This window comes from Mustelus asterias, chromosome 20 (genome assembly GCF_964213995.1).
Source record: "Mustelus asterias chromosome 20, sMusAst1.hap1.1, whole genome shotgun sequence".
NCBI classification, from domain to species: Eukaryota; Metazoa; Chordata; class Chondrichthyes; order Carcharhiniformes; family Triakidae; genus Mustelus; species Mustelus asterias.
Window position 1 is genome coordinate 9,354,814 of NC_135820.1, and position 72,089 is coordinate 9,426,902.

Genomic DNA, 72,089 nt, shown 5'->3' on the forward strand with positions numbered 1-72,089 from the left:
AGCGTTGGGAAGAAACAAGATGCAAATTTTACTCAGAGTGGTGCTTGCAAAATAAAATTGCTGCAAGCCGGTGAAAAAGCAATGAACACTAGACTATGCCGAATTAATCGAAAACAAATATTTATGTTGATAGTGGAAAAAAATATTTTCTTTGGTCTTCATGTTAACTAAACATCGCTATTATTTTACCATACAAGGCTGTCCACGCCTTCAGCTCCCTTTTGCATTAAGCAATGATTATCGCCGACACAGCTATTTTTTCTGAAAACCTGCAATAAATTTGCTTAATATACAGTGCACAATAGTAAAACATATCATACGTAATGATTCTGAAATATAATAATATGCGAATACGATGTTATTCTTTGAAAGAGTAAAACAATAAAATAAAAAGATCAGCACTGCAGCAAGAAAACAGTTCTACATTTTCTCAACATATTGCGTCATCATCAAATATCAGTATGATTATTCACACATGATTCCTCTTTTAATTTTACATATCCATGCCGGATCACCTGAATTAATTCAAAACCGTCCAAACGCCCTTGGAGTTTTCCCTCTCATTTTGCTGGTTTCCCACCTTTGATGTTAGACTAACTGATGTGTAGTTAAATCGACTATATTTAAGCCATTTCTTCCTCATCTGAGTAAAATGGAAAACAAAGGTCTCCTTGTCTGAAATGAAAATGGATATATGACCAATTGTAACGGGTGCCAGATGCGAAATATTAGTCGGAGAAATGAACAATAGTCCCCTCAGCGACACTCTAGCAGTTGCTCTTTGGGAGGGGATCAAAGTGACGTGACTGAGAGTGAGGAAGGTCGCTCGCAAACAGAGAAGGGTTATAGGCAGTGCAAGAGGGCAGGTGGACTGGGAACAGAGACGGGGAGAGGTCAGACCATAGGATTGAGATGTGTCTACTCTAATGCCAGGAGTATAGTGAATAAACAACTAGCTAAATGAGGAGAGGGCTTGGGAGATGTTAATAGCGCTTCAAGAAACCGGGTCCAGATAAAGGCTGGCATAAAGACACTTTACCTGAATGCACGAAGCATTCGAAACAAAGTAAATGAGTTGATGGCACAAATCCATACAAATGAATATGATCTAGTGTCCATCACAGAAACGTGGTTGCAGGGTGACCGGGACTGGGAACTGAATACACAGGGTGATCAGGCATTCAGGAAGGATAGACAGGTAGAAAAAGGAGGTGGGGTAGCTTTGTTAATAAAGGATAATATCAGGACGGTAGTGAGAGACGACATAGGCTCTAAGGAGCAAAACGTGGAATCGTTGTGGGTGGAGATAAGGAATAGTAGGGGGAGAAAGACACTGGTAGGCGTGGTCTATCGGCCCCCAAATAATAACTTAGAGGTGGGGAGGGCTATAAAGAAGCAAATAATGGATGCGTGGAAAAGTGGAACGGCAATAATCATGGGGGATTTTAAACTACATATTGATTGGTCGACTCAAATTGGACGTGGAGGGCTTGAGGAAGAGTTCTTGGAATGCTGTCGGGATTGTTTCATTGAACAGTATGTTACAGAACCTACGAGAGAGCGAGCTATCTTGGATCTGGTTCTGTGCAATGAGACAGGTAGGATTAAGGATCTTCTTGTGAAGGATCCTCTTGGGATGAGTGATCATAATATGGTGGAATTTCTGATACAGATGGAGGGTGAGAAAGTAGGGTCCCAAACCAGTGTCCTCTGCTTGAACAGAGGGGAGTACGATAGGATAATGGTGGAATTGGGTAATGTAGACTGGGCGAGCAGACCGGTAGGTAGGGCAGCTGAGGAACAGTGGAGGATTTTTAAGGAGATTTTTTTAAGTACTCAGCAAAAATATATTCCGGTGATAAAGAAGGACTGTAAGAAAAAGGATAACCGGACGTGGATAACGAAGAAAATAAAGGAGAGTATTAAAATAAAATCAGATGCGTACAGAGTGGCCAAAAATAGTGGAGAATTAGTGGATTGGGAAAGCTTTAAAGAAAAACAAAGAACGTCTAAGAAAGCGATTAAGAAAGGAAAGATAGATTATGAAACTAAACTAGCTCAAAATATAAAAAATGATAGTAAAAGTTTTTACAAGTATATAAAAAGGAATAGAGTGGCAAGAGTGAATGTTGGACCCTTGGAAGATGGGAGGGGGGATTTAATAGTGGAAAACGAGGAAATGGCTGAGACTTTAAATAAGTTCTTTGTGTCGGTCTTCACGGTGGAAGACACAAATAGTTTGCCGAATATTAGAGATTGAGAGTTGGTGGGAGGGGAGGTCCTTAATACAATTACTGTTACTAAGGAGGTGGTGCTTGGTAGACTAATAGGACTGAAGGTAGACAAGTCCCCGGGCCTAGATGGAATGCATCCCAGGGTACTGAAAGAAATGGCTGAGGTAATAGCAGATGCGTTAGTAGTAATTTATCAAAATTCGCTGGACTCTGGGGTAGTGCCGGCGGACTGGAAAATAGCTACTGTTACGCCGCTGTTTAAAAAAGGAAGTAGACAAAAGGCGGGTAACTACAGGCCGGTTAGCTTAACGTCCGTAGTTGGGAAGATGCTAGAGTCCATTATTAAAGAGGAAATAACAGAGCACCTGAATAAGAATGGTTCGATCAAGCAGACGCAGCATGGATTCATGAAGGGAAAGTCGTGTTTGACGAATCTACTGGACTTTTATGAAGATGTCACTAGTGTGGACAGAGGGGAACCGGTGGATGTGGTGTTTTTAGATTTCCAGAAGGCGTTCGATAAGGTGCCTCACAAAAGGTTGCTGCAGAAGACTGGGGTACACGGAGTTAGGGGTAAGGTGTTGGCGTGCATTGGGGATTGGCTATCTAACAGGAAGCAGAGAGTTGGGATAAATGGGTGCTTTTCTGGTTGGCAGTTGGTGACCAGTGGCGTGCCGCAGGGATTGGTGCTGGGGCCTCAATTGTTTACCATTTACATAGATGATCTGGAGGAGGGGACTGAATGTAGGGTATTCAAGTTTGCTGACGACACGAAGGTGAGTGGGAAAGCGAATTGCATGGAGGACGCGGAAAGTCTGCAGAGAGATTTGGATAGGCTGAGCGAGTGGGCGAGGATCTGGCAGATGGAATATAACGTTAGCAAATGTGAGGTTATCCACTTTGGAAGAAATAATAGTAAATTGGAATATTATTTAAACGGGAAAAAATTACATCGTGCGATTGTGCAGAGGGACCTGGGGTTCCTTGTGCACGAATCGCAAAAACTCAGTCTGCAGGTGCAGCAGGTGATCAAGAAGGCGAATGGAATGTTGGCCTTTATCGCGAGGGGGATAGAATATAAAAGCAGGGAGGTCTTGCTGCAACTGTACAAGGCACTGGTGAGGCCGCAACTGGAGTACTGTGTGCAGTTTTGATCCCCTTATTTGCGAAAGGATATATTGGCCTTGGAGGGAGTGCAGAGAAGGTTCACCAGGTTGATACCGGAGATGAGGGATGTGGCTTATGAGGAGAGATTAAACAGATTGGGTCTGTACTCGTTCGAGTTTAGAAGGATGAGGGGTGATCTTATAGAGACATATAAGATAATGAAGGGGCTGGATAGGGTAGAGGTGGAGAGATTCTTTCCACTTAGAAGGGAAACCAGAACTAGAGGGCACAGCCTCAAAATAAGGGGGGGCCGGTTCAGAACAGAGTTGAGGGGGAACTTCTTCTCTCAGAGGGTAGTGAATCTCTGGAATTCTCTGCCCATTGAAGTGGTGGAGGCTTCCTCGTTGAATATGTTTAAATCACGGATTGATACTTTTCTGATCAATAAGGGAATTAGGGGTTATGGGGAGCAGGCGGGTAAGTGGAACTGATTCGCTTCACATCAGCCATGATCTTGTTGAATGGCGGGGCAGGCTCGAAGGGCCAGATGGCCTACTCCTGCTCCTATTTCTTATGTTCTTATGTTCTTATGTACCGGGCGACTGAGACTTTTACGGAGTGCGCTACCGCGGACGGCACCGCAATTTATTTGTAACCAGAACGCTAAGTTTCCGAAAGGCACCAAGACAACAGTGGCAATTCATGAGAAGTAAAACGAAATCAATCATTCTGCAGTGAAGGACCAATGATCAATGAACCGAAACATGTTTTTTCTACATTGATGGCTATACAACGAAGAGAGTTATTGGATCGGTACCCTCCACCATCTGCCTCCCTGGGCGCAACCTGGGCTTCTATCCATCCGTTTCCCCTTTTATCACACCCACTGCAAAACCCGAAATACACCATATTCTAGTTCATAAATAAATAAGATACACGGAAATTCGATAAAAATACATGGTTCAAAAGTGATAATGACATATTTCCATGATTTTATCTAGCCATAAACTTTCTCTGTGCTATTAATTGGCGCCTTCACAGCTCTTTCCTCCCTCAATTCTCACGCTCCAGCACAGGCGCGCGCATGCACCGATCGAACACATATGCGTCTTACCGAGGACAGACAGCGTGATGTTTGCTGCAGCTTCCATTCCATAATCTGAAACCATGCTGACAGTGTACACTCCGCTATGCGACACTGCCACTGACTGTAACAAGAGTGATCCGTTCGTGAGGAATAACTTAGTATTGCCTTCGTATTGCCCAGTTGCAGTGGAGTTCGTATAGGTCCAGTTAGCTATATTTCCTTGCCTGAATTCCCATTTTCCACTCTTAACCGCAACAGACGGTTTCACAGAAAGAAGGGCATTTCCTCCTACGGCCACAGTAATCAGGCTGTTGTCCATCAGGATAGTCAAATTCTGAGGCTGAGCTGAGGAGAGAAAACCTTATTAGAGAGTTTGCTCAGAATTGACGCAATATATTTTTACCTAACGTCATAAATAAATTAGATGAATTTCTGTTTTTATAATGCTGTCCAGTTTCTCCAATCACTAAACAAATGGAATTAACAATTGATACTCATGCAGAGCTCTCTGTGATCAACGAGCTACAGCCGTAACCGTCAGACATGCCATCCGAAGGGATCCGCACCAGTCCCTGCTGAACGGTGTGAAGATGTGGCCTCGTGCATGTGCACATCACATCAGTTCATTCATTTTCATAAACGGCAATGCCTACTGCACGAATTGTTCTGCAACTTACTCTGAACGGATTGCGCAGGATAAGAACTGTCAGACATCAATACAAATTTCTACAATTGTCTTCCTGTCTGGCGATCTTTGTTTTTAGTTGCGCGGTGTCTGTATTTCTTTGGATTTTGCGGATGCGCATACACAGAATGTGCATCAGCGAGTAAAGAGAGGCCATCGTAAAAGGTGCTGCATTCCGCAGTTAAGTTGCAGCACTGAATAGTTCCAGAGGTGCCTCAATTTTAACACTTCAAAATTCCAGCATATCTATGAGCATCTTCTGCCATCAGAACACTGATTATAGCAGCAGGAATAAAAGGAGTAAGGAGATGCGTCGTCTTTCCGAAACAAGAGTTGATATTATAACATGTTGGGTTCTATTGCTTTATTCTGTGATGCAGGTTCACGTGTCTTTGTGTTTGCTTGCGTATCTTTTGGTGTGTATGCACACGGTCGTATGAGTGTGTGTGTGTGTGTGTGTGTGTGTTTGTCTCCGTGTGTAATTAAGTTAACTAAATCGAAGACAGATTGGATGCAATGTTTTGGGCATCAAATTAATCTGCATGTTACAGAAATCCAGCAAACCAAGTGCATTTATGTTTTAGAAGTGAAAGGCCAGTAGTTAGAATTTTGCATTTGGAGATATGTAATAGTGTGCTGTTTTCAGTTGTACAGTTTGAAAGGTTGCAAGCAGGTTTTAAAGACTTGCAAAATTCACATAAGTAACCAAAACATGTGATTGATTTTTTTTTGGCCAACATTAGGGACAGTAGGGAAAACATGGGATATTGAAATATTTTGTTAAAGATACGTTCCAATGATGAGCAAAAGACAACGGAATCAAAGATGGAAGGGGAAAAAGGAGTTTTGGGATCGACGCTCAGCTGTGTTAGCAGCCAGTACTTCAGATTGAAATGGCCTCCTGCGTACTGGCGGTGTGAGAAACAACTGCTAGCAGCAGCTCTGGACTGGAAGAGAAATCATTTAAACTAGCTACACATTTTCAGCCATGAAAAGATACTGAGGAAGTATTGAATTTCCACAGCAGAGTGCAGGAGCTTTTAAGCAGTCATTTGATACAAATTACCAAAATAAACAGTGTGATATTATTGGATATCTATTTCTGAACATCTAAAAGGGATTGATACATGGAGGGCATTAATTAGGCATGGGACTAATTATGTGTTTAGGAAGAAAATATTCTAAGGCTAGTTTTTGCTGTGTAAATGCAACTTTAGGCTATGAGGTTTCATTTGCATTTTTTTCATAAATTACTTAGTGTAATTATTAAACTCTCAAAGGTTGTGGCTTCTTAAATAGGGAAACCATTCTTCTAGTTGTCAGAAGCAAACAAACGTTTGTGATATGTGGGCCAATTTCAGCTTTGGAAGTTTGTTTGCCCAGCCATCAACATCTGCTGGATCATAGCATTTATCAAGGATATATTAACGTTCAGTATGTGCCTCGAATTTACCATTATAAACCTTGACAAGCGGGCAAGTAGCTTTGAACCTAAGAAAATCAACCTGAAAAATGTGTTGCTTACCTATTACAATTACTAGTTTAGTTGATTCATTGGAAATGTTTGTTAAACTGTTAAAAGCCACACAGGTGTAATTTCCAGTCCCATTCGAAGTAATGTTATCAATGATGAGTTCTGATCCTTTTTGTTGAAGCAAGCTGTCGTTTAGATACCACTTGAATTCTGCCGGTGGATTTGATTCCACAGAACATGAAAAGGCGATGGTTCTTCCAGTAATGTAACCATATAAATCAGGTTGTATGGACAAATTAGGGCGATCTGGTCCATCTAATATCAATAACACATGCATTTCATAGAGCAATGTTAAAATATAAGGCATCATTAGATTAGACAAGTATCGACAAAATCATAACCGCCACAGCACCTATCCATTATTGGATATACTAAAAACCATTAATCATTTTGGTTTGTATGCTGAAGGCAATAGGCCCTACCATTTTCTCCAGTGTGCAATGGCGAGTATCCAAAGTTTAATTCCGATTATTTGGTAATGTTAGTGGGGGACGAAAAGGTGGGAGGGAGGGATCGGGGGAGCATGGGGCAGGGGATTGCAGGGGGACACATCTCTTTCCCCCTGTGTAATGGGGGATCACAGTATTTGTCACTCAGTGATTTCGTGATGGCTCTCCAATGACATTTTCCGCTTTACAATCTTGAGACAACAGTTCTGATTTCCTCCCTTTTTCGACTGTCGAGCAATGTGACCGAGGAGGTAATCTGCGTTGGCAGATACAGGACATAGGAAGGGTGGCGAATGAATATTTGTCAGTGTTCTGATCCCAGGAAAAGGAGACCACAATATTCCCAGATAAATTGCATACAAGGCCGCTTTGGGATGCGGGGCAGTAAACTACACTTTATGTGATACAAATGTTCAAGTTGAATCTGGCCATGAGTTAAATGGCAGAGGATTGAGGTTGGCTAATGTAGTTCCACGTTTCAGGAAATGTGGTAGAGATAAACCAGAAAATTACATCACTTCTAGGAAAACGTTTGGAGAACACTCTGAAGGACAAAATTAATCTCGACTTGGAAAGTTATGGGTTAAATACGGATGTTCAGCATGGCTTTGCAATGGAACGTCATGCCTAACAACTTTGAAAGTATACTTCGAAAATATGATCGATGATGTGGCAGAGGGAAGTGCATTAATGTAGTTTATATGGATTTTAACAAAATCTTTGACAATTTCCCAATTGGAATATTGATTGAGAAGGTTGTAACACACATGGAATTCATGGACACTTGGCACAATGGATCCGAAACTGGCTTAGTAATAGGACACAAAGACTGGTGTCATTGGCTGCTCGAGTGTATGGAGGCCGGTGTCCAGTAGTATATAATTAGTTTGAATGGTATGGCCCTTGTGGTTTGTCATATGCATTAATAATGTAAGTGATACTCTACAGCGGGTGATTGTGTTTGCAAGTGACACCACGATTGTTAATAGTTAAGAAGAAGGTCGTAGGTGACAGGATGATTTTGGTGTTTTGGTCAGATGGGCAGATAAGTAGCAAAACTGAGTCATTTGTACATTAGAAGGTATTTAACTCTCAGAAGTGTAAGGTGATGTCCTATGGAAGAAGTAACCAGAACGAGATTACTGGTTGGTAGGAAACTAGTAAGGTCAGAGGAACAGGTGTATTTTGGGATACTTATTCACTGAACTTTGAATATGGATGAACAGGTGAATAGGATGGTAGAGAGGATGAATGAACACCGGCTTTTTAATCAGTCATCGCATAAGGTATAAGAGCAAGAACATAATGTTGGAGCTGAGAAGAACTTTAGATAGGCCACCGCTGGAGATTTGTGTGCAGTTCTGAAAATGATTTACGGTAGAAACTGTGTCATCCTTATGAATTCCAGCATACATGTGACACCAAATGCACTGTAATGTGGGTGACAAATAACTCAGTTCACGATCAATTAAACATGGGAAAAATAAAACCAGTAGTCTTTCCTCCGATGCTCACATCGCATGGCATAATACTGTAATTTCAAGAATGCCAAAGTAGACGGTTTTTGATGCTTTGCAAATTATTTTTAATGCCTTTAAATGTTTTTAAATTATTTATGTGCGAAATAAAAAAAAATATTTTCTCAAACCATCTGTATTTCATTCTTTTTGGAATCTGAAGCCCACTAATTGGCTTCTTCGAAAATATCAAATACTAATTTGCTCCCCAGGTTCCATTGATAAATTCACATAACTCATCTGATACTATGCGTTCAGCTCCTCTGGATTTGATTAATTGGCATAACCAACGAATCAAATTAAGATTGATTATTTCTGTGGGGTGGCATCTGAAATTAAGAACTCATGGCCAGAAGTGTTATGTAATTTCAGATTTCGCTGTAAATGAAATGTTCTAAAGACACCAGAACCTCGTGAACACTATTGCCCGCTGATGAGTATGATTTTTACCATCAGTCCAAAAGGAAGAAAATGCTTGTTTAAATATATGAAGCTCTACCCAAGTTGCCCGTGTGTTGCAAACAATAAGAAAAAAAACGTTTTCGTGTGTATCATCATTGTTTTGTCTTTCCTAATCAATAATCCGACTGGTTGATGATACATTCTGAAAATAATGATCAACTGGGGCACTTACAGCTGACATTTAGTTGGTACGTGTCACTTCTCCTTCCGCTTATGGAGTTGTATGCATAGCAGGTGAATCCTCCACTAAACCTTAACACTTTCGACAGAGTGAGCGTGCTGTTATCACCACTGAGATGAAATACATTTTCAGAATTAATCGTGGTGTTGTATTTAAACCACTGATATGAAACTGCTGTGCCTGATGCAAAGCACACCATAGCCACGCTGTCGTCTTCTACAGGGTTGGTGGCATTTGCTGTAACGTTAGGCTTGGAAACAGGCTCTGTCAAAACAAAGTCGAACAGTTAATGCACGTTAAAAGTAAGTTTGGAGACCTGTGGATTTATCAGCAGATTCTAACGTCAGCATTTGTGCTTGGAATCTTTATCTGTGTGATCCCATAAAAAGTGATACTTTAAAGTGAATATTGCAATTCCATTTGTTGGCACCTACATATATTGCGCAAATATAGTCTCTTCTAGCGTCTTCCGTGGGGAGAAAGAGAAGTAAGTGTGAGATCACGGACCAACCGAATGAAAAGCAGCTTCTTCCCTGCAGCCATCAGAGTTTTGAATGGACCGACCTTGCATTAAATTTGTCGTTCTCTGCACACTAGCTATGACTGTAACACTACATTCTGCACTTTTTCCTTTCCTTCCCAATATATAGTACGCTTTATCTACACAGCGTGCAAGAAACAACACTTATCACTGTATACTAATACATGAGAAAATAATAAATCAAATCAAAAGAGACTTCTGCTGAATGGACTTCGTATCTCTTCTTACCATTCAAAGCATAAGGTATATTTTTCTAACGCTTTATATTTGTTTGTATGGCAGGGCAAACGTCCAATTCATAAAAAGATACAGTAAATGTTTCCTATATCCGCAGTCGTTCCAAAATGTTTACCTCAACTGAGGTGCGACTGAAGAGGTTGGGAATCTGGCCGGCTATCTTTTTGAATCACGTGGAGTAAAAAGGTATTGTACGGATTGGTTTTTACCAGATGTATATTTGAAAATGGAACCATCAGTAGATATACAGGTCGAGATTTTTCACTTTGTGTGAAGGCAAAAGAACAGCTAATGTAAATGCATGTCAAAATGTTAATAATTTAATATGATGCAATATTTGATAAGATTGTTTCATGATATGAAAGAGTAAAGTACCACCAAGCAAAGTAAACCAAAGCTTTTGTACTGCCTCCATCCGCAGCACCTACAATTGCTTGTTCAACACTGCTAGTTAGCTTTGATTCCATCTGCTCCATTTTATACTCGACAACGGCGTTTCCTTTCGTCCCGAATTGCTGGTTTCAGTGCAACCTATAATAACATTCCACTGGTGACCCTGGACCACAGCTAACTGCCAACTTCATCTGGGAGCCCACAAAGTCCAAATAGTGAATTTCACGTAGACTTGCGATTTCCCCAATTTATCATTCTACGTTGCTCAGTTTATTTTGCGAGACTTGCATTTCCTTCTCACTGAAAATTAACATATTGCAACATTTAAGGGGCATCTTCACCGATGCAGGAATAGGCAGGGAATAGAAGGAAAAGGAACGCTTAAGGCAAAAGGATGTTTTAGCTTAAAAAGTATTCATGTGTCCGTGCAGGCTTGTTGGTCCGAAAGGCGTGTTCCTGTGCCGTGCTCTTCTTTATACTTTGTTCTATTGGCGCTTAAAATTAGGGACGAGTTCTTGGCATTTCCGATTATTGTGAGGTGTGTGATATCTTTCGAAGCATTTTATCCATTATACTTACTTTTCTAATGTAATGAAAAGTCGCAGTCAATTTGTACAACGTGCCGCCGGTTAAAATGTTGTAAACTAATTTCAGGATGTTGTGAACCGGCGGAGAGGACGCTTTGCTTTTTACAAACGTAGTGCCGATATTTTTCTTGTCAGATACTGAGATGCGACTTGCCACGACCATCTGGAGGTTCAGATCTCATTCAGTATATCACTGGTGTGGCAGCTGATTTGTGCTTTCAATGCAACTATTCTACCTCTAAATTTTATAATTTTAAAAATAATTTTATTCTCTCCACTGGTCATTCAACATGCATTGTTTTTACTAAGCAAATTGAGGCATTCCATAGTTTACCTTCTGAACCGAAAAAAGCCCAAAATGGATCAGTGATAAAGATATTCGCAGGAATAAATCAGATAATACATTACGCACCAATTCATCGTTTCCACTCTGCTTTGTTGAACTGGAGGCAACGGCTTGTCGATAAATTCATTAGGGGTTGCGATGGCTGGGTTGCTGTCTGCGTACATTAAAACAATCGAGATATCTACCTTTTTTGCCACTGTACTTTTAATTACCGTTTTTCACGGTATTCCTTTTCGCCCAAAAACTTTATTTCGTAACGTTGCGGCCTCAGATAGTTTCTCAATTACTGAAGTAGTTTTGAACTGTAAGCACTGCGCCATTTCCAAAACAGCTACTAACTAGGCTTCCCTCCACCCGTTTTCCTTTTTATCACTCCCACTGCAAAATCCTTCGTGAACCATACTGTCGTTCGTAAAGAATTAAGGCACACTGAAATTCGATAAAGAAACACTTGGTTCAAAAGTGATAATGACATATTTCCCTGTTTTTATCCAGACATGAGGTTTCTCTGTGTCGTTACCTTGCGCATGCGCATCTTTTTCCTCCCTCATTTCTCACACTCAAGCATAGGCGCGCGCATGCATCGATCAAACACACATCCGTCTTACCGAGGACAGACAGCATGATGTACTAACTGGGCTTCCCTCCATCCCTTTCCCTTTCATCAGACTTACTGCAAAACCCTTAGTGAACCATATGATCGTTCGTAATTAAATAAGACACACAGAAATTAGATAAAAAATACATGGTTCAAAAGTTGTACTGACATATTTCCCTGATTTTATCCAGTCATGAGCTTGCGTAACTTTTTCCTCCCTCAATTCTCACGCTCAACCGCAGGCGCGCGTATGCACCGATCGAACATACATACGTCTTACCGAGGACAGACAGCGTGATGTTTGCTGCAACTTCCATTCCAGAATCTGAAACCATGCTGACAGTGTACACTCCGCTATGCGACACTGCCACTGACCGTAACAAGAGTGATCCGTTCGTTAGGAATAACTTCGTATTGCTTTCGTATTGCCCTATTGTAGTAGAGTTTGTTTGAGTCCAGTTAGCTATGTTTCCGCCTGCGAATTCCCATTTTCCACTCTCAACCGCAGCGGACGGTTTCGCAGAAAGAAGGGCGTTTCCTCCTGCGGCTACAATAATCAGACTATTTTCCATCAGGATAGTAAATTTCTGAGGCTGAGCTGAGGAGAGAACACCTTATTAGGGAGTTTGTTCAGAATTGACACAATATATTTTTACTTCACATCATTATTACATTCGATGATCTTCTCTGCTTTTATAATGTTGTCTAGTTTCTTCAAGCACTAAACAAATGGAATTAACAATTGATACTCATGCAGACCTCTCTGTGATCAACGAACTACCGCGGTAATCGTCCGACGTGCCATTCGAAGAGATTCGCACCAGTCCCTGCTGCACCGTGTGACGATGCGGCCTTGTGCGTGTACACATCACATCAGTTCATTCATTTTCATAAACAGCAATGCATACTGCACGAATTGTTATGTAACTTACTTTGAACGGATAGCCCAGAATAAGAACTGTCAGACATCGATACAAATTTCTACAATTGTTTTCGTGTCTGGCGATCATTGTGTTTAGTTGCGTGGTCTCTGTATATTGTTTTTGATTTTGCGGATGCGGATACACAAAATATGCTTAATCGAGTAAAGAGAGACCATCGCATAAGGTGCAGTTCGTTGCAACACTGAATAGTTCTAGAGGTGCCTCAACTTTAACAGGTCAAATTACACTATGCTCTCAGTATTCCAGTATCTCTATAAGCACGTTCAGCCATCAGAAGACTGATTGCAGCAGCAGAAACAACAGGAGCAAGGAGATGCGTCTTCTTTACGCAACTAGATTTGATATTATAATTAATATTTTGGGTTCTATTGCTTTATTCTGTGAGGCAGGTTCACGTGTCTTTGAGTTTGCTTGCGTATCTCATGTTGTGTATGCACACGGTCATGTGAGTGTGTTTGTGTATGTGCGTTTGTGTCCGTGTTTGAATAAGTTAACTAAACCGAAGATAAATTGGATGCAATGTTTCGTGCATGAAATTGATCTGCATGTTACAGAAATCCAGTTGAACCAAGTGCATTTATTTTTAGAATTGAAAAGCCAGGAGTTCGAATTTTGCATTTGCAGATATGTAATAGTGTGTTGTTTTCAGTTGTAAAATTTGAAGGTTTGCAGGCACATCTTAATGACTTGCAAGTTTCCCACAAGTGAGCAGGAGCATGTGATTGAATTTTTTTGGCCAACATTAAGGACAATAGGGAAAACATGGAATATTGTAATATTTTGTTAAAGATGCGTTCCAATGATGAGCTCAGGACAACGGAATCAAATATGGAAGGGGAAAAGGGGATATTGGGATAGGCGCTCAGCTGTGTTAGCAGCCAGCACTTCAGATTGAAACGGCCTCCAGGGTATTGGCAGTGTGAGAAACAACTGCGAGCGGCAGCTCTGGACTGGAAGAGAAACTATTTAAACTAGCTACACATTTTCAGCCATGAAAAGTTACTGAGGATGCATAAAGTAGCCATTGTCGAAAGTGTTGAATTTCCACAGCAGAGTGCGCGAGACTTAAGCAGTCATTTGATTCAACTTACCAAAATAAACAATTTGATATTATTGGATATCTATTTCTGAACATCTAGAAGGGATTTATACTGGAGGGAATTAGCTGAGCATGGAACTAATTATATGTTCTTTTGGAGCAAAATATTCTGAGGCTAGCTTTTGCTGTGTAAACGCAACTTTGAGCTGAGAAGTTTCATTTGCATTTTTTTCATAAATGACTGAGTATAATTACTAAACTCTCAAAGGTTGTGGCTTCTTAAGCCGGGAAACCTTTCTTCTAGTTGTCAGAAGCAAACACAATATTGTGATATGTGGGCCAATTTCGGGTTTGGAATTTGGTTTGCCCAGCCATCAACATCTACTAGATCATAGCATTTATCAAGGATATATTCACGTTCAGTATATTCCTAGAATTTACCATTATAAACCTTGAGAAGCGGACAAGTAGCTTTAAACCTAACAAAATCAAACTGAAAAATGAGTACCTACCTATTACAATTACTAGTTTAGTTGATTCATTGGAAATATTTGTTAAACTGTTAAAAGCCACACAGGTGTAATTTCCAGTCCCATTCGAAGTAATGTTATCAATGATAAGTTCTGATCCTGTTTGTTGAAGCAAGATGTCGTTCAGATACCACTTGAATTCTGCGGGTGGGTTTGACTCCGCAGAACATGAAAAGGCGATGGTTCTTCCAACAATGTAAAAAGATAAATCAGGTTGTATGGACAAATTAGGGCGATCTGGTCCACCTAATATCAATAAACACATGCATTTTCATAGAACAATGCTAAAATATAAGCCATCATTAGACTTGACAACTATAGAGGAGACCATAATCGCCACAGGAACTATGCATTATTGGGTATACTAAACACCATGAATCATTTTTGTATGGAATCTGAAGGCAATAGTCCCTGCCATTTTCCCCCGTGTGCAATGGCGGTATCCAATGTTTAATACCGATTATTCAGTAATGGGAGTGGGGGGTGCAAAGGTTGGGGGTGGGATCGGGGCCACCTGGGGCAGGGGATGGTGGGGGGGGGGGGGGACTTATCTCTTTTTTTGGTGTGTCATGGAGGATCTCAATATTAGTCTCTCAGTGTTTAATGGTGGCTGTCCATTTTCCGCTTTGAAATCTTGAGACAGCAGTTCCGATTTCCACTCTTATTCGGCTGTCGAGCAATGAGTGACAGAGGAGGTAATCTGCCTATGCAGAAACAGGACATAGGAAGGGTGGCAAATGCATATTTGTCATTGCTCTGTTCGCAGCAAAAGGGGAACACAGTATTCCCAGATAAATAGCATACCAGGCTGCTTTGGGAGGCGGGGCAGTAAATTGCAGTTTCTGCGATGCAAATGTTCAATTCGAATCTGGCCACGAGTGAAATGCCAGAGGATTGGAGGCTGGCTAATGTGGTTCCACGTTTCAAGAAATGTGGTAGAGATAAAACAGAAAATTATAGACCAGGGAGTCTCACATCACTTGTAGGGAAACTATTGGACAACGCTCTGAAGAACATAGTTAATCTCCACTTGGAAAGGTATGGGTTAAATAGGGATGTTCAGGATGGCTTTTCAATGGAACGTCATGCCTAGCAAATTTGAAAGTTCATTTCGAAAATGTGATCGAATATGTGGCTGAGGGAAGAGCATTGGTGGAGTTTATATGGATTTTAACAAGATCTTTGACAATTTCCCAATTGGGTCATTGATTGAGCAGGATGAAGCACATGGAATTCATGTACACTTGGCGTAATGGATCCGAAACTGGCTCAGTAATAGGACACAAAGACTGGTGTCATCGTCTGCTTCAGTGTATGGAAGCCGGTGTCCAGTGGCGTACAATTAGTTTGAATGCTACGACACTTATGGTTTGTCACATACATTAATAATATGTGATACTCTACAGCGGATGGTCGATTTTGCAGGTGACAGCACGATTGGTAGAATGGTTAATAGTGAAGAAGAAGGTCGTCGGTGACAGGATGGTTCAGATGTTTTGGTCAGATGGGCGAGCAGTAGCAGAAGTGAATCATTTGTACATAAGAAATGGTTTACACCTCATAGGTTTGAGATGATTCCCTGTGGAAGAAGTAATCAGAACGAGATTAATGAATGGCAGGAAACTAGGAAGGCCAGAGGAACAACTGTATTTTGGGACACTTATTAAGAACAAAGAACAAAGAACAGTACAGCACACGAAACAAGCCCTCCGGCCCTCCAGGCCTGTGCCGCTCATTGGTCCAACGAGGCCATTCGTTTGTATCCCTCCACTCCCAGGCTCCTCATGTGACTATCCAGGTAAGTCTTAACCGATGCCAGCGTTTCTGACTCCACCACCCTACTTGGCAGCGCATTCCAGGACCCCACCACTCTCTGTGTAAAAAACGTCCCTCTGATATCTGAGTTATACCTCGCCCCTCTCACCTTGAGCCCGTGGCCCCTCGTGATCGTCAACTCCGACCTGGGAAAAAGCTTCCCACTGTTCACCCTATCTATACCCTTCATAATTTTGTACACCTCTATTAGGTCTCCCCTCATTCTCCGTCTTTCCAGGAAGAACAAGCCCAGTTTACCCAATCTCTCCTCATAGCTAATACCCTCCATACCAGGCAACATCCTGGTAAACTTTTTCTGCACTCTCCCCAAAGTCTCCACGTCCTTCTGGTAGTGTGGCGACCAGAACTGGATGCAGTATTCCAAATGTGGCCTAACCAATGTTCTATATAACTGCAACATCATATGCCAACTTTTATACTCTATACCCCGTCCTATAAAGGCAAGCATACCATATGCTTTATTCACCACCTTGGAATGTGGAAGAACTAATGTGGAAGAAAAGATGAATAGGGTAGTTAAATACACTAATTAACACCTGCTTTTTATCAGTCGCTGCATAAGGTATAGAAGCAAAGAGGTAATGTTGGAGATGAGAAGAACTTTAGTTAGGCCACTGCTGGAGATTTGCGCAGTTCTGGACATGATATACGGCAGAAACTGTGCCATCACTCTCAACGCCAGCTTACATGTGACACCGAATCCACTGTAATGTGGTTGACAAATAACTCAGCTCCCGATCAATTAAACATGGGAAATAAAACAGTAGTCTTTCCTCCGATGCTCACATTGCATGGTGTAATACTGTAATTTCAAAAATGCCAACGTAGCCGGTTCTTGATACTTTTTCAATCTTTTTTTTTGCATGATCAAGTTTTCTGAGTTGTGGAATAGCGAGAATGTGTTTCCAATACTAAGCTGGGACAACGATATTTTCAAGCTTTCCCTTAAAATATTTATTCTGCTCAAAATTGCTGAGAAGCCTCTTTAGTTTTGCTGCATCAAATATATTATTTGGAAATGCATTTTTTTAATCAAATAGTGATGTGCAAAATAAATTTCATTTTCTCAAGGCATCTGCATTTCTTTCTTTTTGGAATCTGAAGCCGACTAATTGGCTTGACTGCAAATATCAAACACTAATTTTCTCCCCAGGTTCCACTGAAAAATAAACATAACTCATCTGATACTACTCGTTAAGTTCCTCTGGATTTCATTAATTGGCAAAACCAACCAGCCGAATTAAGATTGATTATTTCTGTCGGGTGCATCTGAAATTAATAAGTCGTCGCCCCAAACGTTATATAATTTCAGATTTCGCTGTAAATAAAGTGATCTCAAGACACCAGAACCTCATGAATACTATTCCCCACTGCTGAGTATGATTTTCATGACCAGTCCAACAAGAAAAAAACAATACTTGTTTAAATAAATGAAGCTCAACCCAAAATCCCCGTGTGTTGCAAATAAGAAGAAAAGACGTTTACGTGTGAATCATCATTGTTTTATCTTTCCTAATCATGAATCCCACTGGTTTGATGATACATTCTGAAAATAATGATCCACTGGGGCACTTACAGCTGACATTTAGTTGGTACGTGTAACTTCTCATTCTGCTTAAGGAGTTGTATGCATAGCAGATGAATCCTCCATTAAACCTTGACACTTTCGACAGAGTGAGCGTGCTGTTATCACCACTGAGATTAAATAAATTATCAGAATTAATAGTGGTGTTGTATTCGAACCACTGATATGAAACTGCTGTGCCTGATGCGAAGCAGCTCATAGCCACGCTGTCGTATTCTACTGGGTTGGTGGCATTTGCTGTAACGTTGGGCTTGGAAACAGGTTCTGTCGAAACAAAGTAGATTAGATAATGCACATTATAAGTAAGTTAAGAGGCCTGTGGATTGTTCAGCAGATTCTAACATCAGTATTTGTGCTTGGAATCGTTATCTGTGTGATCCCATTAAAAGTGATACTTTGAAGTGGATATTGCAATTCCCTGTGCTGACATCCACAATGCATATATTGCGCAAATATACTCTCTTCCACATTCTACCGTCGGGAAAAAGGGAAGCACGTTTGAGATCGCTTAACAACCGACTGAAAAGTAGCTTCTTCCCTGCTGCCATCAGAGTGTTGAATGGATCTACCTCTCATTAAATTGATCTTTCTCTGTCTAATTGATCTGTGACTGTAACTCTACATTGCACACTATTTCCTTTCATTCTCTCTTTACGGCATGCTTTGTCTACACAATGTGCAAGAAAAATACTTTTCACTGTACACTAATGCATGAGAAAATAATAAATCAATTCAAATCAAAATAAACTTCTACTGAATGGACTTGGTATCTCTTCTTACCATTCAAAGCATAAGGTATATTTTTGTATATTTATATTTTATATTTATTTGCATTGCAGGCACACGCCCAATTAATAAAACATACAGACAATATTTCCTATATCTGCAGTCGTTCCAAAATATTTGCCTCAACTGAGGGGAAACTGAGAAGGTTGGTATCTGACCCCCTATCTTGCTGTATCCCGTGGAGTAAAAATGTTTTGTGCGGATTGAATTTTTGCAGATGGATATTTGAAAATGGAATCATCAGTATAAAGAGGTCGAGACGTTTCACTTTGTGTGAAAGCAAATGAACAACTAATGTAAATTTATGTCTAAATGTTAACAAATGAACATGATGGGATAGTCTGTAAGATAGTTTCATGATATGAAAGAGCAAAGCACCACCAATCAATTTAAACCAAAGCCTTTGAACTGCCTCCCTCGCAGCATCTACAAATGCTTGTTAAACACTGCTAGTTAGCGTCGATTCCACCTGCGCTATTTTACACTCTACAACAATCTTTTGTTCAGTTCCGAATCGCAGGTTTCAGCGTAACCTATCATGGCATTCCACTGGTGATCTGGACCACAGCTAACTGCCAACTTCAACTGGGAGCCCACAAAGTCCAAATAGTGAAGTTCGCGTAGACTTGCGATTTCCGAATTTCATTCGACGTTACTCAGTTTATTTCCTCGAGTCCTGCATTTCTTTCTCACTCAAAATTAACATATAGCGAAGTTTGCAGCGAATCTTCACAGATACGGGAAAAGTCAGGGAATAGAAGGAAACGGAACGCGGAGAGGCAAAAGGATTTTTTCCGCTTAAACAATAGTCATGTGTCCGTGCAGGCTTGTTGGGCCGAAAGGCGTGTTCCTGTGCTGTGCTATTCCTTATACTTTGTTCTGTTGCGCTCAAAATTAGAGGCAAGGTCCTGGGATTTCCGATTACTGTGAAGTGCTTCATATCTTTCGAAGTATTTTATCAATTATATTTACTGTTGTAATGTTACGGGAAGTCGCAGACAATTTGTACAATGTGCTGCCGGATAAAATGCTGTGAACGATATTCGGGAAGTTGTTCACTGGCGGAGAGGATGTATTGTTTTTTACAAAAATAGTGCCGATATTTTTCTTGTCAGATACTGAGATGCGATTTGCAACGCCCATCTGTAGGTTCAAATTTCATTCAGTACATCACTGGCGTGGCAGCTGATTTCTGCTTTCAATGCAACTATTCTACTTGTAAAGTTAAACTACCAGAGCTAATTCATGCCCGACATTAAATAACTTTATTCTCTCCGCTGGTCATTCAACATGCATTGTTTTTACAAAGCAAATTGAGGGATTCAATTTTTCGGCTTCTGAACCGAAAAAAAATGAACCAATGATAAACATATTAGTATGAATAAATCAGATGATAAATTTATTGTTTCCATTCTGCTTTGTTTTACTAGCGACAACGGTGTGTGAAAAACTTAATTCGGGGTTACTATGGCTGAGTTGCTGTCTGCATACATTAAAACAATGGAGACGCCTATTGTTTGCCACTGTCTTATTAATTTTTCACTGTATTTCTTTGTGCCCAAAAACTTTATTTCGTCATTCTGCAGCTTCAGTTTGTTTTGGCAATTACTGAAGTGGTTTTGAAGTGTAACTACTGCTTTATTACCAAAACAGCTATTAAATTTGAACAGGTTCACGGAATTTTGTAGGCAGCACGATAGCACAGTGATGAGCACTGCTGCCTCACAGCGTCAGGGTTGGGTTCCCGGGACTGCCTGTGTGGAGAGTGCACATTATCCCCTTGTTTGAGTAGGCTTCGTCCTGCTTGTGCAGTCGAAGGATGTGTGGGTTAAGAGGATTGGTCGTGCTAAATTGTCCCTTGGTGTCAGGGGGACTCGCTTAAGTAAATTCTTGTTGCTATGAGAATAGGGCCTGGGTGTGATTGTGGCCGGTGCAGACTCGATGGGCCGAATGGCCTCGTTCATGCACTATAGGATCCGCATTTGACAGATTCGTGGTCAACTTTTTGTGAGGCTCCCTGATCTGACTCTGGGGTATCAATCTGGTATGGCCGTAACGGCTTCAATTCCTACCAAAGAAGTGTCGAGATAGTCCCGAGGAAGTTGCTGATGATACCACCGTTGTGGGCTGGATCTCAAATCACGACGAGAGACAGAGAATCTGACGAATTGATGCGAAATAGTCTCAGCCTCAATGTCACCAAAACGAAGGAGACGGTCATCGACTTCAGGATGGGCAGTGGAGGGCATCCCCTGTCTAAATCAATGGAGACGAAGTAGACATGGTCGAGAGCTTCCTTTTTCTTAGGTGTCCAGATCGCTATCAACCTGTCCTGGTCTCTCCATTGGGACGCTATAGTTAAGACAACCCAACAGCGCCTCTACTTTCTCAGGACGCAAAGGAACCTTTGCATGTCTGCAACAAATCTCGCTGACTTTTAAAGGTGCAACATAGAAAACATTCTTTCTGATTGTCTCATAGCTTGGTATGGCTCCAGCCCTGTCCAATAACACAGGAAACTACAAAGGGTCGTGAAGGAAGCCCAGTCCATCACTCAAACTAGCGTCCCATCCATTGACACTGTCTACACTTGCCGCTCCCTCGGATAAGCAGCCAGTATAATCAAGGACCCCACGGACATCGGGTGTACTTCCGCCTACCTTCTTCCGTCGGCTAAAAGATACAAAAGTCAGAACTGATATCAACCGACTCAAAAACACCATCTTCCCTGCTGTCGTCAGGCTTTTGAATGGACTTACCTCACATTAAGATGATCTTTCTCTACACCCTCGCTATGACTGTAACACTGCATTCCACACTCTCTCCTTTCCATCCCTATGTAGGGTACACTTCGTCTGTATAGCGCGCCAGACATTTTTCGCTGTATATCAATAGATGTGACAATAATAAATCAAATCAAGTCTATAGCCTGTGTAGGTACAGGATGCGCTGTCCTCACTTTCCCCAGCGGTCTTTTCTCGACCAGCTGTTCCTTTCCTGCTATTGAGTCATGGATTTCTCTTCGGGTTCAAAAGTTTTATGAGTTCTTTGCGTGCAGCATGAGTCTGGATTATTACCTGCAGCACATTAGTTGATTTTATTTAACTAATTTATCAGTCAGGAATCTTATATAAAAGTCGGAAAAGGAACTTTCACGTTTGCACGGCCTTTAAGTTTAAATTTCCTTGAGGAAAATAGGGATCAGCGTGGAAACAAATCTGAATTATATTCATGAAGCAACTTTTGAAGTTCAGTGCCGGGGAATTGGGAAGAAACAACAATTTATCAAATAACGCTTTTTGCAAATTAAACGTTCTGCAAAATATTTTCCACTTTAGTAATTGTCGAATGCGAAATGAGCAATTTTAAAATCGGAAACAGATATCATCTATATTTTTGACGCTAGTGGAAAAATATTTTCTTTGGTATTCACATTAACCAAGCATTGTTATAATTTTACCATAATATGCTGTCCAGACCGACAGCTCGCTTTTAAATTAAACAATGACTATCGCATGCACAGCTTGCTTTTCTGCAATCGCGCATTCATATTGCGAATTAAACATTCCTCAATAGCAAAACATGATACTGACGTTTCTCATTGTCATTACTTTGTGCATGTGCAGCTTCTTCTTCCCTCTCGCGCTCACGTAAAGGCGCGCGCATGCGCCGATCGAACAAACAGATAGCTTACCGAGGACAGAGAGTGTGATGTTTGCGGCAGCTTCCATTCCAGAATCTGCAACCATGCTGACAGTATACACTCCACTAAGCGGAACTGTCACTGACTGCAACAAGAGTGACCCGTTCGTGAGGAATAGCTTAGTCTCTCCTTCGTAATGACTAGAGTTTGTATAATTCCAGTTAGCAATACTTTTCTCCCCGAATTCCCAGTTCCCACTCTTAACCGCAGCGGATGGTTGAACTGAAAGAAGGGCATTTTCTCCGACGGCCACAATAATCCGACTGTTTTCCACCATGATAGTAAAAATGTTTGGCTGAGCTGAAGAGAGAAAGCCATATTAAGTAGTTCAGTCAAAATTAACACAATATAATTTTTCATTAACGTCAATATAACAATACTTTCTGATTTTCTCTGATAGTATAATGCTACCTAGTTTCTGCAGTCACCAGAACAAATGGAATGGGCAATTGATCCTCACCCACCGATGTCAGTAAACTAAGAGGGAATCGTCGGACTCGTCATCAGAAGAGATCCGCACCAATGCCTGTTGCAAGGGGTGACAGGTGCGGTCTTGTGATCAGTTCAGTCATTTATATAAACGGCAATTCCTATTGCATGAATTGTTGCTTAACTGACCTTGAACGCATTCTGCAGGATAGGAACTGTCATGCAACAATACAAATTTATACTGTTGCCGTGCCTGGCGATTTTTCTTTCTATTTGCGCTGTCTTTCTGTATATATATATTTCTGGTTTTGAGGATCAGTATAAACAAAATTTGTATCAACGAAGAATACTGTTGCACCTCCGCAGTTAAGTTCAGACATTGTACAGAACAAGTGCTTCAATTATAAAATTAAAAAGCACACTAAGCCCTCAGGATTCCAGTATCTCGATAAGCACCGTCTGCCATCAGATGATTGATTTTCTTCATAGAAATATGGCAACTTGAAGCTGCAGTGGGCCATTCCGAACTTGAAACCTGCTCAGCCATTAATTTCGATCTTGGCTAATCATGGAATTCAATACCCTAATCCCCCTTCCACACAGATCCATTGATCATTTTATCCCCAAGAGCTCTATATAATTCCTTCTTGACATGAGAAAGCGCTTGGCCTCGAATACTTTCTGTGGTTGTGCAATGCATTGACCATACTCTGGGTGAAGAAATTTCTCCTCAGTTCAATTGTAAAAGGTTTACTCTTTTTCTTCAAACTATGGTCCCTAGTTCTGGACTCCCCTACCATTGGGAACATTCCTCCTGAATCTATCCTGACTAAGCCTCTTAGAATTTTATAAGTTTCTAGGAGCTCCCCTCTCACTCTTCAAAACTCCAATGAATATGATCCTGTCTGAGTGAGCCCGTCCTCATATACAGACCTGCCGTCCTCGGAACCAGCCTGGTAAACATTGGCTATGCTCTCTATCGAGGACATTATTCCTCAGATAAGGACACCAAAAGTACACACAGTACTCCAAGTATGGCACCAGGCCCTATATGATTGCAGTAAAACATCGCTATCCCTATACTGAAACATTCTCGACATGAAAGCCAACATGCCATTTGCCGTCTTTACTGCCTGCTGCACCTGCACTCTTGCGTTTAGCGATTGATGCACGAGGACACCAAGATCTCGGTGATTAGTCACTTCTCTCAATATGCACCAATTCAAGTAAGAATTTGTCTTCCTATTATTGCTGCAAAAGTGGATAAGCTCACATTAATTCGCATAATACTGCACCTGCAAAGCAAATGCCCACAAACTCAGCCTGTCCAAATCACGCTGAAGCATCTCTGCATCCTCCTCACAGGTCACCCTCACGCTCAACTTTGCATCATCTGCAAATTTGCAGATAATACATTCAGTTCCCTCTTCTAAATCATTAATATATAACTTGAACTATTGGCGTCCTAGTTCGGGACCACACTAGTTACTGACTGCCAATCAGAAAAAGAAGACCCATTTGTGCCAACGCTTTTCTTCCTATTTGTTAACAAGCTTTCTATCCATATCAAGAAGCTACCTGCAATGGCATGCATAGTAGTCTGCAATGGGAGAGCTGTCGAAAGCCTTCTGAAAGTCTTAATATCATATCCACTACTTATCCTCGGTCAATTCTACTAGTTAAATCCTCAAATAATTCGTATAGATTCATCAAACATATTTTCCCGCCTGTAAATCCATGCTGTCTTTGATTGATTATACCAGTGCCATTCAAGAGTTGAGTTATACAATTCTTGATAAGGGACTCCAGCAAGTTCCCATGTACCGACATTAGGCTCACTGGTCTATAGGTCTCTGTTTTCTCTCTACCTTCCTTTTTGATTAGCGGGCTTACATTAGCTACTCTCGAACCTGTAGGAACCAGCCCAGAGCCGAAAGAATATTGGAAAATAACCACAAATGGATTTGTTATTTCCAGGACCACTTCCTTCAGTACACTGGGATGAAGACCATCAGGGTCTGAAGATTTATTCACCTTCAATCCGATCAATTTCCCCCAATTCATTTCACTACTAGTGCTGATTTTGATTCAGCTCCTTACTAAATCGTGTTTCAGAACTTCTGGTACGTTATTCATTTCTTCCTTGGTGAAGCCTGATGCAAAGTACGTATTTAATTCCTCTGCCATTTCTTTATTCTCCGTCATGAATTCTCCCGTCAACCTTTTTCTCTTTTCGTAGCAATAGAAACATTTAGAGTCACTTTAGTGCTCCCCGTTAGCTTATTTTCATGCTCTATTTTTCCTTTCTTTATGCAACTCTTGGTCCTCCTTTACTGAATTTTAAACTGGAATTTAAAATTGATTTGTTCCGTCACGTTCGCCATTTAATAGGTGCATTATTGCTGATCACGCAACTTAGCTGCATTGGCATTTAGCTCCAAGAACCGAACACCAAACGTTTCCACCTCCTCTCCTCTGTTCAAAAAAAGTTCCATGGCTTTGACTGAGATCTCGGTCATTTGTCCTTCTCTTTCTTTGTGTTGCGTGAGGATAAAGCCAGTTCAATAACTCTTCTATGAAGCGCTTCTGTACCAATCTTTACGTTAATGGAGCGTGGTATGATGAGTTGTTGCTCTTACATTACACTTTATTGAACAGACCAATGCAATAGAAGGAATAGTGCCAGAATAGTCGGGTGTAAATTATTCTTAGGACATTAAAGGATGAACATAATTGGTCTCCAATTACGGGCACTAACCATGAAGAAAATAGATCAGAACATTCAGCAGATCAGGTGAACGATCTGAAGTGTAATTATCGCAGATTAACTGATTGGACCATAACGACTTCGCACTCTGGTACCCTGAGAGGAATGGGTAATGAAGCGCATGACATGTTTCATTTTTATTTTCGAAGATTACAAGCTAAAATTACGAGAGACAATTACACTACTTCTTGAAATTACAAGGATATTTACTCTTTATACTCATCGCAGCAAGATTGGAATGCTAGGTATATTTTGATAACAGCTCCATCATCTTTCCAGGTCCTCGTCCCCACTCGGATTAGTTGCCTGATTAATAACTCGTATTACAAGACAGGGTCACTGCCGTTGCCCATATCCAAACACCTGCGCCTAACCAATCCAAGCCAATATCCCAACCCTTTCCCATATTAGAAAACAAATCTAACGCACTGGACGCAAATCCCATACGCACCCCACTCCAATTTGTTGACCTAAGAGCAAGCCGGATGCTGGTGAAAATCGACGTGTGAAGTGAAAGAAATTTGGCGCCTGTGTGGTAGGAACAGCAGTTAATCAGCTCCGGGTGGGGGTGCATGAGTATGCACTGCTAATGCCCGCCCCATGTATTTAATTCACAGAATACAGGGAAAACCAAAGACAAATGCCTTTCTTGCCAAATTTCTGTAACATTTGTCTGCCTCGTATGATTTCCTCACTGTAAAAAAAAATGACTTCAACTGCAACAACAATCTGGGTATTTTAGAGCAATAATTTAAATCCCCGAGCTCGGCTGGGGAAAGCGAATTCTTCCAACGAGGTAGAGAGATATCAAACTCGACAAGGATATTGCTTCTGCGAAATGGCTGCAATACGCCGGGTGCATTGAACAGATTTTCTCTGCCAGTCACTTGTCTTTTTTGGCTAATCGGTCAAAAATAGACAGTAGAATTTGTTCCTTACCTTCAGTAATGAATAAGCAAATAGTCAATGCTGTGCACAGCTGCACCGTCATCCTGAGAATCCGTTCGCGATGTATAACACTCTCTCTTCCACTCGGCAACTGATCTACTCTTCCTGGTGCACAGATCAGATCACTTAAATCTTTTGCTGAAGACGAAACTCTGATTGGACGCGGTGCTGTTCACCTGACCGGAATTGTATTGCACAAAACGCGAGCTGCAGACATGTGTTCCACATAGCTGAAAATGTGCTGTATACTTCGCTTTAATTTTGCTCTTAAGTTTAAAATAATCCATTAATTTACTTGTTGAATGTTTTGCGTGGAAGGCAGTTGGACGCAGATCAAATGGTGAGTTTCAATTGAGATTGAATCAGCACCAGACGAGAAAAAAAAACTTTTTCCATAAAGTCGCTCTTATAGAGTCATAGAGACATACAGGCTTGCAGCTTGGAAACAGGCCGTTCGGCCCAACTTGTCCATGCCTCATCTTTTTCATAACCACTAAGATAGTCCCAATTACCCGCGTTTGGTCCATACCCCTCGATACTCATAGAACATAGAACAATACAGCACAGAACAGGCCCTTCGGCCCACGATGTTGTGCCGAGCTTTATCTGAAACCAAGATCAAGCTATCCCACTCCCTATCATCCTGGGGTGCTCCATGTGCCTATCCAATAACCGCTTAAATGTTCATAAAGTGTCTGACCCAACTATCACTGCAGGCAGTCCATTCCACACTCCAACCACTCTCTGAGTAAATAACCTACCTCGGACATCCTTCCTATATCTCCCTAAATGAACCCTATAGTTATGCCACCTTGTAATAGCTCCATCCACCTGAGGAAATAGTCCTTGAACGTTCACTCTATCTATCCCCTTCATCATTTTATAAACCTCTATTAAGTCTCCCCTCAACCTCCTCCGCTCCAGGGAGAACAGCCCTAGCTCCCTCAACCTTTCCTCATAAGACCTAGCCTCCAAACCAGGCAGCATCCTGGTAAATCTCGTTTGCCCTCTTTCCAGTGCTTCCACATCCTTCTTATAGTGCGGTGACCAGAACTGCACACAATATTCCAAATGTGGTCTCACCAAGGTCCTGTACAGTTGCACCATAACCACACGGCTCTTAAATTCCAACCCCCTGTTAATAAAAGCTCACACACTATAGGCCTTCTTCACAGCTCTATCCACTTGAGTGGCCACCTTCAGAGATCTGTGGATATGGGCCCCAAGATCTCTCTGTTCCTCCATAGTCTTCAGAACCCTAACTTTGACCCTGTAATCCGCATTAAAATTATTCCTACCAAAATGAATCAACTCACATTTATCAGGGTTCAACTCCATTTGCCATTTTTTAGCCCAGCTTTGCATCCTATCTATGTCTCTTTGCAGCCTACAACAACCCTCCACCTCATCCACTACTCCACCAGTCTTGCTGTCATCAGCAAATTTACTGATCCACCCTTCAGCCCCCTCCTCTAGGTCATTAATAAAAATCACAAATAGCAGAGGACCAATCACTGATCCCTGTGGCACTCCGCTAGCAACCTGCCTCCAATCCGAAAATTTTCCATCCACCACCACCCTCTGTCTTCGATCAGATAGCCAGTTACCTATCCAATCGGCCAACTTTCTCTCTTTCCCACACCTCCTTACTGTCATCATAAGCCGACCATGGGGGACCTTATTAAACGCCGTACTAAAATCCATGTCTATGACATCAACTGCCCTACCTTCATCAACACACTTAGTTACCTCTTCAAAAAATTATATCAAATTTGTGAGGCACGACTTGCCCTTCACGAATCCGTGCTGACTATCCCGGATTAATCCGCGTCTTTCTAAATGGTCATAAATCCCATCCCTAAGGACCTTTTCTATCAACTTACCAACCACTGAAGTAAGACTAACCGGCCTATAATTACCAGGGTCATTTCTATTCCCTTTCTTAAACAGAGGAACAACATTCACCACTCTCCCGTCCTCTGGCACCATCCCCGTGGACAGTGAGGAGCCAAAGATCAAAGCCAAAGGCTCTGCAATCTGATCCCTTGCCTCCCAAAGAATCCTCGGATATATTTCATCAGGCCCAGGGGACTGATCGACCTTCAGTTTATTCAAAACTGCCAGTACATCCTCCCTCCAAAAATCTACTTCCTCCAGCCTATTAGCCTGTAACATCTTCTCTTCGTCAAAAACATGGCCCCTCTCCTTGGTGAACACCAAAGAAAAGTATTCATTCATCACCTCTCCTATCTCTACTGATTCCATACACAAGTTCCCACTCCTGTCCTTGACCGGCCCTAACCTCACCCTGGTCATTCTTTTATTCCTCGCATAAGAGTAAAAAGCCTTGGGGTTTTCCTTGATCCGACCCGCCAAGTACTTCTCATGCCCCCTCCTAGCTCTCCTAAGCCCCCCTTTCAGCTCATTCCTTGTTAACTTGTAACCCTCAATCGAGCCATCTGAACTTTGTTTCCTCATCCCTACATAAGCTTCCCTCTTCCTTTTTGCAAGACATTCCACCTCTTTTGTGAACCATGGTTCCCTCACTCAGCCATTTCCTCCCTGCCTGTCAGGGACATAGCTATCAAGGACACACAGTATTTGTTCCGAGAAAAAGTTCCACTTTTCATTAGTGTCTTTACCTGACAGTTTCTGTTCCCATCTTATGCCCCCTAATTCTTGCTTAATCGCATCATAACTACCTCTCCCCCAATTATAAACCTTGCCCTGCTGTATGGCCCTATCCCTTTCCATTGCAATAACAAAAGACACCGAATTGTGGTCACTATCTCCAAAGTGCTCTCCCACAACCAAATCTAACAATGGCCCGGTTCATTTCCCAGTACCAAATCCAATGTGGCCCCATCTCTTGTCGGCCTATCCACATATTGTGTCAGGAAACCCTCCTGCACACACTGCACAAAAACTGCCCGATCTGAACTATTCGACCTACAAAGTTTCCAATCAATATTTGGAAAGTTAAAGTCCCCCATGACAACTACCCTGTGACCCCCATCTTACCCATGTAACCGTCCATACAGGTTTTAAAAGCCAAAATTGTACCCGCCTCTACTACTACCTCTGGCAGCTTGTTAGAGACACTCACCACACTCTTTATGAAAAGTTACCCATCTGGACCTTTTGTACCTCTGCCCTCTAACCTTAAACCTCTGCCCTCAAATTTTAGACTCCCCGAATTTTGCGAAAAGATATTGATTATCTTGCTGATCTATGCCCCTCATTCTTTGATAGACCTCCATGAGATCATTCCTTAGCCTCCTACGCTCCAGAGAAAAAAGCCCCAGTCCATTCAGCCTCTCCTTGTAACTCAAACCATCAAGTTCCGGTAGCGTACGAGTAAATCTTTTCTGCACTCTTTCTAGTTCAATAATGTCCTTTCTTATAACAGGGTGACTTCAACTGTACGCTGTATTCCAAGTGTGGCCTTACCAATGTCTTGCACAACTTCAACAAATCGTCCCAGCTCCTGTATTCAGGCTAGTAAAACCAAGCATGCCAAATGACTTCTTCACCACTCTGTCTACCCTGTGACTCCCCTTTCAGGGAGCTATGAACCTGTACCCCTAGATCTCTTTGTTCTATAACTCTCCCCAACCTCCTTCCATTAACTGACTGAGTCCTGCCCTGGTTCTATCCACCAAAATGCATCACCTCTAAATTAAACTCCATCTGCCATTCGTCAGACTATTGACTCAATTGATCAAGATCCCGTTGCAATCCTAGATAATCTTCTTCACTGTCCACTATGCCACCTGTCTTGGTGTCATCTGCAAACGTACTAACCATGCCTCCTAAATTCTCATAGAAATCATTCATATGAATGACAAATAACGGTGGAACCACTACCGATCCCTGAGGCACACCGCTGGTCACAGGCCTCCGGTTTGAAAAACAACACTCTACAACCACCGTCTTCCGTCGTCAAGCCAATTTTGTATCCATTTGGCTACGTCACCCTGAATCCCGTGAGATTTAGCTTCATGCAACAACATACCATGCGGTAACTTGTCAAATGCCTTGCTAAAGTCCATGGAGACCACATCAACTACACTTCCCTCATCTACCTTCTTGGTTACCCCTTGGAAACGCAACCGAATTTGTGCGAAAAAGATTTTCGACCACAAAGCCATGCTGACTGTCCTTAATCAGTTCTTGACTCTCTAAATGTCTGTAAATTCTGTCTGTCTGAATACCTTCCAAAAACTTACCCACTATAGACATTCAGCTCACCAGCTTGTAGTTCCCTGACTTTTCCCTGCAGCCCTTTTTAAACACGGGCACAATATTTGCCATTCTCCAATCTTCAGGCACCTCACCTGTGGTTGTTGATGATTTAAATATCTCTGGTAGGGGACCCGCAATTTTCTCCCTAGCCTCCCACAAGACCGTGGCTTACACATCATCAGCTCCCAAGGATTTATCTACTTTGATGTGCTTTAAGACTTCCAGAACCACCTTCTCTGTTTTATGTGCACCGCTCCAGACACCACTCTTTATTTCCCCAAGTTCCCTAACATCCATGCCTTTCTGAACAGTACATACTGATTGGAAATATTTTATTAGGATCTCACATATCTCTTGTGGATCCGTACATAGATCACCTTGATTATCCTTAAAAGGCCCTACTTTCCATCCCAGCTTATAACACTATTTTTATCCCAGTAAATGTTGGGAAAGATAAAATCCCCTACTATTACCACCCTAGTTTTCTTGGAGCTACCTGTAATCTTCTTGCATATTTGCTCCTCAATTTCCTGCTGACTATTTTCGGCCTATAGTACATCATTAGCAAAGTGATTGCTCCCTTCTTATTTCTCAGTTCTACCCATATAGACTTATTGGGTAAAACTTCAGATATATCCCCTCAGTACTGCCGTGATGTTTTCCAATATCATAAATGAAATTCCCCCTCCTCTCTTACCTCTTATTCTATTTTGCCGATAGCATCTGTACTCTGGAACAATCAGCTGCCAGTCATGCCCCCCCCCTTAGCCATATTTCAGTTGTAGCTATAATATCTCAGTCCCATGCACTCATCCATGCCCTGAGTTCATCTTCTTTGCCCGTCAGTCTACATGCATTGAAATAAATACAGTTAAATCGGACATCCCTTGCTCTCTGTCCTGCTTTGGCCTAATCTGTCTAGTACCAAGATTACTAACACTGTCTTGTCTATTTAATGCGCGGTCTTTAACTTCTGTGCTCTTCTCAACATTCTCTTTTGTCTTCCTACTGCTTTGGGTCCCACACCCCTGCCAAACTAGTTTAAACCCTCCAGAGTGACTCTAAAAGTCTCCCTACCAGGATATTAGTCCCCCTCCAGTTCCGGCGTAACCCATTCCTCTTGAGTTGGTCAGCCCTTCCCCGGAAGTAATCCCAATGATCCACAAATCTAAATCCCTGACCCCTGCACCAGCTCTCAAGCGACGCATTCATCTGCCAAATTTCCTATTCCGACTCTCACTAGCACGTGGCACTGGCAATCGGCCAGATATCACTACCTTCGAGGTCCTGCACTTTAGCCTTCTGCCTAATTCGCTATATTCGCTCTTCAGAACCTCATCCCTTTTGCTATTTATGTCATTACTACCAATATGTACGACAATCTCTGGCTGTTCACCGTCCTCATTAAGAATGTCCCGCAACCATTCAGAGACATCCTTGACCCTGGCACCTGGGAAGCAACACACCATCCAGGAGTCTCGATCACGGCATTAGAAAAGCCTGCCTGTGCCTCGGACTAGTGCGTCCCTATCACTGCTGCTCGCTTGCTCTTTGCACGACCCTGTTTTACAGCAGAACCAGGTATGCAGCCACAGGCCTGCCTTCTGTTATCTTCTCCTGAGAGGCTACTCCCCTCAGCAGCATCCAAAACGGTATACCAGGTTTAAAGGGGAATAGCCACGGAGGACTCCTCCACTGCCTTCCTGCCCCTCCTGATAGTCACCCATCTACCTGCTGAACCTGTGGTTTGACAACCTCCCTGTAACTAGATATTATCACACTCCCTGCCCCCGGTATGCTCTGCAGTTTGTCCATTTTCTGCTCCAACTGAACAATGCAGTCTGTGAGGAGCTGGAGCTGGACACACGTCTTGCAGGCAAAGTTGTTAGCGAGTCGAGATTGCTCCCTAATTTCCCACATCTGGCAAGAGGAGCAGACCACTGCCAGACCTGACATACTGCCCTAAAAACAGGTAAAAGGATAAAATAATCTCAACTCGCCTCCCCCTTGCTTATGGTCCTCACAAAAGCCAATCAGCATCGCCGCTCTGCTGTCCTCTGCTGGCCGCTTGCCTTCATTCTAACACGGAGGGAGTCTTCCGGAGGTCCACCTTCTTGTACCAGTGTCTGTGCCTATGCAAATCTTCCAGGCAACAGCCAATCAGCAGCATCGCTCTCTTTCCTTCTGCTGGACAAATTCTTCAAAGGATACGTATTGCATCGCTTCCTTCGCTATTGGTTTTTCATATTTACTGGACCTTGTAGCTTCCTTTGTTTCCTTCATCACCTGAGCCGGAAGTCCTGGGATCCATTTTGAATCCAGAAAATGCTGGCTATGGAAGGAACGTTCACTATCTGGCTATCATTCAGACATCAATCGTTTCATTCCTCAACGGGATTAAACATCCTCCTAATCATCTTTACTTATTTTGGTGAATATATCCAGATTCTCTGTACCCTCATTTGCAAAACAGCTGCACAAAATTTCCCAACGCCCTACAAGTAGTTAACATTACTGATGGAGGAAATATAAATTCGACACGAGTTAAGGAGGATCTATGAATTCTTCGTAGATCGTCCCAATCTGAAGTCACTAGATATTAAGACGACGCACGGGAATTTCACATGTGACATTTTACCACCGACAATGCTGCCAGCTGATCACCCATGGCATGGCACTTCGAGAGCAACAGCGATCAGGTGCTAGGATCAGAGCCTGGAGTGAACTTGATAAATTTGAATGGTTACGGATAATTTATTTGAAATTCATTAACAAGCTGGAGTTTTCAGGTTCAATCCTAGTTTCTGATATCCTAACTGGATATCTTTCAGAACCATACATTGATCAGTCTCCGAGGCTCTTTGTCTTTTACGTAACGTCACAAACAGAATCAAACTATGTTGCCATCACTGTCTTGTAGAAATGCAGACATAACAGTTTGCTACTTATCCTCGGTGCACATTTTTGTGAATTCCCACTACTACTCAGTCAATATATGAAGACCTAAGTCATAATTTGGAGGAAGGATCTGAAGACAAAGTTGCTCAGTTTGCGGATGATACAAAAGATATGTCCAGAGACAGGGAGTATTGAGGAAGCAGTAGGACTTGGACAGTGCAGGAGAGTGGACAAGGAAGTGGCAGATGGAATACAATGTGGAAAAGTATGCGATTATGCACTTTGGAAGGAGGAATGGAGGCATGGACTATTATCTAAATGGGGAAATACTTAGGAAATCAGAAACACAAAGGGACTTGGGAGACATTGTTCAAGATTCTCTTAAGGTTAACGGGCAGGTTCAGTCGGTAGTTAGGTAGGCAAATGCAACGTTAGTATTCATGTCGAGAGGGCTAGAATACAAGAGCAGGGATGTACTTCTGAGGCTGTATTAGGCTTTGGTCAGACACCATTTAGAGTATTGTGAGCACTTTTGGGCCCCATATCTAACGAAGGATGAGCTGGCCTTGAAAAGGGTCCAGTGGAGGTTCACAAAAATGATCCCTGGAATGAAGAGCTTGACGTATGAGAAACGGTTGAGGACTCTGGGCCTGAACTCGTTGGAGTTTAGAATGATGTGTGTTGATCGTCTTGAAAATTACAGGATACTGCGATGCCTGGATAGAGTGGACGTGGAGAGGATGTTTCCATGAGTAGGAAAAACTAGAACCAGCGGGCATAACCTCAGGCTAAAGGAATGATTCTTTAAAACAGAGATGAGGAGGAATTTCTTCAGCCAGAGAGTGGTGAATCTATGGAACTCGTGCCGCAGAAGGCAGTGGAGGCCAGGTCATTGAGTGTCTTTAAGACAGAGATAGATAGCTTCGTGATTAAGAAGGGGATCAGGGGTTACGGGGAAAAGGGAGGAGAATGGGGATGAGAAAAAAAGCCACGAATGAATGGTGGAGCAGACTCAATGGGCCGAGTGGCCTAATTCTGCTCCTATGTCTTATGGTCTTATAACTCGTACATTCCAGAATACATTTGAGCACTCAGTGTTCTACTGGTTGTCACCATGGTTCCTTGCTTCGGAATCCTGTATCAAAAGCACAATAGCGGGTGTGGCCAAGCAAAACAGTGTGGAACTTTATTCAAATTTCACGTTGTTTGTTGCTAACATTTGCATGTTTATATCAGAAGTGAAAAATATAGAAAGCACGAACAGGAAGGGTTTAGGATTTATTTCTATTTCCAAAAGAATGTTGTTTTTTTGCTTGGTTCCTAAATAATAATTTTCATTTTCCAGGAGTTGTTCAACAGAGTCAAAACTTCCAACTACCCTAAATCAACTTCTCTATGGTCTCGAGGCATCTAGAATTCTAATTTGCTGTTTGTTACCTCCGAATCTGATGGAGAACAAAATATTGAAACCTCATGTAATGCAGAACCTTCAATTTCACTGATGTTAATTTAAATATAACAACATTTTAAGAGATCTTATTTCATTGCATCGTCCGTACGTTTTCAAATTTACATTGCCCTTTTTTCTCCAATTTGATGCTTAAACTTGCTGTCCGACGAATAACATTTATTTTCGCCATATATGCTGAAGTCTTATGCAAAGTAGCTTTGCAAACCACACGCAAAACAAATGTTACCAGTATATTCTGAGCATCTTTGTTTAAACATTTCCATGTGAAAGTTTAGAAATAACTTAATTACAATTCATAATGGAGACCATGGCAACAGAATATTTTTGTCAGTCCATGATTTGATATCCAAAACGTTACCACAATTCGTTGTAGGCTCATTTGACAGGTGTTTTGAAAAAAAAATCTACTTTAGTATGGATTATGTTTTGAAGGAGGAACAGATTTTTGAACAAAGAAAAAGCTTACACAAGTCATCAGAAAAAAATAAAGGTAGTCAATGTGAAAAAGTAGATTTTATTTATAAATAAAGTCACAAAGACGAAGATCATTCTTTTCGAAAAACATATTAACAGAATGAGGCCACTTACTCTCAAATGACAGTTTCTGCATTTAAATAGATCACGATTTGGATGGAGTCAGGGGTTTAATTTTCTTATTCCACTTGGGGAACGATATTTTCCAGCATGGATAAAGAATTGTCCCCTGACATATCATCATTTTGTGCTCATACGAGAACAGGAACATTCCTCCAGCAATTAATTTCATCAATACACACAAAAGTTGTCGTTGATTATCTGGCTCTGATTATATGTGTACACCCACTTTGTCCAGCATTTCGAACTATTGGAAAATGTTGCTACTATATAGCCCTATCATTTCAGAATCCTGAAGACCTTAATCGCTAGTAAAACTGATATTTCAAAGGGACTTTGAAGGTCATCTAGCTGCTCTTTCAAGAATCATAGAATTATGGAATCTTAGAAGCCCTACAGTGCAGAAATAGTCCCTTCTGCCTATCGAGTCTGCACTGGCACGCCAGTCGAACATCTTACCCAGGCCCACGAACTCCACCCTGCACCATATCCTGCAATCCCACGTAATTACCCCGCTCATCCCCCTATCCTACACATTGTTCCCTATAACTTCATACTTTGAGCTGTGATATCGTTTTCTATTGTTACCAATCCCAATAGCTCAGATGCTGCAAGGACTTGCATAGATTTCGTGATCTGGAATGCAACTTTGATGCAGAAGGGGGCCATTCGGCCCATCGAGTCTGATTTGACTCTCTAAATAATACCTTACCCAGGCCATAGCTGGTAACCACACATATTTACACATACACATATTCGGATTGCAGGCAATGTTTTAACACGGATAGAATGCTACTTAGCAGATAGGAAGAAAAGAGTTGGCATAAATGGGTCTTTTTCTGATTCGCAGACTTTGACTAGTACGGTTCCACTGGGATTCGTGCTGGGAGCCCCAACTGTTCATATTGTATATTAATGATTTGGAAGAGGGTACTGAATGTATTATCTCCACATTTGCAGATGATACAAAGTTGCGTGGGAGGGTGAGCTGTGAGGTGCACGCGATTATGCTTCAGCATGATTTGGATAGGCTGATTTTGTGTGCACATGCATGGCACATGGAGTATAATGTGGATAAATATGATGTTATCCAGTTTGGTAGCAATATAGGAAGACAGATTATTACTTGAATGGATTTAATTTGAGAGAGACAGATACTCAACGAGACCTTGCAGTCCTCGTGCCTCAGTCGCTGAAAGTAAGCGTGAAGCTACGTCAGGCAGTAAAGAAGGCAAATGGCATGTTGGCCTTCAAAGCGAGAGCATTAGAATATAGGGATAGGGATGTTTTGCTGCAATTGCATGGAACATTGGTGAGGCCACACCTAGAATATTGTGTGGAGTTTTGTGTCCTTATCTGAGGAAGGATGTCCTTGCTATAGAGGGAGTACAGCGAAAGTTTACCAGGCTGATTCCTGGGATGGCAAAGAACAAAGAACAGTACAGTACAGGAAACAGGCCCTTCGGCCCTCCAAGCCTGTGCCGCTCCTTGGTCCAACTAGACCAATCGTTTGTATCCCTCCATTCTCAGGTTGCGCATGTGACTATCCAGGTAAGTCTTAAACGATGTCAGCGTGCCTGCCTCCACCACCCTACTTGGCAGCGCATTCCAGGACCCCACCACTCTCTGTGTAAAAAACGTCCCTCTGATATCTGAGTTATACTTCGCCCCTCTCAGCTTGAGCCCGTGACCCCTCGTGATCGTCACCTCCGACCTGGGAAAAAGCTTCCCACTGTTCACCCTATCTATACCCTTCATAATCTTGAACAACTCTATTAGATCTCCCCTCATTCTCCGTCTTTCCAAGGAGAACAACCCCAGTCTACCCAATCTCTCCTCATAGCTAAGACCCTCCATACCAGGCAACATCCTGGTAAACCTTCTCTGCACTCTCTCTAACGCCTCCACGTCCTTCTGGTAGTGCGGCGAGCAGAACTGGATGCAGTACTCCAAATGTGGCCTAACCAGCGTTCTATACAGCTGCATCATCAGACTCCAGCTTTTATACTCTATACCCCTTCCTATAAAGGCACGCATACCATATGCCTTCTTCACCACCTTCTCCACCTGTGTTGCCACCTTCAAGGATTTGTGGACTTGCACACCTAGGTCCCTCTGTGTTTCTATACTCCTGATGACTCTGCCATTTATTGCATAACTCCTCCCTAAATTATTTCTTCCAAAATGCATCACTTCGCATTCATCTGGATTAAACTCCATCTGCCACCTCTCCGCCCAATTTTCCAGCCTATCTATATCCTGCTGTATTGCCCGACAATGCTCTTCGCTATCCACAAGTCCAGCCATCTTCGTGTCATCCGCAAACTTGCTGATTACACCAGTTACACCTTCTTCCAAATCATTTATATACATCACAAATAGGCAGGTCTGTCAAATCTGTCATCGCTAAGTCGGTTAGCGATACATTCACTAGAGTTTCGAGAGCGAGAGCGGATCTCCTGCACACTTCTAACATTCTAACAGCTTTAGACAGGGTAGGTTCAGGAAGAATGTTCCCAATGGTGGGGTCTCCATAACTAGGAGTCATAGTTTGAGGATAAGGGGTAAACCTTTTGGAATTGAGGTGAGGAGAAGTTTCTTCACCCAGAAGGTCGTGACTGTTTGGAATTCACTACCACAGAATGAGGTTAAGGCCATAACGCTGTCTGATTTCAAGAAGAAATTATATATCGGTTTTGGGGTTAAACGCATTCGGGGATATGGAAGGAAGGGGGGAATCAGGATATGTGATTTGATGATCACCCATAATCAAGATGAATGGCGGAGTAGACTCGAAGGGCCTACTCCTTCTTCTAGTTGCCATGTTTCTTTGTTCACCCCACTAATCCCCCAAACGTACACAATTTGAGAAACTAAAGTACAATTTAGCATGGCCAATCTACCTAATCAGAACATCTTTGGACTGTTGGACGGAACAGGAACACCCAGCGGAAACTCGCACAGACGGAGAACGTGTAATGTCCACACAGACAGTCACACAAGACCGGAAATGAACCTTGGTCCCTAACATTGGAACGCAGCAGTGTTAACCACCGTGGCACCATGTTTCTCTGATTGTTTCTCAAGATGATGAACGCAAGAATGTTAACAAGCTAATCATCCCGATGAATTTTCCAAGACAGCAAACCAAGAAGAAGATAGCACCGATTAGTAATAAGTAAAATTGTACGTTAGTCTGTTCCTAAATGCAGTTACTGCCTTACCCAGGCCCTCTTGGTGAACCTCAATACTTTTAACCTTATGTGGCCTACTGTTACGTCTAGGTGACCACCGCTGCCCACCCACAAGATGCCGATCAGAAGCGATGGATATCAGCTCTGTTCCGTGCCCCGAGGACTGGGATCGCCCTGTTCAGGCCTCTGTCACTGAGATGTCCATGTGCCAGGATGCGGCAGTTCAGAAAAACTGCGGTTGGACTGGTTCTCCTGAGCAGAGGTCCACTGCATGGGCTCGAGCCTTTCCTCCCCCTCCACGGTGCTGCTGGGCCCCTGGGACACTCAATATCATCGAGTGCAGCTGCAGTAAGCTCCAGAAGCTTTTTTGTCACCAGGAGCTCCTAGCCTTGTTGGCCCAACTACGTCTGCACCATTGTGGGCGAGCCCTCAGTGATAGCCTCTTAATTCTGGAGCAGCCATTGGAGCCCCGCAGCAATAGGATTTTCAACAGATTTTTGAGAACTGATCCCTGCGGCTCGGGAACTGTTTGGCGACCAAACCTTTCTTAGGCCCTGGCAGACCTTTGGCTGCCCGACCCCTCGGGCGTCCCAGCCTTCAACTGATATGCATGTAGGGCTGAATGGTGCAGTCCGCAAAGTGCACCAGAATCCTCACCGCTAACATTTCCCAGCGTGGTGAGTGCACCTGCGCAAGTGTGTGGTGGGGCTGGTGCCTGTGCCAACTGGTCGGCATCGTCCTCGGAAGTTTTCTTGGAGCTTTTTTTTCGCGGAACGTCCCTCTGACGTTTCGATGCGGGTCGCAGCGTGCGTCCCAGAGGGCCTGCCAGCTCTTGACGCCCAGGCCGCATCTGGTTCATCTGCTGTATAAGACGACACATGGTTCAGTGCAGCGGAGGGACAGGAATATGGGCAGATTGTAACTTAATTGAGAAAGTTCATATGAATAGATATTTTGTGGTTCGTCACTTCTTTGGCGTCTACTGACCTGGCGTTCCTCATAGCTCTCTCCCGGGGCTCCCCTGAGAATTCCTTCACGCGCTCCTCGAATGGATTCTGGGTATCACACCAGGACAGTAGAGTTGGTTTGTAAGTGTCCACTGTTCTGAACACGAAGCTGGAGGAACATGAATTCTCGCTGTTAGGAAAGCTATGGTGCTCCTCATGCTAACGAGAAATCTGACTCTGTGTACACCAAGATGTTCCACTGACATCAATTCTCATTTCAGAATGTGAGATGGGGTGACTTCGATCTGACCCACCGTTATTTTGGTCTGGTACGTTTTAGGGGAATGATGTTGTGTAATTCTTTCCTGCTGAGAGAATAGTGAAGTTGTTAGTCGGCAAGCCTAACTCTGACTCACTTGGATGGCTACTTAACCGTAACTCTGTAGGGCCTGCGAGGCGATGGGTGTTGCCTTGGAGACCAGATCTCTGTCCACTTCCATTTCACTAACCCCCGTACCACCATAACCCACTGATGAATGTGACTGCATAAAGTGAATGGCGCTCGGGATTAAGGCAAAAAAAAAACCCGTTTTGTTTGTGAAATTCTAATTTTGTTGCCCACTTGTCCATAACTAACCCTTCTATATCTCACCCGTTCCAATCAGAACTCAGAGGAGAGAGAAAGTGGAAAGCAGCAGGTGGCTCCACGTCCAAGGTCTGACTCTGTTGAAGAGAGGTAGCTACAGTAACTGAGTGAATTTTGTCACTTTCTATAACACAACTCTTCCCCGTTGGTCCACCGTGACAATCATCACTTTTGGTCCAAGTGATAATGGCTACAGTGACTGGCCGAGAAGTGATAGCTGGTGTAACTGGATATCTGCCCACTAAAGAAGTGAATATCCTTCGGGACATGATTCTCAAATCCATTGATGTACAAAAGCAGTAGTCCTCCTCCACGACTCGTTCTATTTGCTGCATGAATTTTTCCACTTCTTCTAACACAGTTAGTCATGCCTTCCCGCAGGTCCCACTTGGGTATCATCGCTATGGGAATCAAATGATGATATCTAAAGTGACTGACTGAGAAGTGAATAACGAGACTAAATGCACTTGCAGAATCACTAGTATCCCGAGACTGCCAGCAATTATGGTAGTATAGCCGAACTAGAGAGATGCCCCAGTGACTGGGCAAAGTTACGTAGCTGTGGTGACCTTGGCATTCTAAGCCACAGTGCGTTGTTCCTAACCGGTGGTCCTGCAGGGAGGATGTTCAAAACGTCCTGTTAGATGTCGGTGACATCGGAATACGACTGGCCAGTCGATGCCAAAAACACTCCAGGGCCTTAAAACTGATACTTTCTACAGGAAATACAAAATAACAATTGGTATGAGCGATTTGTTCAGGGATTTACAAGGTGAAGCTGATTCGACCACAGAAAGGATGTTCGAAATGCTTATCAGGCTTATCAGGAGAAGGTACCTCGACAGTCACGAACTGTCCACGAGAAAAGTCCATGAAGATAAGACCAGAGCCCGGTGCAAATAAGTGACTAGACGTTGGTGTCCTACCTTGTTCACGGAGATTGCACAATTGGAGATAATGAAAAGAAGGAACCGCGAAACTTTACCTTTGAGTCTACCAACTGAAAAGCCCTGAAGGGTCCGGCACTGACAGACAGGGAACGACACTCGTCTCGGTGGTACGAGTAGGGTATTGTACATAAATTTCAATGCTGTTAGACTTGTTGTGTTGCTATTTTATACAGTTGTAGTTTCACTATTAAAGCATCATGGATCAGCTGATAATTTTATGGCTAAAGATCTCCAGACATGCCAGCAAGTATTAACATTATCCGGCTCCGTTGTGAGTGGTGTGACATTCTGCTTGGCTGAAAACTGTGGTGGCGGCCATATCGATTATCAGGATCAACCCCCTGTTTCTGCCAAAAGCCTTCTGGCTGTCGTCCATCTTGTGATTCCATTCTGAAAGGCATGGCATTCGTCGACGGGCGATATAAATAAACAGGCAAGGCACTCGAGGGGGTGTTCCAAAATAGTCTGGAAGAACCCTTGGAAGGAGCTGGATGCCAAGCAATGTTAGTACGTTGAAGAAGCACTGAGTTACAATCGGTGAAATATTAAAGGATCAGTGAAGTGTGGACCTAAAGGATTCTGATGGGTCTCGGGGGTGTGTGTCATTATGATGGGGATCATTGGGATAGGGAAATTAGGGAGTGAGGAAGGAATCATAACAGATTAGTAAAGATTTGTAAGCCATTTGACATCACGGCAGGGACAGAACTACCAACAATAAGTTAAATGACTGTTAAAGCAGTCTTATAAGCTAACAAAAACGCGATTTACACACATACCAGATGCAGTAAGAGATTTAAGCAAGTGATTATTATAATAAGTGATTATAATTTTAAAACACATAAGCTGATGTTTGCGAAGCAGTAATTCATTTTTAAGAATCATTGCTCACTTTAGCCGAAGGCGGATTGCTACAAAAGTATAATGGTTGAAGGCATTAGGAGAGAACCATGTTCTAAGGGAATGCTAAAAACATGAGAATATGCAAAGTTTTGTCATTAGAGTTTCTGATGGAGAGAACATTTAGAACACAATCATATTTCATGTGTAGGCTTTATTCACTGTTCAGATCAGATGGATGCGTGCCCACACGTGGAGTCATGCGCTAATCTGGTTTCCAACGGTGGAAGCGCATTCGAGCTTTCGTGTGAATTTTGGGATAGCGTCTGAGGTTACTAGGCAACACGGAAGTGCGGTCAGACAAGACAGGAGTTAACTTCCGGATTCTAGAGACGAACAAAATGCCATTATGCCAGAGGGTAAGATGCGATTGGCTCAGATATATGACAGGTATTTTGATTTATGTGTTTTGTAGATGACTGATTTAAAGCTAAGGAAAGGTGGGAATAACTGATGAACAGCCTATAATTGAACGATTTTGAATTGCATATGTCAGAATTCATTGGGGACGTCTAGCTGTTCTATCGGAGAACTGCCCTGTACCTTTGATGCGTTCTCATATTGGCCCCTGGTCTAAATGAAAGTTACATCTTTAAACTGTGAGACTGGCTTCGTAAGTCTTACATTGTCTGAATTTCTGACGGCACCGGCCACCTCAGAAACCCCACCAGTCTTTTTGGCATCAAGAATAGCTTCGAGTCACTAGAGCCTGATGGAAGACCTTGCTTCCTAACAGTGAGCATCATTACTTTACTATCTGATTTAGTTAGAAGACGGGAGTAATTGACGAGCAAAAGATAATTGATCTGTTTTGAATTATATAGGTCACTTTACATTGGAGAGGTCCAGCCGCTCTATCTCAGAGTTGCCCTGAGCGTCTGATGTTTTCTCTATCGACAGCTGGTCGAAAAAAGTTACATCTTTAAACTGAGACACTGACTTCGTGAATCTTGTCGTGTCTGAATTTCTGACGATACGGGCCATCTCGGAAACGCCACCAAATCTGTGGGAAGTGCTGGTAGGCCAACTGGTTCAACGATAGATTTGCTGATGGTAACGTGGCTATGGTTAAGGCTGTGAACGTTGCGAGTTGAGGACAAGTGTGTTCTCACTATTGCAGCTTTGAGGAGGCCGTTCATTTTCTTCCTACATTGCATTGCTTTCCATCTAGATATTCTGTTGCTGCTGAAATCCAACGCCTCTCAGCATTCTGCCACGATATTTTCAGGTAGTCTATTGCATGCACTGGGAAAGAGGATGGTTCTTGTCACATTGATTGCGTCCAACATCCGGTCCAGCTCCATTTCGAGGGAGCGTGCGACTGACCTCCTCCGCTTTTTATTCTTTATACCTTTCCTGCATTAAAAAAAAACCCTCGGTATTCTTTGAATGCCACCATCCCCCTAGAGGAACATGTTGACTATAAAGTTTTACTATTTCACTTTTAAACGACTCCCACTTTCTAAATGCATATTTAACTGCAAGTGGTTGCTTGCAATCTGGTTTGCGAAGTCCTGTCCACTGATGTTGAAATCGGGCTGTCCCTAATTCAGACATTTGGTTTTGGACTATCCTTTCCAGTTCTATAATAACTTTGCAGATGTATGGTCACTATTCATAAACAACTTAGCCACGACCACTTCAAAACTTGCCTTGAATCATTTCCTTGCATTAGGTCAAGCATTGCCTCATCACAAAGAGGACAATTTATGTAGACACAAAACACTCTCCTGGATGCACTTTTAAAAAATCAACCCGTCCAAACCTATCGCACAAAGGGGATTCCAGTTAAGATGCTGAAGTTAAAATACACTACCTAGATAACCCTATTCCCCTCACACTTCTCTTTTGCGTACAGAACTGCTCGTCTATCTCCTCCTGACTGTCGTGAGGCTTGTCCTATAAACACAGCTGAGATACAATCCTTTTTATTGTTGCACTCCACTCATTTGGCCTTCAGTGAAGAGCTGTCTAAGAAATTTTCCCTCATTCCACAGTGATGGCTTCCTTTATCGATAATGCAATGCCTCCTCCTCTCTCAGATCGCAGTCTCCACTCCCACCACATCAAACCCGCAATCTTTATGTTCTAAGATGATGCGTTTATCTTTGATCTTATTCTGCTGCTGCTTTGCGCTTTTTGGATTGTGCGTCGACTAGACTGAAGATTATTATGGAAACAACATTATTTTTGTCATCCAAGATTGCAATTGGAAACTTTTTAGTCGAATATTTCAACTGAGGATGCAGTTTATATGAACCTTAGTAACACGTTTGGCAAGAACGCACCTGCCATATTAGTAAATAATCTATAATCTCTTGGAATTCGCGGTGGGCTGACGAGATGGATACAGAACTGGCTTGGTCATAGATGACCAACTTGGGGCGTGGATTGGTATTTGGGACTACGATGTTGTGGCCATTACGGAGACGTGGGTAGAACAAGGACAGGAATGGTTGTTGGACGTTCCGGGGTATAAATATTTCAGTAAGTGCAGGGAAGCTGGCAAAAGAGGTGGAGGAGTAGCATTGTTAATCAAGGATAGTTTAACGGCTGCGGAAAGGCACTTCGAGGGGGATGTGCACACTGAGGTAATATGGGCTGAAGTTAGAAAAAGGAAAGGAGCGGTCACATTGTTAGGAGCTTACTATAGGCCCCCAAATAGTAATAGAGATGTGGAGGAAGAAATTGCTAAGCAGATTATGGATATGTGTGAGGGTCACAGGGTAGTTATCATGGGGGACTTTAACTTTCCAAATATTGATTGGAACCTTTGTAGGTCAAATAGTTCGGATGGGTCAGTTGATGTGCACTGTGTGCAGGAGGGTGTCCTGACACAATATGTGGATAGGCCGACAAGAGGTGAGGCCACATTGGATTTGGTACTGGGAAATGAACCGGGCTAAGTGTTAGATTTGTTTGTGGGAGAGCACTTTGGAGATAGTGACCACAATTCGGTGTCTTTTGTTATTGCAATGGAGAGGGATAGGGCCGTACGGCAGGGCAAGGTTTACAATTGGGGGAGAGGTAATTATGATGCGATTAGGTAAGAATTAGGGGGCATATCAGAAACTATCAGGGAAAGGCACTAATGAAAAGTGGAACTTTTTCTCGGAACAAAGACTGGGTGTCCTTGATAGGTATGTCCCTGTCAGGCAGGGAGGAAATGGCCGAGTGAGGGAACCATGGTTCACGAAAGAGGTGGAATGTCTTGTGGAAAGGAAGAGGGAAGCTTATGTAGGGATGAGGAAACAAGGTTCAGATAGCTCGGTTGAGGGTTACAAGTTAGCAAGGAATGAGCTGAAAAAGGGGCTTAGGGGAGCTAGGAGGTGACATGAGAAGTCCTTGGCGGGTCGGATCAAGGAAAACCCCAAGGCTTTTTACTCTTATGTGAAGAATAACAGAATGACCAGGGTGAGGTTAGGGCCGGTCAAGGACAGTAGTTGGAACTTGTGTATGAAGTCAGTAGAGATAGGCGAGGTGATGAATGAATACTTTTCTTCAGTGTTCACCAAGGAGAGGGGGCATGTTTTTGAGGAAGAGAAGGTGTTACAGGCTAATGGGCTGGAGGAAATGATGTTCGGAGGGAGGATGTACTGGCAGTTTTGAATAAACTGAAGTTCGATAGGTCCCCTGGGCCTGATGAAATATATCCTCGGATTCTTTGGGAGGCAAGGGATGAGAATGCAGAGCCTTTGGCTTTGATCTTTGGCTCCTCACTGTCCACGGGGATGGTGCCAGAGGACTGGAGAGTGGCGAATGTGGTTCCTCTGTTTAAGAAAGGGAATAGAAATGACCCTGGTAATTATAGACTGGTTAGTCTTACTTCGGTAGTTGGTAACTTGATGGAAAAGGTACTTAGGGATAGGATTTACGGTCATTTAGAAAGGCGCGGATTAATCCGGGATTGTCAGCACGGATTCGTGAAGGGCAAGTCGTGCCTCACAAATTTGATTGAATTTTTTGAGGAGGTAACTAGGTGTGTTGATGAAGGCAGGGCAGTTGATGTCATATACACGGATTTTAGTAAGGCATTTGATAAGGACGCCATGGTCGGCTTATGATGAAAATAAGGAGGTGTGGGATAGAGGGAAAGTTGGCCGATTGGATAAGTAACTGGCTATCTGATCGAAGACAGAGGGTGGTGGTGGATGGAAAATTTTCGGACTGGAGGCAGGTTGCTACCGGAGTGCCACAGGGATCAGTGCTTGGTCCTGTGCTCTTTGCGATTTTTATTAATGATTTAGAGGAGGGGGCTGAAGGGTAGATCAGTAGATTTGCTGATGACAGCAAGATTGGAGGAGTAGTGGATGAGGTGGAGGGCTGTTGTAGGCTGCAAAGAGACATAGATAGGATGCAAAGCTGGGCTGAAAAATGACAAATGGAGTTGAACCCTGATAAATGTGAGGTGATTCATTTTGGTAGGACTAATTTAAATGTGGATTACAGGGTCAAAGGTAGGGTTCTGAAGACTGTGGAGGAACAGAGAGATCTTGGGGTCCATATACACAGATCTCTAACTGTTGCCAATCAAATGGATAGAGCTGTGAAGAAGGCCTACAGTGTGTTAGCTTTTATTAACAGGGGGTTGGAGTTTAAGAGCCGTGGGGTTATGCTGCAACTGTACAGGACCTTGGTGAGACCACATTTGGAATATTGTGTGCAGTTCTGGTCACCTCACTATAAGAAGGATGTGGAAGCGCTGGAAAGAGTGCAGAGGAGATTTACCAGGATGCTGCCTGGTTTGGAGGGTAGGTCTTATGAGGAAAGGTTGAGGGAGCTAGGGCTGTTCTCTCTGGAGCGGAGGAGGCTGAGGGGAGACTTAATAGAGGTTTATAAAATGATGAAGGGGATAGATTGAGTGAACGTTCAAAGACTATTTCCTCGGGTGGATGGAGCTATTACAAAGGGGCATAACTATAGAGTTCATGGTGGGAGATATAGGAAGGATATCAGAGGTAGGTTCTTTATGCAGAGAGTGGTTGGAGTGTGAACATTTAAGCAGTTATTGGATAGGCACATGGAGCACACCAGGATGATAGGGAGTTGGATAGCTTGATCTTCGTTTCAGATAAAGCTCGGGAGAACATCGTGGGCCGAAGGGCCTGTTCTGTGCTGTACTGTTCTATGTTATATGTTCTATGACAGCGGGTACCCGTGGAAGTGTGTTTTTGAGAATAGAGATCTGTAGCTAGTCGTGTGCCACAGGGATCACTGCTGGAACATCAGTTGATTGTACTATATATAAATGATCTGGAGGGAAATGTATGGTCTGATTAGTAAGTTTATGGATGACAGGAAGATCGGTGGAGTTACTGATAAGCCCGTGGATTCTCAGAGAACACAACAGGATATAGAAAGATTGGAGAATTGGACACAGGAACGGCAGGTCGAGTTTAACAGGGACAATAGCGAAATGATGCACTTTGGGGATCAAATTTAGGCGTGAGTTATTTTGTAAACCTGTAAATGGCAGAACCTTTAGCAACAGGTCACAGTTCTCTGACAGTAGCAACATCTGTGACCAAGGCCATTAAGAAGACACATGCCACGCTTGCCGTCATCAGCCAGAACATTGAATACTCGAGTTAGAAAATCATGTTGCAGCTATATAAAGAAAACTTGGTCAAGTCACATTTGGGGTATTGAGTGCAAACAAAAAAGGTTCACTCGGATGTTGCCTGGTCTCGAGGGCTTTGGCTATGCGGATAGGTTGACAAATGGACGATTGTTTTCACTGGTAAGCCGGCGGCTGAGGAGAGACCTGATAGAGGTCTACACAATTATGAAAGTCATATAAGGGGTGAATAGTTAGGATTTTTGTTTCCCCAGTGCGGAAGTGTCAATTACAACGGGAGAGATATTCAAGATAGAGGGGAAAAGTTTCAGGGAAATGTGTGGGAGATTTTTTTCACGCACACAGTGGTGAGAGCCTGGAATGCGTTGCTAGAGCAGGTGGTGAAAGCAGACACATTAGCAAACTTTAAGAGACATCTGGATGACTACATGAACAAGGAGGGAACAGAGAGCTACAGACCGATTAATATCAGAACGATGTTTTAGTTTAGTTAAGGGCTGATGATCGGCAAGAGTTTGTAGGGCTGAAGGGCTGTTCCTGTGCTGTACTTTTCTTTGAGCTTCGTTATTTTAACATCATCAAAATAACAAAAAAGAAAGCTTACTTTCTGCGATCATATTATATTACCCCTGGTGAATCTAGATCTCATTGCACAATTTTGAAGGAAAACCGGTAGAAATATTATAATCATTGCTGAAATGGTTTAACCCTTTACACATTCAGACACATGAGCAAATTATCATGAGTTCCTCATCACATGGACGTTAATCGTCAATGTTTGAAATGTTTCTCAACAGCATATAACCTCTCAAACTTGAACTGCTCGTATTGCAAAGATGAATAACGTTGAATTTGAAATGTTAGGCTGGATTCTCCGTCCTTACCTGCAGCAGGTTTTTCCTTGTTCCACTGCAGTAAACGGAGATTCAGTTGAGTGCCAAATTCTGCTTTCTTGCTGACAGCAGCAATGGGGTGTGGACTTTTGGGAATCCAGCAGTTTTAGCTCCTGAGGACAACAGAAATTCTGGATCTCAATCCAGCTATGCCTCTCGATTAATAATCCTCTGTGGTATTTCTCTGCGGTATCTTGTCTCAGCTAAACTGAACCACTACACAAGCCATGAAAGACCGTATGTAGTTAAAGAGTGAAAATAAATTTTTTGCTATGCATCAGAAAAAAAATAGTCAGCAAGCACGAGCTACCCTTTTTGCCATATGAGTACAAGTGTGAGACTGCTATACTATTCTGGATACTTAGATTTCCCGCCCAGCTTGTCACCCAAGCTGGAGGGTCCAATCACAATATTACACATTATTTCCATAGCCAATAACGCTCTAATCAGCAGGATTAGGAAATCGTTACTTCATTGCACCTGAAAGTTCTTCCATACTTAGTTGGAAACCTAACTACCTAAATCCTGGAGATTTAATTGGCGAGGGGAGTCGATTCCCTTGCCTATGTCCAGTCCCATTATCAGCATGACAAACCGTGCCAACGTTGTCAACCACTAACTAATGCACTCCCGTACATTGTACACCCCTGAGTAACTTGCAGAGGCCTGACTCAGTCTGATAAGGAGAACTGTTCTCTGTATACTTCATTGTCTCAAAATCATTTGGACTTTCTACTACAGTCTATTTCCCATCATGCTGAGCATTTAGATCCCCATCGGCCAAGGTTTACAAAACACATTAAGAATACAGTTTAATTTCACAATACTTGGTTTAATTTCGGTTATACAGACAATATCTTTGCGTTTTGTATTAGACACGTGGGGAGTCGTTATTTTACATATAAGGCACCTTATAATCTATACCTTAACCTAGTCTATTTGTTGTAGTGAATTTAAAACGAGGCACGTTTATACTACAGGTTTTATATAAACCTCCTTCAGTTCTCACGTTTGACCTTTCGCTAGCCCAAGATACGTCCACTAAATAGAGCTGTCCCAATTATTGATCCTACAGCCTGCAGGACGACGGGTCCCTTCATATCCTTTCTTGCTCAACTTTACTATTATCACTGGAGGTATCGCTTCTGTGGACGTGCAGTGTCTTGCGCTGACATACTTAACTACTTTGGCGAGTGACATCAATGCCTATATCATCATGACAAACATTGCAATCCTTTGTAGGATTGACGTTTCCACAGCATCCAGCCATCCTGGCAGTGATTCACTCATGGTAGACAGTGGTGGTTGTTTAAATTTTCCCTCCTATTTTCTGATGTGAGCAGCCAGGTTAATTATGTTTCCTGTACTATCTGGTATGTAGGGCAACAGCCTAACCCAATCACTGCACACGTCCCACCGTTATCTGCCAACACATAATCCAATTCCAAACTGATGCTGAGGCACCACAGTGCGCATGACAGTCATCTCATTCCTTTTTGCAGCTATGTTAGTGGCTGTGTCATTGTCAACTTGTTCAAAAATGCTGCGCAATATTATAACCTCTCCCAATGTTTTAGCTATTCAATAGGAGTATGCCAACGAATTGTTCTGCTTCTGAAATTGTTCGTCGATGTCTTGGCAAGGGCGGGAGTTTGTGGGTGTGACATATGTTTAGGCGCACACATCCAAGGTAACACGACCCTTTCCATTCAATTGAGAGCCAAGGATATGCTTTGGCTCCGCAGGTGGAATAAGTACAATTGAGTGTTGGGTAAGTATTGCATACTTTAAAGAAATAGGATATTTTAGACGACTGGTCACTTTTGGGCGGATTCAGGTTGATCTAGCTGTTCTGACCTATTTTGTAGTTGCATTCACTTACCGCTAAATTTTTCCCAGGCCCTTTCCGAGATTCCGCATACAGTAAGTCCCTTTTGGTTTCGGGTTTGGCTGTTCCAAAATCAGATTGGGAGCTAACATTTTTTTGGATTATAGACGGGTGTGTTCCATCTCATATAACCTATCTTCCCTGCACAGTACCTACTGGTATGGAACGTTCTACACATATCTGTGTTGTCAAATGCTGGTATATAGTGTCCAGGGTATCTAGTCTTCTGAACTACCTGATATGTCATTATTAACTCTAGCCATGTCAGCGGTGTTGGCTGTAAAGGTATTCCTCTTCCCGCATGGATGGGAATATGTGAACAAACCCAACACTTTGACTGGTTAGTCATCGCTGCATTTGTATATGCCACATATAGATATGTTCACACGTACCTCTCCAGATCGATGAAACATCCCAGCTATTGATTCAACTTCAATCAACTTCTGTATATACAATACTAAAACAATAAAATACACATGCAGTCATTATAACAGTCTACACAACTTCTGTCTTACAAGTGAATGCAATTGTTGGACAATGTCAAGAAGTAATAATAAAACTTGTTTACAAAACTTGTATTCTGTGCGCTCTCGACTTGACTTGCTTCTGCATTGGGGGCTGTCTGGTTGATCTTGATTGGAGCTGCGCCATGATTGTGGTTCTTGTTTTAGAGCTCCCCGTATCTTCGCTAGCATATAACCTGCAATAAAATCCAGAGTGCTTTGCGGCCTTAAAATTAGTAATAAGAAAAAACCTTGATCTAATCAGATTCTCTCTAGTTCTGTTATAATAATAAGTCATCCAGTCACTGTGTCAGGTTCGCTGTTTTGGGTTTCCCACAGGGATAATATTTTAACTGAGTCCAGTGTCTGCACTTCTTATCAATCAGGGTGCATGTGTGCCTTGTAACCATCACATCAACAGGCCCTTCCCAGCCGGTTCCTAATCCCTTTTTGTCACTCATGCGTTTCATCATTATCTTACCTCCTGTTGTGGGCAGGTGTACTCTTTCCTGTCAGTTTAATCCAATCTCTCAGCTGCTGTTGCGTGAATACATGCTTTTTTGAGAAAATGCATAAAACCCTCATACTAGGTATGAAAAACCTCTGTTTTATTCCCGACATTCGACAGACCACTTTCAAAACTCTCCCTGTGAAATGGGTTCCTTGATCTGAATCTAACTGAAGAGGCATTCCACACCTGGGAATTATCTCATTTGCTAATGTCAAACTTACTGTTTCAGCTGTTGCATCTTTACATGGGAATGCTTCAACCCATCGAGTAAACTGGAATACAGGCTGCGATTCTTCCAAAAGTGCTGAATTGGCGGGAAAACTGTTCCAAATCCAACCGTTTTGTCAGTTCAGTTTCTCACCCAAATCTCCCCACTCTGTATACTGCAGAGGTTCCAATTGTGATATCATGAAAAACCCAGGGGGGCGGGGTCTATTCGCACCGGAGCCTGGCAGGTCTTGAACTCTGCACATGCGCAGTGGCTCCGACCTGCCAGATTCCGCGTTTGCTAGCTAGCTTGGTCGCTGGCTAGCCCGGGACCCCCTCCAGGCCCCTCCCAAGGCCCAATAGCGGACCCCACAATACTTCCCGGCCAGCCATGAACCCACCCCCCGTCACGGAGCACCCCAATGCACAGCCCAACCTCCACGCCCCAGCAGTGGCGATCTCCCCAATCCCCTCTCCCCTGCAGACCCCCTCCCCCCGCGGATCCCCTCTCCCGGGGTCAGACCCCACTCCTTTCCCCCTCTGGTGGCAGGCCCACCCGGCAGACCACCCACTCCCCAGGCCTCGCTGCCCTCGCTTCATCCCAGACCGATCGCCATGCAGACTAATTGCCCCTAGATCCATTCCACTGCAGGCCCTCCCTCCTTGACACAGCCACATGGCCGCTGGACAGTGCCAAGGTGCCCCGTGGGCATGGGCACTTTGCCCCTTGGGCAATGCCAGGAGGCCCAGGTTGGCACTGCCAGGCTGCCCATGTCCAGGCGACCCCCCCCCCCCGCCGCCCCACCCCCTGGGTGGCCCCGATTGCCCCACCTTCATTCCGGCGGGGCCTCTCGCTAGTTCCGCGAACTTTGGGAGCGAGTCTGAACCCCTCCAGGTTGAAGTATTCCTGGCGCGGTGGGAGATTCAATCTGGACCGGTAAGTTACTGATAATTTCATTGAAGACATATTGAAAATACATTTAAAATAGATTCTTCCCGCCCGTTTCCAGCGTGGTCTGTCCTGCGACTGTTCGCAAGCTCTGGGAAATCCCGGAACAAGACGTGCAACGCGCATCTCCCACCACGACCCGCCAGAAAAGTTGCGGGTCGGGATGAGAGAATCGCGGCCACACTTACATACATTACGTCTTTCCCTGCACCCGTGGTAACGGCCCTGTGAAATCCATTTGTAAATTTTCCCACGCCCCTTGGTGACGTGGACGACTTCCAGTTTAATCTCGCAGGCGCGACCGGGTTCCACTAGGGCGCACTGCAAGCACGTCTGACAAAACTTTCCTACCTCTCCTGCCCCCACCCCACCGCCCCCCACCCCCTCCCATCTCTTTCCATCACAAGGTTTCTTCAATAAATCAAGCATTCTGTCCCTGCCTGTGTGAGGTATTCCGGGATAAACATTCAAGAGCGAGTAAACTTTAGGAGATATTATGTTCCCCTATCTCCTCCATATTCTATTATGACCATTCCGTTCTCCATCTTTTATCCATCGTTCCTTTTCCTTTTCATCTACTTGTTCCCGCACTTATTTTGCATTAATATCTGGGCTCCGTCAACTGCTACAGCTGCTAATCATACAGGCTGTGAGCACTCCCAATTCTGTTCACTAAGGTCCTTGTTACCTTGTCGGCTAAATCATTCCCTTGCTGTGCTTCGTTCTCAACTTTCCTGTGATCTGGGACCGTTATTACTGCTGCCTCCAAAGTAACATAAGCTACTTGGAGTAACTCGCTGGAAAACGTTTCGTGCTGTTTGTGACCCCCCACTTGAAGTCACAAAAACACATCTGCCCCAAGCTGCCATAAAATCACGCACATTCCCAAAAGCGTTACTGCCGTCCGTAAAATCGATAACCCTTTTTCCTTTTCTCCACTCCGAAGCTGGAGTTAAAGCTATCAACTCTGCTCCATGTGCTGAATTAGTTCCTGGGATCTGCTCCCCTAAAATCACCTCTCCCTCTTGATTCACCACAGCCATGCTATATGGCGTTCACATTAACTTACTTTCTGGCACTTTCTATACAGAGCTTAATTACCCCTTCCCCTGCAAGTCTCTGTTCCACTAATCTTTCTCTTTCTTCTTCATTTCATTCTGCAAAACATTCATGATCCATCAACTGTACTGTTAGTCCCCCTCTGGTGATCACTATATGCTTATCTCTCCTTAAGAAATTAACGTCTCCCGTCACTGACCCCTTTCAATCTTCCCGCTTCTGGGAGCTGGAGAATTATCTTTTCCCGTCAGCTTGAGGGGCTCCAAAACACTGATCGCCGACGTGGCGCAAGCGAGCACCATTCACGCATCGATTCATTCCTCTGGCAACTGAATCTTATAATAAATAATACTCCACTGGTCTCAATCTGCCCCCATACCGCTGAGCAAATACAGCTGCCTGTATTCCATCATTTTCCTCACAGAATATGTGGAACGATTTGATGAGGTCTGGCAATCCCAAAGCTGAGCCTTTCATAGCCAGCTTCAAATATGAAAAAACTGGTATTTCAGTCCCTTTCCACTCTATCTTTTCTCGACTAGCCCTCCCTCCCTTTGTCAGGTCCACTAAAGGCTTTGCCTCTTGGGAGGAATCCTGCACAAAATTCCTACAATAGTTGAAAAGATTCCAATACTTGTCTTAGCGCTTTTCTGGTGAGAGGGTTTGACACACAAAGGATACTCTAATGTTTTTTTAACTGAATTCTATAGCATTTGAGCATCTTTGAAATAGGAATCAAACTTTTCAATTAGATTTCAGGCAGTAACTTTTTTATTGCTGATTCTTTCTCTTAAATAGCATCATTTCTATTGAAGTAGCTTGCTTACTAAACATTTTCTTATGTCAGAATGATCCGAAACTCAGAAAACAATGTTGTTGGCTTTCAAATGTACATTAGTGTCTACCTTACCACTTCTTTTTGAAAAAAAAAATCTTTGTTCCTTCGTTCATAGCTAGCACCTGAGAAGAAGAACAAATAACAGTACAGCACAGGAAACAGGCCCTTCGGCCCTCCAAGTCTGTGCCGCTCCTTGGTCCAACTAGACCAATCGCTTGTATCCTTCCATTCCCAGGCTGCTCATGTGACTATCCAGGTAAGTCTTAAATAATGTTAGCGTGTCTGCCTCCACCACCCTACTTGGCAGCGCATTCCAGGCCCCCACCACCCTCTGTGTAAAAAACATCCCTCTAACATCTGAGTCTCACCTTCAGCCCGTGACCCCTCGTGATCGTCATTTCTGATCTGGGAAAAAGCTTCCCACCGTTCACCCTATCTATACCCTTCATAATCTTGTACACCTCTATTAGATCTCCCTCATTCTGCGTCTTTCCAGGGAGAACAACTCCAGTTTACCCAATCTCTCCTCATAGCTAAGACCCTCCATACCAGGCAACATCCCGGCAAACTTTCTCTGCACTCTCTAACGCCTCCACGTCCTTCTGGTAGTGCGGCGACCAGAACTGGACGCAGTACTCCAAATGTGGCCTAACCAGCGTTCTATACATCTGCATCATCAGACCCCAGCTTTTATACTCTATACCCCGTCCTATAAAGGCAAGCATACCATATGCCTTCTTCACCACCTTCTCCACCTGTGTTGCCACCTTCAAGGATTTATGGACTTGCACACCTAGTTCCCTCTGTTTTTCTATACTCTTGATGGCTCTGCCATTTATTGTATAACTCCTCCCTAAATTATTTCTTCCAAAATGCATCACTTCGCATTTATCCGGATTAAATTCCATCTGCCACCTCTCCGCCCAATTTTCCAGCCTATCTATATCCTGCTGCATTGCCCGACAATGCTCATCGCTATCCACAAGTCCAGCCACCTTCGTGTCATCCGCAAACTTACGGATAAAACCAGTTACACCTTCTTCCAAATCATTTATATATATCACAAATAGCAGAGGTCCAGTACAGAGCCCTGCGGAACACAACTGGTCACAGACCTTCAGCTGGAAAAAGACCCTTCGATCGCTACCCTCTGTCTCCTATGGCCTAGCCAGTTCTGCATCCATCTAGCCACTTCTCATTGTATCCCATGAGCCTTAACCTTCTTAACCAACCTGCCATGGGGGACTTTGTCAAATGCCTTACTGAAATCCATATAGAGGACATCCACGGCCCTTCCTGAACTGTGGTTTACTTTTTTAGAATCTCTTCAAAAATCTATTTTCTCTTATCACCATTGTTGTTCCCTGTATTCATCAAATAAATCCCACCTTTTGTTTTATGCTACTCCTGTCCTACCAGCTCTTCTATAACGTCACTTTCATTACACTGTTCACTTCCTATATCTCATCGATACCTCGCAAACCTGTTCCTTTCATTGAATGTTCATTTATTGGACTCAATTATTTCCCTCATCTCCAACTATAACAATCTGTAAATTTGGTGGTATTAAGACTTTGACACTTACTTAAAATCTCTGCAGTATAGACTTAACATTTGCATGTTTAATTATTTCTGCAACTCTCCTCCCAGTCTCTGAACGATATAAAATCAAATCAACTGTTTCCAAAATTAGTTAACTCTACTTGCAAATTTCCGCATGTAATGGAAAGCAATTTTGAGATTGATGCAGTTCTTAAATTTACTTTTCCACATGGCAGAGCTCAAATCTCTGTCAAATTATTATTCTTTCTGTTGAAAATTGTCATGGACACCGACTATTTCTCAGATCAAGGAATTTTAAGGATTAATATTTTAAGAATATATATGAATTCCAATCTCTCTGCATCAATCTCACAATTGTAAAATTGAAAATTCCAACTAGGGGTAAGTAATTTATTGAACTCACACAAATAACCACAAATAGAAACCTTCGTTTTCTTTCGTCCAACCTATGATTACATTTCAAAGACAAGATTACATTTTCTGTCATACCCTAGTCCACCACAAGATGGCAGTCCAACCCTTCTAATCTCACGTACTCTCTCTTCCTGAACAAACAGGCTGTTTGCATTTCTGAGTCTCTATCTTTATTAACTCCTTGAATCCTGCTCTCAACACACCCCAGACTTTCACTACTCTCACACACACAGAAAGCTGGCTATCTGCTTTCTTCTTAAACCATAAACTTCCCTCTTTTCTCTCTCTCTCTCCCTGACAAGTCCCCCACAGGTTCTCGTACCCTGGGATCTCTCCCGGTCGCCTCCTTCACATGGCTTCGTCCCCTGCTCTCCCGAATCCGTAAAAGTTGGTTGCAAGCGCCGGAGCCAGCCGTCTCTGTTTGGACGGTCGAGCCCATTGATGCTAGCCTGCGACGCAACTTTTCGCTCTGTTGCATGGGGGATCAAAGCGTCCGTCTCCTTCCCCCTATGTTTAAGCATAGCTTCTCTTCAAATGTCCTTTCTGTCCGTGCAGCCCCAATTTTATTACTCTGCTGCTTAGGTGGGATCCGAGAGTCCTTCCTCTGCCCTCTACATTAAGCAGGGGTTATTTACAAGCAAACTGTTTTTGCATCTCTTCCCCAGTCCAAGATACTCAACTTGCTGCTTCTGACTGCCAGGTGTGTAAGCCCCTGACTTCTGGCGGCCATTTTAAAGAAATGTACTCACCCACATTTTAGAAACAGGCCTCTACTCTGGACGAGTTTCCTGAACACCAGCGCCAAATTTTAAGAGCAATTTTCCAGGATGTCCCTCTGGGGAGTCTTGTACTCAACTGAAACCAACCAACACAGTGACCACGAAAGGCAGCGTGTAGTTACAGAGCAAAAATAAGTTTATTGCTAATGCATCCATCAGGAGAAAAAAACAGTTAGCAAGCATCAGGGGATTTTCACTGTACCTTCATTGCAGTATCAATATAAGCCTACGTGTGGCTAACAAATAATCTTTAACTTTAACTTGAGCTAATCTTTCTGCTTTAACTGTACAAGTGTCAGATTGATGTACTCTTCTGAACGCTTCCATTTTCCCCTCCAGCTTATCATCCAAACTGGAGGTTCCAATTGCAATATTATGCATTATTTTCTTAGCCAATAACTCTATAGCTATCAACTGGATGAGGGGCTCATTAGTCCATTGAACTTGAAAATTCTTCCCTCGTTATTGGAAACATAACTATATAAATCAGGTTGATTCGAGGATATTGCTACGACCTGCAAATTTTAATTGGCAAGATGAGTCAATGTCCTCGCTTCAATTTTAAACGAGGGGCTCTTATGCTATTATATCTATATTACCCTCCTTGCGGCTCCATCCCATGGAGAAGCACAGAGACCCCGGAAACATGAGGAGAAGGTCTACAGACCGGGGCCCTCCAGTTAGAAGACCCTGGTTGTCTCCAGCCCACCTGACACTCCACTCCTGCTGAGCAAAAACCGTCTGGCCCCTGACACCAAGGAGGGAAACAGTTACCCTTCCATGCTGCGCCAACAAATCAGTGGACAGAACGTTCCAGGCATGAGGCGGTGCCCACGGAGGTCATTGCAGGTAAAGGGGTTTGGAATTAGTACCCTCTACTTCAGTTGTGGGTACTGAGGAAGCACCTACCTGCAGTTGAAGGGTCACAACAATTAAACAAAACACAGAAGTTGCTCAGTGGGAAAGGGTGAATCTTGGCACTCATGGTGACAGGTCGCCGTTTTTTAATGTTTGGCAGTAAATTTCACTTCGTTCTCCCACAGACCCCTCAGCCTGTCTGTACGTGACAATCAGCTTTGGGGAACAACTGAAATCTCCAGACGCCTCATCGCTGTGGAGTGTTGCAATGTCAGTGCAATGCCCTCTCACCCCCTTTCTAGTCCTCATAAAGTAGGGAGCTCCCTCATCTGTGATATGGACAGGAATCGAGGAAGGAGGCGTGACCTATTTGCTAGACTTCGCAACTGCTTTAAAAATGGACACCCCGACCGGTGTTGGTGCTCAGGCCTCCAAGTGATTTTTCCCAGCCCCACTCCCCAAAATGGCGACTTTGGGACCACAGTCCCGGCCTGAGTTGAACTTAGCTTTGCCCCAGAGACCATTCCAGTGCCCAATAAGTAGTGCACACTGTGGAGGTTGATGCCTGCCTGATCCCTCACCTCCGAAATTCCCCTCAGAGGTGAAGGCACCAGGATTATGCTAATGTCGATCTGTCGTAAATGACTTGGGCAATATGTCACACTTGCATTCGCTGAAGATCTGGTGAGGGCGAAGACCAGGGCAGAGTGCTACCCAGTGATGTGCTAATGTATTAAAGAAAGCTTCCTGCGCAATTGACGTGTTTAATGCCATGAGACGGGCAGGAAATCAAGAGGTTGATTGAGAGAAATGGAAATATAAAGTGAAATAAAAAAACAGAAAATGGAAGAGCAGAGGGTGGAGAAGAAAGAGAATGGGGCAGAGTGCGTAGTGAATAATAGTAGAGGAGAGAAATTGTGGAAGACGGAGATAGGTAGAATGAGGGAGATGTGCAGAGAACAATCCCGGGAGAGTGTACGCCAGAGGTGAAATGTATGGGGATGAGGTATAGGATATTGAGGATTTGAGGAGTTTGGGAAGGACAATCTGAGAGGGTGAGTGTCGATAAATGATCCATGGCGAGTGAGGACAAACGTCGGACTTGGAATTTAACACTGTCCACTATTTTATGTCGGGCAATTGGAGCAGGAGAATGTTAATGTGTCAGAAAGGGGCAGCATGAAGGTAACTCCTCCTGAGAACTGTAAACAACACATACGTAAATAATAATGCGCTATGATTAAACATATCTTGTTGGACCGGACAAAAAAATAGGTCTCTGTGTGGAGCACCATGCAACCTGACAACAGAGGCAAAAGAGACCGACGAGGTGAGGAGAGTGGGAAGATTTTGGTCACAAAGAGGAGACAGAATGAGAATGAAATGAGAGAGAGAACGCGGGCAAAAGACCGAAAAGACAAATTGATTATAGTGTCACAAAGAGTGTAGCGATGTGGCGCACAAATGCAAGCTAATGTCAGGGTAGACAAGGCATAATGAGGAGAGAGACTGATGGAAGGAAATGGGTTAAAGACGAAAGAACAAGATTATATGGAGATTGAAAGAGATGGATTGCCAGAGAGAGAGAGAGGTAGGCAGTTTGGTCGAGAAAATAACATTATTCGAGGGATGCAGACAAGAGACTGGGAAGAGGACTGGAATTAGAATGACAGAAAGGAAACGTGCTGGCGTGAAATCAGAATAGAATGAAGAAAAATAATTGGTGAAGAGGGAGATTGCAATGGAGAGGTGGAGAAAGAGAGATGGTGTGGAGAGAGAATGCGATTGCGGACGAGAGAGGGATTGGAAGAGAGAGATGTGGTGGTTGACAAAGAAATGTGGTGGAGAGAGATGGGTTTTGGGCATATTTGTGGTAGAGGGCTGGGTTATTGTGCTGGGAGTTTGTATTTTTGCAAAGTAAGAGGGCGGCAGAGCAAGAGAGTGATAGTGGTGGAGATGGAGAAACATTGTGGAGGAGAGAGAGTGGTGGTAGAGAGAGAGGGTGGAGAGGGAGAAAGGATCAGGAGAGAAAACGTGGTGGTAGAGAAGAGAGAGTATTGGAACGAGAAAGGTGAGATCTTGAAAGAGAGAGGGCTGTGGTGGTGGAGAGAGAGAGAGAGCGCGGATCGTGCGGGGTTCGTGGAGAGAGGATTTGGTGTAGATGAACGGATGGTTTTGGATGTGTGATGCTAGGACGATGAAGAGTGAAGAGTCAGAGTCTGTGATAAACGTGTGGGCCGTTGGAGAGAATGGGCATGGGTGGTAGTGAGAAAGGTGATGTGTTGGAGGTGGATAGATTGTTGTGGTGGAGAAACATATTTGTTGGGAATGGAGGGGAGTTGTTGAAGAGAAAAAACAGAGATAGAATGTGGGGCGCCGCTGAGATAGTCATGACGTGATGGAGCGAGAGAGGAGGTTGATGGATGGAGTCATAGTAGAAGTGGTGGAGCAAGACTGTCGGTGTGGTGGAGCGATAGGGATGAGCTGCGTGACAAGGCGGAGGAGATAGTGGAGTGGGGAGAGTGATCAGTGTTTTGTTGAGCAAGAGCGAGGTGCTTGAGAGAAAAAAAATAGATGGCTGAAAGTGAGAGAGGGGTTTATACAGATGAGGTCAAGCTGTAATGGAGAGAAAAGTATGGACATGCTCCTGTAGTGCTGCGACCAATAAAGGGGAGGGAATAGACTGTGTTTTGGAAGGTGGGATTCAATGTGCGGCCGAATTGCCTCCGTCAGTAAATGTTTACTGTTGTGCCATCCCTGGACGACAGCGATATGCTAGATTCAATATGGCATTCAATTATGAAAGGGTCAAACAGTGACGAAGAACATGGTTTTTCTGATGTCCCCATCAAAGAAGTAGAAATTCCTCTTCGCCCGTGTTCAATCGTAACTAAGTTTGGTCAAGTTCGGGTAGCGGTGACGGGCGGAGGGGTGCTAATGTTTCGCAGAGTTCTCAATAACTTGGCGAGAACATCCAGTTCTCTGCACAGCAGAAAAAAAGAAATGAATCGATCGTCAGCGGCTGCATGGAACCCTGCACTGCGCGTGCACGTCCAACATCCTACCGCGGCTCATCGGCCAATTTACATTCCCAGGGAAGCGGCCGATGCGCTGTCCTCTGGGAGAAAGCCACTCGGCACATGCGCAACGGCAACATTTTTGCAAAGTTTATTTTTCATAAGCTGACGATTATTACTTACATCATTTTCCGATCTGCTTTTGGACCCGTTCCCTTCCCATTTCTTTGAGCCTCTTCTTCTTTGTTTTGTTTCACCGAGTTTATATTTTTACTTTTTTTAAAACGTCAATATGAAAGTCATTCAAATTGAGTTCCGGATGTTTCCTCAGTTGTAGCAACTCCTCCCAGATCTGGCACTGGGAGGAGCTGCTACAATTGTAGCAAGGCGTGACGGCCGGGAGGGGAATCATAATCAGACACAGCCTCTCTTTCAAAAGGTCCAGTTGAGCTTTCCGGAGACACCGCAAACCTCTTCAAATTTAAACGGCAGCTTCGCAATTTACTCATTTACACAGCGAGAATGATTCTCTCTGCAATCGTAGCTTCACTCTCATTCCACTGCAGAGTATATTCCACCCAAACTCCTCTCAGACACTTCACCCGATTATATAATAAATTTGTGACATCATCACGTGCCCAATTTGTTTTCTGTTCAGGTACTCCAAAATTAAAGACAAATTATCAATTTCACTTCCGCTCATAGCTTTAGGAATAGATTTATATCATCCAGTTTCACAGTAGTACACACAAAGAATTCTACCTTTACATTTTCTGGTGTCGCGTCCTATGTTAACCAGCTCAGATTTTCATAAACCTTCGATGGTCTCTGTCTTTGTATGATGTGTATTTCTGCGATAATCCCTGTTTTCTCTTTCTGTTTCTGTCTCTATGTGACTGCGTAATTACGAATCTGCTTCTGAGCAATAAATGCATGTTTGAGACTGTAAGTGCGTCTGTTTATAACTGTGCATGTGTGTCAACGTGTTTGTGATTTTGAGTCTTGTGTGTGCCTTTGTTTGTGAGAGATTCTGAATCTCTGTTTGTGCCTGTATATTTTTGCGTTGTGCGTGTGTGCGTGTGTGGTTGCATATGTGTGACTGTATGTGCATGATGATTCTGCTTGTGAAACCGCGCAGCTGTGCGCCTGCCAGCGATTCTATGTTTCTTTCTGTATGTGTGTGTGTGTGTGTGTAAGGGGTGCTTGTACGAAACCTCGCCTGTGACTCTGTGTTTTTGCGTGTGTATGTCCGTGTGTATCCAGTCGTATTTCTGTGTGTGTATGTGTGTGTATTTATCTCTGTGCGTTTGCGAGAGATTGTGTATGCGTGTATGTGAGAGATGGAGAGAGACTGTGTCCGTCTGCAATTGCGCATGTCTGTCGGGGATTGAGATTATACAGCAGAAACTAATTTACCATTGAAACAGGATCACCTTCACTCGCCTGCGAAGTTTGGATGCTAACAGTTCAGATTTGTTTGAAGTATCATTTAGCCTCTTCGTCTTTCGTGTGTCTTAGGGGAGAGTCCACTTGTTTCACCAGAGTTAGCATTGACTGTTTCCCAAAGAATTATGCTTGAATTTCTGTATATGTTTATAACTGGAAGGCAAATAGGAGGCAGCCTGAGAAAGATGATCTAAGATTCCAGGTCAATTGCACTTTCGGTCAATGCACTTTTTTTCCTCTCTCCCATTCGATTCTCTCTTTTGCTCTTTTTGTCTTAACGCCTTAAATGCAAAGGATCGATTAGCGTTCTGCGAAGTAATGTAAAAAAATATTCTGGACTGAATAATTTCTCCTCACAGATAATCTGTCTACAAATTGGACATGGTCTTAATCTTCAAAAGGATTGAATTGCATCGAATAAAATCCCGCTTTCATAATTTCCTCCATGAATTCAGTAGGCAAAGGCGAACATTCCAAACTTTTATTGATGTTTTTCTTCCTGATTTGTTGTGGTTTCTTCAACTAAATACAGCACAATCAGAAAAATAGAACGAAAATGAACACACTCGGAACTAATGATTACAAGAAGCGTCTCCCCTGGAGCATCAATGATTTTTCTCCTCTATATCGACATAATGGATCGCAACTGTATTGGAAGATGAGGTGATAACTTAATTAATTTGACAACACATGAATATATTAATAGATATAAAGTAGATGTGAAATATAGTAGATGATCTTGCCAGAAATTATGAGAAACCATATTCTTTGCCAAAGGACTGATGAGGATCATTAACTTAAAATAATTCTCGAAAAAATTGCCCAGGAGATCTGAGGAGACGTATTTCTACAGTCAGGGTTGATATTCTCTGGAATGTAAAGTCTACATGAGTGATGACATCTGAAAGCACTTAGATGAATCGAGCACAAGCACAGAAATGCGATGAATTAGCTGCAACAGAATGAAGACTGCGTGATATCAGTTCAGTGTTGTTATGGGGTTGGATCGGTGTCGGTGAGCGCAGGTACCTCATATTATTTTTATATATATTTGGACTTTGGGGCGTGACTTCATAGAACATAGAACAGTACAGCACAGAACAGGCCCTTCGGCCCACGATGTTGTGCCGAGCTTTATCTGAAAGCAAGATCAAGCTATCCCACTCCCTATCATCCTGGTGTGCTCCATGTGCCTATCCAATAACCACTTAAATGTTCCTAAAGTGTCTCACTCCACTATCACTGCAGGCAGTCCATTCCACACCCCAACCACTCTCTGCGTAAAGAACCTACCTCTGATATCCTTCCTGTATCTCCCACCAGGAACCCTATAGTTATGCCCCCTTGTAATAGCTCCATCCACCCGAGGAAATAGTCTTTGAACGTTCAGTCTATCTATCCCCTTCATCATTTTATAAACCTCTATTAAGTCTCCCCTCAGCCTCCTCCGCTCCAGGGAGAACAGCCCTAGCTCCCTCAACCTTTCCTCATAAGACCTACGCTCCAAACCAGGCAGCATCCTGATAAATCTCCTCTCCACTCTTTCCAGCGCTTCCACATCCTTCTTATAGTGAGGTGACCAGAACTGCACAAAATATTCGAAATGTGGTCTCACCAAGGTCCTGTACAGTTGCAGCATAACCCCACGGCTCTTAAACGCCAACCCCTTGTTAATAAAAGCTAACACACTATAGGCCTTCTTCACAGCTCTATCCACTTGAGTGGCAACCTTTAGAGATCTGTGGATATGGGCCCCAAGATCTCTCTGTTCCTCCACAGTCTTCAGAACCCTACCTTTGACCCTGTAATCCACATTTAAATTAGTCCTACCAAAATGAATCACCTCACATTTATCAGGGTTAAACTCCATTTGCCATTTTTCAGCCCAGCTTTGCATCCTATCTATGTCTCTTTGCAGCCTACAACAGCCCTCCACCTCATCCACTACTCCACCAATCTTGGTGTCATCAGCAAATTTACTGATCCACCCTTCAGCTCCCTCCTCTAAGTCATTAATAAAAATCACCAAGAGCAGAGGACCAAGCACTGATCCCTGCGGCGCTCCGCGAGCAACCTGCCTCCAATCCGATAATTTTCCATCGACCACCACCCTCTGTCTTCGATCAGACAGCCAGTTACCTATCCAATCGGCCAACTTTCCCTCTATCCCACACCTCCTTATTTTCATCATAAGTCGACCATGGGGGACCTGATCAAACGCCTTACTAAAATCCATGTATATGACATCAACTGCCCTACCTTCATCAACACACTTAGTTACCTCCTCAAAAGATTCTATCAAATTTGTGAGGCACGACTTGCCCTTCACGAATCCGTGCTGACTATCCCGGATTAAGCCGCATCTTTCTAAATGGTCCTAAATCCCATCTCTAAGGACCTTTTCCATCAATTTACCAACCAGCGAAGTAAGACTAACCGGTCTATAATTACCAGGGTCATTTATATTCCCTTTCTTAAACAGAGGAACAACATTCGCCATTCTCCAGTCCTCTGGCACCATCCCCGTGGACAGCGAGGACCCAAAGATCAAAGCCAAAGGCGCTGCAATCTCATCCCTTGCCTCCCAAAGAAACTTCCCCCTTCACAGAGGATATTCTGCATAACTCCAAAACCCACACATTTCAACAGCATTTCTTATGAGGCTGTTTATTCTCTCTCGATTTCATGGTTCTCCTGTCAGCTTCCCTTCGTTTGCAAGTGATTTCCACCCGCAAAAACAAAACACATCGTACGAGATGCTTGGAACTAAACTGATCCTTGGTTGCATGGAGTCGAAACTGGGTGGATTTGAAACTGATCGGCTTTTCAACCTGTGCGCCCTAATTACTGAAACACACGTGACCAGGGCCATGGAGAATGCTCAGCAAGTAATGATGTCCATTTCGAGCGTTGCAGGTTTCAAATATCGAGGAATATACGTCTGTTAGTATAGTATGTTGATTGGACCACCTAACACGGTTGTCAGCACTGGTGTTCTCAGAGACCTTGGTTGGATAGAACTTTAAGCACTGAGAACAGTTTTCAACAACAATTTTTGGGAACAAAATTGGAATCCTTGGATCATTGTTGTCTCCATATGTTAATGAGGGTATGGCGGCACTGGAGTGTTGCCAACATATGCAAAGTGATGATAGGAGATGCCTGCGTCTCTGAATAAGAGAGAAGTTAAACTTGCTGGTAATTGATTTTCCAGGGGAAGCAGGGACAATATTTAGTGCACTGCTGGAGATTTTTAATAGAATGGAGCTGCGAATTGGATTCATAAGGAAGACTTATTTCCACTTCGTGGGCATTCCAGAATCAGGGACCAAGAGCATAACATAGTTAGGTGGATATTTGTGATCTTATTTTATTATTTCTGGGATGTAGGCGTCTCTTACAAGGCTAGTATTTGTTGCCCATCTCTAATTGTCCTTGCAATGAATGGCTATCTTGCCGATTACTGAAGTCGGCTCAGAGTGATCCACATTCCTTATTGTGTGTAGACTCATCTGGAGGTTAACCAGGCTAAGAATGAAAACTTTCCACCCCGAAGCACAAATTGTTAATCAGATTTTATGCCACAATATTTTATAATTTCATTGATACCATAACTGAGAGAAAATTCCAGTTAAGATACTTAGTGGTCAAATTAAAATTTTAGCCGCAGCAAATGTGGGATTTGAACAGATACCCCCCCCCCCCCCCCCACCCCGCCCCTCCCCGGAGATCCGGCCTGTAAATTTGGTGTCTCGATTTCCAATCCAGTGATGATGCGGTAAAATGAAATGAAACTAAATACTTTTCTCTGTGCTGAATTCTGAAGATGCCTCTTTCTACAACATGATTCTCTTATAATTGAGAGGATGAGGCCAATGGCATACGTGCATACGTGAAACTGAGTGAGAGTGAGAGAGAGAAAGAGAGAAAGGAAGAGGCAAAATGGATAAAAATATGAGATTAAATTAAAGCTGTAGGAAGGATTGAGTCATTCATAGCAACATGCATAATATCGACTGAATTGTCTTTTTAAAAATCTTTTTTATGATCAATGTCTCCGATCTAAACTAGAGTTAAGGTGCCATCAGGGCGCGTGGTGACCCAGAGTTTGAAGACAGGGTAAACTTTGCCTGTGAGTTTGGCGTTGAAGGTATGCACATGGGCTCCGTTCTCCGGGTTGTAGAAGGACACCCGTCCTTCCTTGTTGTCCACGTAGACCCCCAGCTTGCTCAGATGGGCCAGCAAGATTGACGTGCCCAGCGACCTTAAATTTTCCGTGTTGCCTTGGAAGTTCCACATCATCAGGGTCCAGTAACCCTCCTTGGGAAACTGTCTGCTCCATCGGTTCATAGGCCGGACACTCTGGGAGACTCCTACGCTCCAGGCTGTCCCTGGGCTGGCTGACACCTCCCAGTATTGCTTGCCAGGAGGAAAACCCTCGCTGGCCCAGATTGTCCAACTGTCCGCAAGTTTTAGCTTCTTGCTTGCTGCTACTGTGTCATTCCAGCCGATGCTTTTCTTGTCTTTGCCAAAGGCGAATCGTGGATCAGCATTTTCATTATCGAACACAATCGGAACTGGTAAACAAAGAGAGAAGAAAAGTAAGCATTGCATTCATGCAATTATGCACAGTTCACAAATTAAATAATCAGCCCCTTTAAAGCAGAGGTAACAATGTGCAAAATTCCTTATGTACTTTGAACTGATACGTCTAACCACAGCAAGATTCTCCATATTGCTGTCGCCCTTTTGTTCTTTCCCCTGAACTATTGTTAATTTGCAACGCATTTACTTTATCCATAAAATGTCTAATATAACTTTGCAAAATATTTCCAAATGTTCATCAAAGGAAGTGCAAGGAGATAGAAATATCTGGATTGTTCCTGTTTTAGGAGCTCCAAATTGATGACTATAACATTGCAATCATTTTTAATTATATTCGCTGTATTAAATCCAACGATGTTTAAGTTAGCTGCATGGTTCTTTTTCCAATATAAGGAGCTTCCAATCATGAATAGTAACATCACACGCACGCATAAATGTTAATTAGAAAAAATGCTCTGAGGTTCAAATCACCTTCATAGATGTTCCCCTCCATACAGTACACAGCTCCACATTCTCCCCTCTGAGGCTCAAGCGGCTGGTGCTGCAGTATATTTATGACAAGAAGGTTATGGTTCGTGTTTCCTCCTCTGGAGCTTCACCCAGCGGGCTACATTGTCTGAGTCACCCGTTCAAAGAAGGTTCCCATCTCAACAAGTGCCTCTCGGAGACCATGAAGAAATCTCCTTACCTCAGGAGGTTATAAAAAAACTACTCTTTTCAATTACTTAAAATTTTCCCTCACCTCTAGTCACGCGTTGCGTTTCCACAAACTGCTGGAGTGATTCAGATATTACGAAATGGGGGAAGGTAGTCGGTGATACTGGAGCGATTGGAGACATTTGGAAGGAGAGCTGGGGCTTCTAAGGAAAGTAAAGGGGAAACAAAGACTTTGAAGTGGAATTCATTATGGCTTACCTTTATGCTTCGTTAGAACTTTCCATTCTAGTAATAGTCATGTGGATAGCAGAGAAGAGAGGACAGTGAAACTTCACCAAAATCCATACTTATGACATCAGAGCTCAGTTGCATTAACGCTCATCTGCCGGTCAGTGGGAATCGCTCTCTCATATTTAGGACTCAAGGACTTGAGCTCAATGGAGGTCAAAGAATCATAGAGTCGCTACAGTGCAGGCGGAGGCCATTCGGCCCAGCGAGTCCGCACTGGTCACAATTCCACCTAGGCCCTATTTCTGTAACGCCATACATTTATCCTGCTAATTACCCTGATATTAAGGGTTAATTTATCATGGCCAATCAACCTAACCCGCATACATTTAGACTGTGGGAGGAAACCGGAGCACGCAGACACGGGGAGAACGTGCAGATTCTTCCCAGACAGTTACCCGAGTTCGGAATTGAACCCTGGAACCTGGCGCTGTGAGGTAGTAGTGCAAACCACTGTGCCACCTTTCTGAGCTGTTCGATTCAAAGGATACAGACTTTGACCAACCCCACACAGTGTAAACACTGAGAAAACGCTGTTTTTTGGTGGGGTCGAAATATTAAACTGAGAACCTTTTCGGCCTGTCCTCGCGGAACTGCTAAGATAGAATATAGAACATCCGTCAGAATATCACTGCCAAAAAAAATCCTATAGGAGCTGCAGCACCGTTTTGATTAAAACCAACGGTCACCAAACAATGTCCTATCAAAATCACACACAGCGGGACACAAATTGTCGGGACAGAGAAAAATTAAATATTCCACTGACTGACCCATCATCAACTAAGCACAGTCCAATTGGAGTGATGATTTGGAACAGGTTTTTAGCTGCTTTCATCCAAACACCTGATGCTGTCTTGGCTTTTCCAGTATCGATCTCCACCTCCCATTTCCAAAATCAATGCTAATTGAACACCACTACTGGGGAAAAAAACGCATATTTCCTTCCATTGTCCCATAAGCTCCTGGATCCCAGGCAAAAAAAAAATGATTGTGGTGCCACTTCGTATGACTAATGAAACTGAGCATTTTGTTCATTTAATTGTGCTGAAAAATCATGAATTCATATTGAGGGTACATTTTCACCGGCCTTATACTCCAGGAACGGTGAGTGAAGAAAAGTATCCCTCTGCATTTTATGTGACCATCCTCCATGTGATTACATGACTAACCTGCACACATCTTTGATACTTTACAGATTGATGAATATGTTGTGTATTTTCAAATTTATTGACAGTGGAGATTTTTTTTATATTCAGATATGGGAGTTGTTTTCATATTCATGTATATGTGAGCTGTTATTATGTAAATGGGTCTGTGGAAGCTTTTTAGTCTACAGTGATTGGTGGTCGATTTTCATATTTATGTCCATTGGAGATTTTGCACTAGTATCTTGCTCTGGGAATGTTTGTTCTGTTTGTTAGATATTAACTTTCATGTAGATCGATTGAGAGATGTTGGGATGGATGCAGACGATATTTTCTGTGCTGACGAATAGGGGAGATAATGTTTTAATTTTTGACAAGGGAAATCGTTCCGTGCTCATGTATGTCTACACTATTTTCACATTGAGATGAGAGAGCTTTGTGGCTGTGACAGCTATTTTCTAGACTGATAGATGAGGGAGATATTTTCAAACTGATGGATACGTGAGCTATTTCACACTGATGGTTGGAAGATCGTTTTTCAAACTGTTGAATATTTCCCATGTTGGAAGACCTGGGACGGTTTGTAGTTTTATTTTTAGAAAGGCACTGACCTCGGAGGTTCTACCTCATCTTTCCGGTGGGGCGGGCAGAGAAGGGAGTGATTTTTGGAGGGCAGAACTGGAAGATAAGAGAAGCTGAATTTATTTTTACTTACATTTTTCGGAGTTGTTTTTTTTACTGATCAACAGGAAACAGGAAACCGGAAGTAGGCCGCAGGGAGATCTGGGACGGTTTTTTTGCCCAATAAATTTGAATGGGCAGGTAACCCGAGACTCGACACGTGAAGAGTCTCCCACCCTCCCCCCTCCTCTAACCTAAAAAAAAGACTCGGTGTGAGAGCAGGTGAGCTTTTTTTTAATTTTTCTTCTTTTCACTTTCGTTTCTTAGTAAGGGAAGTCAGCAAGGATGTCAGTGCAGGCAGTGCAATGTTCCTCCTGTGGGATGGTTGAGGTGAGGGACATCATTAGTGTCCCAGCTGAGTACACCTGCAGGAAGTGCACGCAATTCCAGCCCCTTGAAGACCGTGTTAGGGATCTGGAAATGGAACTGGATGAACTCAGGATCATTCGGGAGGCAGAGACAGTTAAAGATAAAAGCTACTCCTAGGAATGAGGATACTTGGGTTACTGTTAGAAGGGGTAAGAAGCAGTCAGTGCAGCGATCCCGTGTCGCCCTTCCTCTGTATAACAAGTATACCGTTTTGGATACTGTTGGGGAGGACGACTTACCAGGAGTAAGCCATGGAGTACAGGTCTCTAGCACAGAGTCTGTCCCTGTTGCTCAGAAGGGAAAGGGGGGAGGAGTAGAGCAATAGTCATTGAGGACTCCATAGTTAGGGGGACAGATAGGAGATTCTGTGGGAGGGAGAGAGACTTGCGGTTGGTGTGTTGCCACCCAGGTGCCAGAGTCCGTGATGTCTCGGATCGTGTTTTCGAGATCCTTGAGGGGGAAGGGGATCAGCCCCAAGTTGTGGTCCACATAGGCACCAATGACATTGGTAGGAAAAGAGATGGTGATACAAGGCAGAAATTCAGGGAGTTAGGGTGGAAGCTCAGAGCAGGAACGAATAGAGTTGTTAGCTCTGGTTTGTTCCTGTGCCACGTGCTCGCGAGGAGAGGAATAGGGAGAGAAAGCAGTTGAACACGTGGCTACAAGAATGCTGCAGGAGGGAAGGATTCAGATACTGGATAATTGGGGCTCATTCTGGGGTAGGTGGGACCTCGACAAACGGGATGGTCTTCGCCTGGACCAGAGAGGTATCAATATCCTGGGGGGGGTGGGTGGGGGGGGATTGCTAATGCTCTTCGGGAGGGTTTAAACTAATTCGGCAGGGGGATGGGAACCTGGATTGTTGCTCCAGTGTACAGGAGGATGTGAGTGGTGAGGTCATGAATAAGGTTTCAAGGTCGCAGGAGTGCACCAGCAGGCAGGAAGGTGGTTTGAAGTGTGTCTACTTCAACGCCAGGAGCCTCAGGAATAAGGTGGGCGAACGTGCAACATGGGTTGGTACCTGTGACTTCGATGTTGTGGCCAATTCAAAGACATGGATAGAGCAGGGAGAGGAATGGCTGTTGCAGGCTCTGGGGTTTAGATGTGTCAGTAAGATCAGGGAAGGTGGTAAAAGAGGGGGAGGTTTGGCATTGTTAGTCAAGGACAGTGTTACGGTGGCAGAAAGTACGTTTGATGAGGACTCGTCTATTGAGGTAGTATGGGCTGAGGTTAGAAACTGGAATGGAGAGGTCACCCTGTTGGGAGTTTTCTATAGGTGTCTGAAAAGTTCCAGAGATGTAGAGGAAAGGATTGCAAAGATGATTCTGGATAGGAGCGAAAGTAACAGGGTAGTTGTTATAGGGACTTTAACTTTACAAATATTGACTGGAAACGCTAAAGTTCGAGTACTTTAGATGGGTCAGTTTTTGTCCAATGTGTGCAGGAGGGTTTCCTGACACAGCATGTAGAT

General features: G+C 43.2%; 1 protein-coding gene across 1 annotated transcript; it reads right to left on the reverse strand.

Moving 5' to 3' along the window:
• Nucleotides 1-520: 520 nt before the first annotated feature.
• On the reverse strand, nt 521-57,294 carry LOC144508755 (cell adhesion molecule CEACAM5-like). The gene is made up of 11 exons (XM_078237065.1): nt 57,096-57,294; nt 51,122-51,186; nt 48,833-48,857; nt 26,517-26,630; nt 22,373-22,681; nt 17,884-18,156; nt 14,454-14,717; nt 9,248-9,520; nt 6,639-6,902; nt 4,456-4,773; nt 521-675 (listed from the first exon to the last, which is right to left on the reverse strand). The coding sequence occupies exons 1-11, from the start codon at nt 57,292-57,294 to the stop codon at nt 521-523; spliced, it is 2,259 nt and encodes a 752-aa protein (XP_078093191.1).
• Nucleotides 57,295-72,089: the final 14,795 nt, after the last annotated feature.

Coding starts and splice junctions, on each gene's coding strand:
- LOC144508755 (XM_078237065.1), bottom strand. CDS start 57,294: ATGCTTAAACATAGGGGGAAGGAGACGGACGCTTTGATCCCCCATGCA. Junction 22,682..26,516: donor TTGCTTATTCATTACTGAAG/GTAAGGAACAAA, acceptor TTCTCTCTTCAG/CTCAGCCAAACATTTTTACT. Junction 9,521..14,453: donor TAAACTAGTAATTGTAATAG/GTAGGTACTCAT, acceptor TTGTTTTGACAG/AGCCTGTTTCCAAGCCTAAC.